This window comes from Lithobates pipiens, unplaced genomic scaffold (assembly GCF_037356315.1).
Source record: "Lithobates pipiens isolate NorthernLeopardFrog02 unplaced genomic scaffold, aLitPip1_a1.2 Scaffold_1, whole genome shotgun sequence".
Lineage (NCBI taxonomy): Eukaryota > Metazoa > Chordata > Amphibia > Anura > Ranidae > Lithobates > Lithobates pipiens.
In genome coordinates this window covers 43,491,837-43,563,925 of record NW_027507685.1, presented here as the reverse complement: position 1 = coordinate 43,563,925, position 72,089 = coordinate 43,491,837, and the positions used below count along the sequence as shown (strand labels likewise).

Below are 72,089 nucleotides of genomic sequence, written 5' to 3'. Positions count from 1 at the left end.
TGTTTTTTCACCTTAATGCATTCTATGCATTAAGGTGAAAAAACATCTGACAGTGCCGGCGCTCCCAGCCCCCCGTTTTACTTACCTCACCCCTCGAAAATCCCGCACTCATCCCCCGATGTCCTTTCCACCATTCAGCCTGGCCGCTGATTGGCTGGATGGAAAGCAGCGCAGCCATTGGCTCGTGCTGCTGTCAATCACATCCACTGACGCGGAGCGCCGGGGCCGTGTGATACAGCGAGCGGCTATAGCCGCCGGCTGTATCACGGGAGCGCACCCGCAGATGCTTCTCACCATGCGAGGGAGCTCGCATGAACGCGAGAAGCACCTGCGGGAGGAAGCAGAGACGGCCGCCGAGGGACCCCAGAAGAGCAGGTTCGGGGCCACTCTGTGCAAAACGAGCTGCACAGTGGAGGTAAGTATAACATGTTTGTTATTTAAAAAAAAATATATAATAATTCACTTTACAACCCCTTTAAGTCTCCCTCTGTCTTACCATATCTCGGACATTTAGCATCGTGTCTTCTACCAAACATAAACAATTTTTGCGGAGTGTAATATACTCTTATAATAAATTTTGGTCATTATTTATATAGGGTTGTTACTTTGTATATGAGTTTTTACAATTCACTATACTGAATGCCTAATGACTCACTTTGTTACATTTTAATTCATTTGCTTTTCACAGTGCACTAGTTTATGGGCAATGGTATTTAGAAATTTTGCACTTAAAGTGGTTGTAAACCCTTACAAACCACTTTGACCTACAGGTAAGCCTAGATTAAGGCTTACCTGTAGGTCCAAGCATTATCTCCTCAACATATATGGTTTAGGAGATATTTGCCCGAAAACGGGCATCGCTGTCTATGGCGCATGCGCCGTAGACAGCGGCGCGCAGGCGCACTGAGCGCGGCAGTTCCAAGAATGGACCTGCTGCATTTGTCGACTCCCGTGCGCATGCGCGGGAGTGACGTCATCGCGGCTTCGCCGAATGACAGCGGCGGAGCTGCGAGACGCCACCAGCAAGATGGATGCGGCGGACTACAGGGGACAGCGGCGACTTCGCTGGCTCCTGTGTCAGGTAAGTGACACATAATGGGCTACTATGCGATGCATAGTAGTCCATTATGCTTTACCTTTGCAGGGAAAAAAAGAGGAAGTAAACTCATCAGGGTTTACTTCCTCTTTAATACTGTGTGTTATTTGCAGAGTTACACATCTGAGCTTTTTCTCCCACAATTGAGAATTTTTTTTTTTTACACTATTGATATTGTTTATAATAGCTGGGTTAAGGGATTTATTTTCACAATATTTAGCGCAGTGGTGATACACGTTTGTGGGGGAAAGTGTTTGTGTATTATTGATTTAGGCTGGGTTTACACTGCTGCGATGCGGGAACGCTGCGAATCTACTGCGGGTTCCTGCATCGCATGCCTCCCGGCGGCAGTTCACACTGCCCTATGCGAACTGCTGGGAGTGTCAGTGAAAATTTAATGACACCCCCAGATCAGTTCGCATATCGCAGTGCGATCTGCAAACTCGGACATGAATCGGATCGCATGGTGTGAACACCCATGCAATCCGATTCTGCTGCGGACCAAAAAAAGGGTTCTGTGCGAGTTTGGGCCGGATGCGATGCGAATTCAGCCATACTATCTGTATGGCTGAAATCGCATCGCACAGAGATCGCATATGATTTGCACTGCAGTGCGGTGCGAATCACATCCGATCTCGTACACCGCAGCAGTGTGAACCCAGCCTTAGAGTTTTATTTTGGTGGTATTTAATGGGGGTTGTAAACCCTTGTTTTTTTTTTTTTTTTTTAAATAACAAACATATCATACTTACCTCCACTGTGCAGTTAGTTTTGCACAGAGTAGCCCCCGATCATCATCTTCTGGAGTCCCCCAATGGCGCTCGCGCTCAGTAAACCCCCTAGGAGAAGAGCTCTTCTTGTGGGTTACCATGCAGGCACGCTCCTGAGTCCAACATTTGCATCTATAGACACAGAATTCCGGACTCGGCCCCACCCCCAGCATCCACATCATTGGACTTGATTGACAGCAGTGGGAGCCAATGGCTGCGCTGCTATCAATCTATCCAATCAAGAGCCAAGAACCAAGGGCAGAGAGGTAAAGCGCGTCTCCACTGTGGGAACGAACGGGCTCAGGTGAGTAAAAAAGGGGGGCTGGGGGGCTGCTCAGTGACAGAAGTTTTTTCACTTTAATGCATAGGATGCATTAAGGTGAAAAAACACAAGGGTTTACAACCCCTTTAATCACCACTGTTTTTTCTGCTATATAAGGAAATAAAGAATAAAAAAAATGAAAAAAGAACTTTTAAAGTGGTTGTAAACTCCCATAGATTGATTGTACCTATAGGTAAGCCTGTAATAAGCCTTACCTATAGGTACTGTAAATATCTCTTAAGGCTGGGTTCACACTATCTTCGCATGCGTCTCACAGCAAGTGTCCGTTGCGTCCCCGTTCACTATTTCAGGTCTGATTTCAGGCCAAACTTTTGGCTGAATCCGGACCTGAAATGGACCAAAAGACACACAGTACCCCTGTGCAGTTCGCTCCAGAGCCACAGCGGAGATATGTGAATCAGCTCCATAGAAAGCTGGCTCCCGTGCGCATGCACAGGAGTGTTGTCACGCAGCTCCGGCCAGTCACACAGCTGGAGTCCACGGACCCCAAAGGAAGACAGGTGAAGATGGATGTGGCCTCCTGCGGTGTCAACGCATCCGTGGAGGGCTTTGTTTGCAGGTAAGTTTCACATAATGTGCTAGTATGCGACCCATATTAGCACATTATGCCTTTATGCCCACGGTTTACTTCCTCTTTAACCACTTCAGCCCCGAAAAGTTTTCCCCACTTGCTGACCAGGCCATTTTTTGCGATATAGCACTGCGTCTCTTTAACTGACAATTGTGCAGTCATGCGAAGCTGTACCCAAACAAAAAAAAAAATGTACGTCCTTTTTTCCCCACAAATAGAGCTTTCTTTTAGTGGTATTTGATCACCTCTGCGTTTTTTATTGTTTGCGCTATAAACAAACAAGTGTGACAATTTTGGAATTTTTTTTTTTTTTTTTTTTACTTCCTGCTATAATACATATGCAAAAAATATATATATAAAAAAAGTATTCATCAGTTTAGGCCGATTATATATTCTTTTACATATTTTTGGTAAATAAAATCACATTAGGCGTATATTGACTGGTTTGCGCAAAATTTATCACATGTACAAATTATGGGATAGATTTAGGGACTTTTATTTATTTTTGTTTTTACTGGTAATGGCAGCGATCTGCGATTTTTAGCGGGACTTCAAAATTGCAGCGGACAAATATGACCCCAAATTACACTTTTTGGGGACCAGTGACATTATTACGTTGATTGGTGCTATAAGAATGCACTGATCAATGTATAAATGACACTGGCAGAGAAGGGGTTAACACTAGAGGGCGATCAAGGGGTTATGTGTGTTCCCTGGGTGAGTTCTAACTGTAGAGGGGGTGGGCTGCCAGGGACATGACAGAGATCGCAGTTCCTGAACACTGGGAACAGAAGATCTATGACATGTCATCTGGCAGATTAGGGATCCGCCTTGTTTACACTGGCACCGCTCTACTTCTGTACACCGTGATCACAGGTCACCAGCAGACATCGAGCCCGCCCGACCCGCAGGCATGCTCCCACGGCATCTCCCATGCACAGGCCACCATGCAGCTACGGTGTTTCACGCAAGAGAGCCGTCCTGCCGCAGTATGTCAGCGGCTGGTCAGCAAGTGGTGAGCTCATCCTCTCAGTCCATTGCATACAGCATGTGCCAGCTTGCATTTAAACTGGCTGCGCTATATGTAGCTTCTGACAGGCTGTGCAAGGAACCTCGTATCTCGTGGGAGGCAGGAGCCCCAAATTTTGACCGGTTGTGAGGCAGCACTTCAGCTTTTTTTTTCTTTGTTCATGGCAGGCTCTGCCTCACCTGCCTCCCCAATTGCACGTCCCTGACACACAACATAGGCAAGTACACCCCAAAACACATTCTGTCTTCAAAGTATGGGGATACCACATGTGTGGGTCTTTTTCACAGCCTAGATGCATAGAGAGGTCCAAAATCCAAGCAGCACATTTAGACTTCCAAGGGCATTAATTACACATCTAATTTTCTGACTGCCTATCATATTTCTTGAGTCCCTGAAAGTGTACATTTTTTGAGAATGTGGAATGAAAATTATAATTTATTTTTTACACAAAGTTGGCAATTAATAAGATATTTCTAACACACAGCATAGGCATACTTAGGTATATACCTCAAAACACATTCTGCTACTCTTTCTGCTACTCTTTCCGTGTGTGGCAATACCACAGGTATGAGACTTTTTTTAGACTAACCACGTGGAGAGGCTCAAAATCCAAGGATTTTTTAGGCTTCAGGCTTCCTAGGGTCATAAATTAATTAAATCTAACTTCCCGACAATCTATCACATTTTTGGAGGTACTGGAGCACCAGAGCAGTAAAAACATCAACAAAATTACCATCTTTTGGGGAGTACACCCCTCAAGGTTTTTTTTAAGAGGCAATTTGAGTCTTTTGAACACTTTTTATTTATTTTTTTTGCCAGAAGCTTTTGGAAAATGTGGAAAGAAAATTTTCATTTTTTTTTTTTTACACAAATCTGTCAACAGTATACAATATTTTTCACACACAAAGTATGTGCATACCCCAAAACACATTCTTGCTCTCCTTCCGAATATAACAATACTACGTGTTAGACTTTTTCAATGTTTGACCTGATTATATACTGGACATTGTGTCTTGGGTATCGATAAATCAACCAATTATATCAAAACCATGTCTTGCAAAGGTCACCTTTATACAAGCGATCAGGGAATACAGCTTAGTGTAGCGTTACCTATAGCAGTCCCTATTCCTATAAGCCAATCAAGCCTAGCCTAGTGGTATGTGGCTGCCCCCAGAAATGCCATGTTCACTGGTCGGGAAGTACAGGAGGCTAAAGAAATTGTTGTCTGCAGGGGATGGCTGGGACTGGTATATGTCAGGAACATAGTCAGTTGGACATGTAGATGGATCAGTTCAGGTGGCAGACAGAGCAAAGCATAGCTCCAGGCAGCAGGGAGAAACATGGTCAATAAACAGGCTTAGGCCCCTTTCACACATGTGGACCGTTCAGGTACGCCTGTCAGTTTTTTCAGGCTGACCTGAATGGATGTTCCACGCATCTCTATGGAGCGATGGATGTCAGCGAGGCTGCATTTGATGGGCATTTCATTAAAAATGTGGGGTATACATGGGCAGGACAAAGAGGCTGGAATCAGGGGTGGAGTGGCAAAATTAAGTTTTTTGCCTTGGGTGTCCAAAATTCTTGCACCAGCTCTGGGTTCAACGTATTCCGATGATACGCTTTTATACCTTAACGATATGACTTCCTCTCCACTGCCCTAACCATTATTGATTTCTTTAGGACCTTTTTTTGGTATTAGGATAAAGTGGCAAAAAATCTCTTCTGTTCCTGCTCCAGCCTTCTATACCTCCCCCAATTACTCCTCTTCCCCGGAAATAGGTGTCCAAATTTAAATATCTTGGGTGGTAGTGAAGAACATTCTCTCCTCTTATGTCAAGGAAAATTTAGTACCCTTATTGACTCTTCCTTTGCATAAATGTAATGGCTGGAAGTCACTCTCCTTGCGTCCTGTGGGCAGGGTCAACCTGCTTAAAATAGTTTCCTGACGCCTTCATGGCAGCACACACTGGGTTGTGACTCCGCCCCCACAACCTGACAGGATTGGTTAACTATAAATTTGAAGGGGAGACCCCCCGCTGCATTCTCTTTTTTTATCCTCCCCTGACAGGTTGGATTAGCCAGGTTTCAAGATATCTACAGATGAATAAGCCTCTTACCGCATCACCCCAGCAGGTTCAAGCCTCTCCTGTTTGTAAGTCCCTCCTGTACAGTCTCTAAAGGAGCTTTATGGAGGGAATCCCCGTTCTGGTGGTCTCAGGGGACATCTGGCTTTGTTTTGTATAAGCTTTAAATAAGCTTTCATTTTGCAGTGGACTTCCTTGCTATACTGAATACTTTTTTTCATGGCTCTACCTTTTTTTCTTCTTCCAGGGTTGATGGGGCTTGCTGTCCTCCAGTACAGCTGTCATGGCCGCCGCTAGTGTCCCTGCCATTCTGCGCATTTCCGTTTTGCAGCTGGATAGTTTTTTCTCTGAAGAGAGGTTTTTTTCCCTCTTCCAAGATGGCGCCGGTACCCTCAAGACGCTCTGCGCATGCGCGGAGCGTCATTCGGCCGCTGCTATGGTGCCCTTTTTAAAATCCAGTTGTATGCTTCTGCATACTGCTGTTGTTTGCCTAATACTGCCCTGTATCCTCTCCTTTCTGCTGGTTAAGGTAAGAACTGCTACATTTTTATTGTCTTTCTTGTTTATGGCATCTGCAGGTCTCTGAGGGTTCTAAGTCTTAAAGGGGCAGGCAAAAAAAAAAAGTATTATTGTTTATTTTTCTGTTTATTGGTTGCGAGAAAATTCTTTTTTATTTTCCCTTCAGTCTATACGGTCTACTCTTTTCCATGGAGTCCACTGCCCACGCAGACCACCGACAGCAAGAAAGGTAAAAGGCTCTACCGCCGTAGGTGAGAATTGAAGAAGGGGAGGAAAAAAGAGTGCCGACTGCTAAAATGCTGCATTTTTTGGCAGCCCTACCAGAGCAAGAGGAGTTCCATGGAAGAGGATCAAGTCGCACTTCTAGTAGAAGATCACACAGAAGTCGCTCAAGGTCCTCATCTCGCCAGAGACATGGTCGCTCTCATCACAGCCATTCGCACCACAGTCACCCTCGGCATAGCCGGTCGGACCACAGGAGGTCTCCTTCCTCTCATCACAGCCATCACGCCAGACCCGCAGCTAACGCCTGCTGGATATGCAGTGCACCAGCCCTGCCAGGAAAACTTTCTTGCCGTTTCTGCTTCAACGAAGCAACTAAAGAGAAGGAGGCGGACGCAAGAATAGCTACTGATCTTATAAGGGAATCAGTACGGGAATCTATTTTGGAGACAACAGCACCCGCTATGGATGTGGCAGTCCCTAGTACATCCGCTGCGCACCCCTATCACTCCCAGGCTTCAGAATCATCTTCTGATAATGACGGCCAGGAGATGTCTGCAGGGTTTGATTTTTCTTTGGTGGAGCCATTTGCAAGATCGGTCAAAGAGGCTATTGGCTGGGAAGACGTTATTACTGAGCCTCAGAAAACTCGCAAGTATTTCCCCAATTTAAAGAGACGCCCAGAGTCCTTTCCGTTCATTGAAGAACTCGGAGATCTCATTAAGGACGAGTGGGAATCAGACAAACGGCCAAGCATTGCTAACAGGCTAGCGAAAATGTATCCTCTAGACGAATCAAAGGTTAAACCTTTAGTTAATGCTCCCATAGTGGATTCCTCTCTGATGCATCTGGCCCGTCATGTCACCTTACCTATCGAGGACGCAGTCTCTTTTAAAGACGTACTTGATCGTGGAATTAAAAAAGGTGTATTCCATGGCAGGGGGTTCCTGCAGGCCGGTTATTACCACAGCGGCGGTGGCAAGAGCCATTTCGGGATGGGCGGCTAAGATAGAGAAGGATCTTCTAGATGGTACAGAGATGGAGAAAATAGTTTCTTCTTTGCAAGAGATCAGGTTGGCGGTGACTTTGTAGCGGAGGCCTCAGTGGACATCATAAGGTCCTCGGCCAGAACAATGTTGGCATCGGGGACAGCAAGGAGGGCCTTATGGCTGAAACCATGGATGGCCGATACAGCATCTAAAATTAATTGGTGCAAAATTCCTTATGATGGCTCTAATCTTTTTGGTGCCAAACTAGACTCGGCCATTTCCAAGGTCACGGGAGGAAAATCTGGGCTGATTCCCTCCGATAGAAGACCCAAGGCTCAGAAAGGGCCTTCTTTTAGACGCAATCTCCCGGATAAGTATAGGGAGTCCAGATCCTACCGTCCCGGCAGAGAGTTCAGAAGAGATTGGAAAAATACTAAACCTTCCTTCCTAAGAATGCAGAAGACCAAAGCTACACCCGCAGGGGAGCACCCAAAATCATTTTGAAGGTTTGCCCGCCCACCCAGCCCAGGTGGGTGCCAGGCTAAGGGGTTTTCTTCAGATCTGGACAAGACATATACAGGACATTTGGGCACTGTCCACAATCAAGTATGGGCACAAGTGGAAGTTCGTGAACAGGTTTCCAGGGAACCACTTTCAGGCTACCAGACTACCATCCACACTATTCAGGAGAAATCTCCTTGTAGAATATGTAGCGGATTTAAAACAAAAGGGGGCTATTGTAGAGGTTCCATTGGCTCAAAGAGGGAGAGGTTTCTACCCCCCTTTATTTTTGGTGAAGAAAAGGACAGGAGATTTTTGTCCAGTATTGGATCTCAAAAGGCTGAACAGGAACATCAGAGTAGAAGCCTTCAAGATGGAGAGTCTCCAATCCATACTCCTAGCGATAAGTCTGGGCGATTGCATGCTGTCAGTAGATTTGTCAGACGCCTATCTTCACATCCCAATCCATCCGGCTTTTCAAAAATTTCTTCAATTCGCCATCAATCATTGCCATTTTCAGTTTCGGTGCCTTCCATTCGGCATCTCGTCAGCTCCCAGGACATTCACCAAAGTTCTTTTACCGTTAGTGGCATTCCTCAGAGGAAAAGGTCTTTAAATTCATCATTACTTAGACGACATCCTACTGTTGGCAAAAAGCCAAGAGATATTGCTTCAGCACCGAGAAATTCTTCTTTCAACTCTCCACAACTTTGGATGGATCGTCAATTGGAAGAAAAGCAAGTTTACAACCCACTCAGAAGATGGTGTTCCTAGGAGCACATCTGGACACCGAACTGAACAGAGTACAACTCCCACAGGCAAAGATTCAGCCTCTAATTCAAAAAATGCGGAGGCTGCTGTCAGCGAATCATCTGTCAGCCAGGGTCTGTCTGAGTATGCTGGGATCCATGTCAGCTACCATACCCATAGTGCAATGGTCCCAATGGCACATGAGGACCCTGCAAAACTCCTTTCTCAAGCAGTGGGATGGAGTGTCCATGCATAAGATCATTGTCATCTCCAGGTCGGTGAAGCGATCAGTATGGTGGTTGACACACCAAAGCAATTTAGAAAGATACAAGCCAATAGTCCCTCTGGACCCAGAGGTAGTGACTTCGGATGCTTGCCAGAGCGGCTGGGGAGCCCACTATCAGGATCTAGCAGCCCAGGGCCAATGGCAGTTCCAAGCCCTAGGAGTGGTTTCCAATATATTGGAACTCAGGGCGGCCTTTCACGCCCTGACGGCATTTACGCCTCTACTGTCGGGAAAAAGTGTGCTTATCAGGATGGACAAATAGGTGGCAGTATCCTATGTACAGGTACCAGAAGTGTTACTCTGATGAGGGAAGTTCGTCCCATTTTAGAATGGGCTCAGATTCACCTGGCGGACTTGAGAGCAGTGTATGTCCCAGCAGCGCAGAATGTATTGGCCGACTATCTGAGTCGGAAATCGTTGTCCAACAACGAGTGGTCTTTGAGTCCTCAAATTTTTTCTCTCCTGACGGAAGCCTGGGGGACGCCAGAAATAGACCTAGCAGCCACACCAATAAACACCAAATGTCGCAGGTTCCTGTCAAGGAATCCGTTTCCGTCAGCCGAGGGAATAGACTGTCTGGTCCATCCATGGAATTTCAAGTTGGGGTACATATTCCCTCCTACTCCATTGATTGCGAGGTTCCTATCCAGACTTCGGAGGTCCTCAGTAACAATAATCGCAGTGATTCCATTCTGGCCAAGGAGGCCGTGGTTTACGACCCTTCTGCAACTCAGTCTTCAACCGCCAATTCCTCTTCCACTAAAACCAGACCTTCTCTCACAGGGACAGTTCTTCCATCCAGCTCCCGAAAGGTTGCATCTGATGGCCTGGAAATTGAGAGGTCTAAACTGAGGGCGCAAGGCTGTTCTCAGGAGGTCAGCTCTACCTTAATGCAGGCTAGGAAGGTTTCTACTAATTCCATCTACGCAAGGATTTGGGAAAAGTTCTGCCTCATGGCCCAAGAAAGAGATTGGAGTCCTCTTTCTCCAGAACCGCCTCAAATTCTGGAATTCCTTCAGTCCGGAATTAACAAAGGCCTCAGTTCAAGTACCCTCAAGGTGCAAGTTTCTGCTCTTTCCACTAAAACAGGCACAAAATGGGCTTTCCATCACCTGGTCATACAATTTCTTAGAGCTAGCCTGAAGATAAAGCCTCCTAGGAAACCTATTTTCCCATCTTGGGATCTGTCAGTAGTTCTCCATGCCTTTTCCAATCCACCGTTTATTCCTTTGGGACTTGACTTTGAAACTTAAATTTCTAAATTGCTATAACATCAGCCAAGAGAGTGTCAGAAATTCAAGCTCTGGTTATTTCAGAACCTTATTTGGTTTTCTTTCCGGATAGGGTAGTTCTTAGACCCTCAGATCGTTTCATACCCAAAGTGGCTACTTCCTTTCACTATAACCAAGATATTGTCCTTCCATCCTTCACTGATGATCAGGGAGAGCCTCATCTGCTGGACATTAAAACCACCATCACCAACTACTTGTCAGCCACCGTCTCCTTTAGGAAGACGGACTCTCTCTTGATTATTCCTCACGGAACCAAACGCGGGCAAGCAGCTTCCTCACGCACTATTGCATCCTGGTTGGTGAGAGCCATTAGGCATATTCCACTCAGCATTTGGCGATTCCAGAAGACATCAGGGCTCATTCTACTAGGGCAGTGGCTACCTCCTGGGCAGCATATTGCAGGGTTTCTCCGGAGACGATTTGTAGAGCAGCAACCTGGTCTTCCGAACATACTTTCATTTCTCACTATAGAGTGAACTCTGCCCATTTGTCCTTGGCAGATTTTGGTAGATCTGTTATAAGAGCCAATTCTTCGGCATTGTAGGAATTAAATATTTTTTGCATTTACCCACCCATTATTTCCCAGTGTGTGCTGCCATGAAGGAGTCAGGAAAATGGAAAATTGTATACTCACCTTTCCGTAATTTTCCTTTCCTGACGCATCTTCATGGCACCACACAATGCCCACCCGTTTTATTTTCTCCCCTTCAAATTTATAGTTAACCAATCCTGTCAGGTTTTGGGGGCGGAGTCACAACCCAGTGTGTGGTGCCATGAAGATGCGTCAGGAAAGGAAAATTACGGAAAGGTGAGTACCAAAATTCCTCTATTTCTTTCGACAGACATTGGTACCTATGACTACATAATTTTTCCTAATTGACAAATATATCTTCTCATTTACATCGGCAGGTTGAAACTCCTAAGCTAGCCAGGTCACCCCTGCTGTTACCCCTTCCTTGGGGCTGTTTAGCTCTCCCTAATTTTTTACTGCATTATAAAGTGGCAGTTCTAGTGACAGTGTGATGGTGAACCAGCAACCTGGTCTTTAGGGGTCCTCATTCTAATCATTCTAATCTGTGCTTTGCTCTTGCGGTCTGGAGACAGGCTTCAGCACAATTTGCTCAGCGTAACTCCTTCTCACTACGGGCAATCCCACTCTCCCTTATGTACAGGGTATACCCGAACCCCAATTATGGGCCAGATAAAATACTACTACATATTATATCCAGGAGCACGTTGGTGACTTTTGACACTCTTAAACTTTTGTTTAATTCACCCAATCAGATGGTTTATGCGGTTTTTACAGCTTCGGTATGTAGTGAGGGCCCAGTTTCCTACGCCGATTGCAATAATTTCAGACCCTTCAGAACAGTTAATGGCATCGGAAACCCTGATCAAACCACTGCCTGCTTTATATGGAGCTCTGGTCCCGCTACATACACCTCATATGACTTCTCTGTTCACTAAGCCCCCGTTCACACTGAAACCAGCTTTGAAATCATGGGACTTCACTTGAAATTGCACGATTTCAAAGCCATAGGTCAGTGCAACTTCATGCACAGATGTACAGTATCTCACAAAAGTGAGTACACCCTTCACATTTTTGTAAACACTGAAGAATTTACATTTTGCTACAATGTAAAGTAGTGAGTATACAGCTTGAATAACAGTGTAAATGTGCTGTCCCCTCAAACTAACTCAACACACAGCCGCTGTCTAAACCGCTGGCAACAAAAGTGAGTATGCCATGTTTGAGGATACCCCACAGATGCTCAATAGGGTTTAGGTCTGGAGACATGCTTGGCCAGTGCATCACCTTTACCCTCAGCTTCTTTAGCAACGCAGTGGTCGTCTTAGCCCTTGTACACACGGTCGGACATTCCGACAACAAAATCCAACGGTGTTGCATACACACGGTCGGACAAAGTTGTCGGAAAATCCAATTGTTCGTAACATGATTACATTATTTCGCTACGACGGGACTACGTTCAGGCTAGTAGCCAATAGCTTTGGTCTAGGAATTTGATCTGAGCATGCGTGGCACTTTGTCCGATCGGAATTCTCTACACAGGATCGGACAAAGTCCACTGAGCACGTGCACTCGACTTCTTTGATCGACCATGGCGAGGCCTGTTCTGAGTGGAACACGTCTTGTTAAACCGCTATATGGTCTTGCCCACCGTGCTGCAGTTTCAGGGTCTTGGCAATCTTCTTATAGCCTAGGCCATCTTTATGTAGAGCAAAATTCATTTTTTCAGATCCTCAGAGAGCTCTTTGCCATGAGGTGGCATGCTGAATTTCCAGTGACCAGTGTGAGAGAGTGAGAGCGATAATAATTTAACACACCTGCTCCCCATTCACACCTGAGACCTTGTAACACTAACGAGACACATGATAGGGAGGGAAAATGGCTAATTGGGCCCAATTTAGTGTATATGCAAGTTGCACCTCAAATTGCAAAAAATAGTGCAGGAACTTTTTTTCAAATCAGTACGGAATCGCAAAGTCGGCGATGCATCAATTTGAACAGTTCCATTGCTAACAATAGGGTGTAATTTGTCAAATCGCATCGGTGTGAATGGGGTGCTAAATGGCAGGAGGACATCCCAACATTCTCTTTGGAGGAAGTGTGCTAACTACAGTGCCTGATGGTCCCTGTTGCAGCTAGGGATAGGTTTGTCTAACTATAATTCTTGCATTTGTGTATATTATACCCCACAGAGGCTATCTACTATCCATCCATGGTTACAACCTACACGTTCTAAATGCAATACAGAAATGTCTATCTTTCGGCGTGTTTAGTCCGGTACCTTGGCATAGAGAGCTCTGGTGCTACGCAATATTACCGGAATCTCTTTAAAGGCATCCCTTTTTAGGCCCAACATTGCAAATAGGCTTCAAGATCTGTCAAAACCCTGAATATTCGTCAATAAAATCACCATTGTTCCCTATTTTGGGAAACCCTAGCTTTAGGCCAGGTGTGTTTCAGGGGTTTATAGAGAGGGGCTGCACTCAAGCATCACATTTTTTGTATTCCGAGACTTGGCCCACAGTCGCCTCAATGACGCAACTGGGGGTCGATTTGAAATAAACTTCTGGCAGGCACTACAGCTGTGTCCCTTCTTTAAATCGTTAGGCGCAGCGATAAACTACCGACGACAACTGACTATGTTTGAACTATACTGCGAGGAGAAAGAACCCCTCCCCAGGCAATCTATAAGATATATGCAAGGCTAATTACCCCTTCAGATAACTTTAACATGCCTGGAATTGGAAAGTGGGAGAGAGATCTTGATAAGACCTTTACGCAAGTTAAACTTGAGAAAATAATATATCTTGCATTGAATTCATCGATTTGTACACAAACTCAGGAGTCTAATTACAAAATATTGATACGGTGGTACTACACCCCGTCAAGACTTTGGAAGTTCTTCCCAGAGGCTTCAGACTGTTGTTGGCGATGTAATAAGGAACGGAGGAACTAAGATCAGACAATACTGACTAGAAGTACAAAGGATCTTCCAAAAATTTACAGCCTTTCCAATACCAGACAACCCTGCTTTTTTTTGCTCCATTGTTCACAAATTCCTTTACAGACATATAAGAACTTTGTTTTATGTAGTTTAGTTATTGCTGTTAAGGCTGGTGTTGCTCTTTGTTGGAAAGACCCTTAGCCACCATCGATTGCATTGTGGCTTAATAGGGTCAGAAACGGTGCTATAGAGGACTTAGTTCTCTCGGCTCAAGATAGAAAAGAGCAGTATACCAAAACCTGGACAGCTTGGAACTTATTTGCATATTCAGAAGAAGGGAAGAGACTGTTGGAGAGCATAACCTGGGAATGAGTCCGCCCATCTTTGAATCCTATAATAATATGGAAGTCCCCTACCCTCCACAGGAAGGGGGGGTCAAGAGGAGGAGGGAGGGTGAGAGGGGGGGCTGGGGGGGGCTTTTTCCCCTTTTTTTGATTATGATTTTGGGTATTTTCTATAAAAGATGAAATAGAAGGAAGGATTAGGAAGTATTTGGTCGCTTAGTATAGGAAGATGAGAATTGAATTAGTCAGGGATGAACGGAGGTGAATACGTGGGTTTATAAGAAGAAAATGTATATTTATTGAAGGTTATAAATGGAGGAATATTAACCCTGCCTAATCTGCAAGACTATAAGAAAATAGTTTTGTATGTTCCCATGGGCATGTGATGTAATATTTCTTTCATTGTCCTCTTTTTGCATAAATAAAGAATAAAAAAAAAAAAAAAACACAGCATTGGTTCTAGTACTATAAACCCATTGCAACATTGGTGTTCAGTGGCAATGCTGTTACACCTTCCAATTGGTGGTAAGTGGTAGTGTTATGTTACATCCTTCTTCCCCCACATTTGTGGCAGTGTTATTTACACCCCCAGCATGTGTATTTTACAAATTACTTTCAGCAGATGAGTATCTTCTGGGTTAGTGTTGTCTCTAGAACTCGCAAAAGCCGGGGAATCACCACATAATAAATTAGTTTCCTGATACAGGACCAAACATTTAATAACAGCAATATAAAACATTCAAAAATAAAAAAGCAACAGGTAAATAGCTTTTTATTTCATGGATCTGTAATTTGCCCTTGCCCTGGATTTTTTCAACCTATCTGAACGTCTGTTAGATTTTGTTGTAGCTGCATTCCAAATACAGTGTTTGGACTCAGTATCTTATGACAAAAAACAGACCTGTCATGGCATCAACAGAAAATATGTCAGCAATGCACTTGTAGCTTGTATCATGCCTTACAATATGAACATCTGTAGGCAATGCACTTTTAATTATTTTAGAAAAGGAAGGTTTTGACCTTCATCAATGCTTAACCAGTCCTGGTTAGTAAAAAAATGCAAAGTTGTTGGAAAACACTTATCTCCTGTTACGTGTTGTTCCATATATATTTAAACTGTCCCCCTTCGTCAACAACTATATTGCTTTTTATTTCATTCATTTTACTCATAAACCTGTTGATTAAAAAAGGTACTCTTTATTGGGAAACTAACCATAGATTCTATGGGTTCCCTGCACAGTCAAGGAATTGAAGAACCCACCCCAGCCTGTCAGAGTTTCATCCCTTGTTACATACTTAATGTGATAGTAGCCGTATTAGTGCAATTGTGACAGAGAAAATTGAGTACTGTCAGTGATACTTTTTTTATTTGCACTAACATACAATTTTTCAGGACAAGCTTTCGGGTATGTCCCCTTCTTCAAGGTCCAAGCAGTACTGATTTACAAATTTTTAAGCAGAATGTAAAACCAAAACAAAAAAAAAAAAAAAAAAAAAAAAACACCTCTGAGGGAAAGAAGAGAGAAAAAAAAAAAAAAAAAAAACACATACAAATCAATGGGGCAATAAAGATAAGAGAAGAGTTAGTGAGATAAGACAGAGGGAGAGCTATGGAATGGAGGGGGGGTTGCTAGTCACAGAGGGGGTTGTAAAACTTTAGTATAATGAGTAAGGAAACCTATGTCTAAATTCAGGCCATTATTTTTTGTGTCAAAAAGAATTATCATTCTTAGTTCAAAGGTTTTCCTTTCCTGGATAGTTCTGAAATTCCCTTTAAGAACTAAAACATTGAGGTCTTCTATAGTGTGGTCCGGTTGTGTTTTTTTTTTTTTTGTTTTCTCTCTTCTTTCCCTCAGAGGTGTTTTTTTTTTTTTTTTTTTTTTTGTTTTGGTTTTACATTCTGCTTAAAAATTTGTAAATCAGTACTGCTTGGACCTTGAAGAAGGGGACATACCCGAAAGCTTGTCCTGAAAAATTGTATGTTAGTGCAAATAAAAAAAGTATCACGGACAGTACTCAATTTTCTCTATCCCTTGTTACCAAATTCCTGGGAGATGGAAAGAACAATTTCCTGGATTCTAGTTTCTAGTTGGAAATTCACCATCCCAGGGAGATTTTTGCCTGGCTGAACAGCTTTCAGAACAGGATCTTCTTGTCCCACATTGTAAGGAATGCTAAGCTGCAAAGGTCTTTATTGTATTTGAGGGAACTGTCTCAAAGAAGGGATGAATGTTTGACCTGCATGTCTAAATGCTGGGCCTCAAAGAAGCAAGCATTTCCTGGGGAAAGGTGTTTTGGGCCTGGGCCATATCTAAGATTGAACCTAAATACTCCTGGTGATAGGAAGGCAGGAGGGCAGAGGTTGATCAGCCATTTGAAAGAAGAATCCAGCAGAATGTCACCCACTCTTTTTAAACCATAATGACAACAGAAACTACCCAAATGACCCTGATCAAAAGTTTATATAATCCAGTACTTAATACCATGCATTGCCCCCTTTACCATCAATGACAGCTTGAAGTCTTTTGTGGTATTTGTGGATGAGGCTCTTTATCTTCTCAGATGGTAAAGCTGCCCATTCCTCTTGGCAAAAAGCCTTGGGTTGTCTTGTATGAACTGCACGTTTGAGATCTCCCCCGAGTGGCTCAATGACATTGAGGTCAGGAGACTGAGATGTCCACTCCAAAACCTTCACTTTATTCTGCTATAGCCAATGACAGGTCAACTTGGCCTTGTGATTTGGATCATTGACATGTTGGAATGTCCAAGTACGTCCCATGCGCAGCTTCCTGGCTGATGAATGCAAATGTTCCTCCAGTATTTTTTGATAACATACTGCATTCACCTTGCCAACAATTTTGACCAAATTTCCTGTGCCTTTGTAGCTCACATCCCCAAAACATCAGCGATCCATCTCTGTACCTTTCATCATAGGCCTTGTTGACTCCTCTCCAAATGTAGCATTTATGGGTTGTGGCCAAAAACCTCAATTTTGGTTTCAACAGAACCCCTCATTTTTCACTCCTTGATTAGAGTTTGAACACGGCTGATTGGCATTCTCAATTACTTGGATATCTTTTTATATCCCTTTACTGTTTATAGAGTTCAACTACCTTTTCCCACAGATCCTTTGACAATTCTTTTGCTTTCCCCATGACTTAGAATCGAGAAATGTCAGTGTAGCACTGGATGAATGATGCAAGGGTCTATCAGGAGTCCAAAAACTCATTGACCTTTTTATACGCACACACTAATTACAAGCAAACAGATCACAGGTGAGGATGCTTACCTTTAATAGCCATTCAAACCCCTTTGTGTCAACTTGTGTGCATGTTATCAGGGTCATTTGGGTAGTTTCTGTTGCCATTATGATTTAAAAAGAGTAAACACATTTTATTGATTATAAATGGCTTCAGCCAAACACTAACCATGAGTGAAAGAAAAGCGGTGCTTCAGTGGCGCTGCCCATTGATTGCAATGGGCAGGGGCGCTGTAGGAGTGGTGTATAAGATGCTAAGATTCCTCAAAGATGCTGCTTGCAGAACTTTTTTTGAGCATCTTGCCAGTGCACTGCTCCAGTTTGAAAGCCCTCGGCTTTCACACTGGAATGAGAGGAGAGGCGCTTTGCAAGTTCTATTTTTAGCACTATAGCGCCTGTAAAGTGCATCAGTGTGAAAGTAGCCTTACAGAAGAGGTCTAGCATTAGAATTATTGCTCTCACTCTAACATTGGCAGCGATACCTCACATGAGTGGTACGAACACCATTTACATATACGTGCGTGAGTTACGTATGCGTTCACTTCTGCGCGCGAGCATGGGCTTCAGCCATAAGCACAGTAAACAACATGCAAACCATAACGTATAAATATGGTCAGTAAGTTAATAATTTAAATATTCTATTTTATTTCTCACCCACTGAAGGACAAAATAACAGATATTATCAGATACTGTCAAGACAGCCAAAAACAGTCCAACTGCAGGATGGACAACCTGTAACAGCTAACAGGCCCAAAAAAACAGAACTTTCAGCCCAAAACCTGTCTAGATCAATGTTTCTCAACCGTCTGTTGCGTCTGAGCATGCGCATGCTTTTTTACGCAGTCCTGTGTTTTTCAACGGGCTCCCTATGCGCATTAAACAAGCAAAAAGGTTCCCGTGTGTTGCATTTTTAAAATCACACTGCCCCAAAAAGTATGGTAACATGAATTTCAGCAGGCGCAAACACATGATAAGAATAAATGGCACCCCTGCATGTCTGCAAAAGGCACCTGGTGTGAACAAACCCTAAATGTAATTTGTGAGGCATAGTTCAATGGTCAATATGCTGTGATGCAGTTGCCTTGTACCTGTAGAAATCAGTGAGCAGTATGGACTGGCAGGACAGGGCAGTATGTAGTGGTTGGGCAGTCAGTGAGCAGTATTGTAGTGCGCAGTGAGCGCTAGGGCTAGTGAGCGATAGTAATAAGCGGTATGATAGCATCAGTGAATGAGAGATATGGTAGTGGTAGGCTGTATGGTAGCATCAGTCAATGAGCGGTATGGTTGTGGTGAGCAGTATGGTAGCGATAGTTAGGGAGTGGTATGGTAGCGCTGAGCAGTATGGTAGTGTCAGTCAGATAGCATTATGGTATCGGCAGTCAGTGTGCAGTATGGTACCGGCAGTCAGTGAGCGGTATGGTAGCGGCAGTCAGTGGTCAGCTGTATAGTAGTGTCAGTCAGTGAGCTGTATGGTAGTGTCAGTCAGTGAGCTGTATGGTAGTGTCAGTCAGTGAGCAGTATGGTAGCTGCAGTCAGTGGTGAGTGGTTTGGTAGTGTCAGTCAGTGAGCGTTTGGTAGCAGCAGTCTGTAGTGTCAGTCAGTGAGCAGAATGGTTGCGGCAGTCAGTGGTGAGCGGTATGTGAGTGGTATGCTAGTGGCAGAGTCCCACAGGAGGCTACATTCCAGTTTAGAAGGTACAAGAGCAGACTGCAGATAAAAAAATCTTTAGTGGCAGTGTTTGCCTGCATAAGTTGGGGCAGTTTTTTCTGCTTTTGCCATGGCACCCCTGAGGACTCTTTGTGGCACCCCAGTTGAGAAACCTGGTCTAGAGGACCTGCGCATGAAACTGACACCAGATGAGACCCTGCCTGTATGGGAAACCAATCAACAGAGAAAGAACACAGAGAATAAAAATGATACCCAAGACCAAAGAAGACATGGTCAGTGAACAGAAAGGAATGATTGGGCAAGAAGGGAACCACAGACCAAGCAAGAAGCTGAACAATCTAAGCACATCAACGGGGAAACAATAAAATTCCCAATAGGGAGTGAAAAACCCAAAAGGCAACATCATAACAAGGAAAGAAAAGTCCCAGGTAAAACCTGGTAAATGTCTTTGTAAAACAGACCAGCCCATCTAAAAAAAAAGAGGCCCAAAGCTTCTAACCGCTGTACCTCAAACGTTTTGAGGACAAAATCACCTTGCCAAAGCGAGACTCGTCAGGGAATATTGCTGCATGGACTAAAATTACAAACAGAGAAGACTGTGAAGATGACTCCCACGTCCAGCAGAGGACCCAGGACCAAATCCCATAAAGTGAGTGTGGGTGAATGGGTAATTGCATGGAAGCACCAAGGGCAGGAAGGCTAGACCCAAACTATAACTAATGATATGGGTTGCAATCATATGAAATTGAGGATGAGCTAGACGCACTCACACATTACACAAAAGGAACCTCTGGGATGAGCCCTCAAAATTTAACCTGCTTAACCTTAAGTTTACAGGTGTCACATGGCTAAGAATGCTCCAGACTGCTGAGATCCAGCAAAGCAACTGTAGCTGTGGAACCAAGGACGGGAGACTCATCAGGACAGTGAAGGATGCGTACATTAATGAATACAGAGCAGGGAAAGGGACCAGAAGGACACATGACTCTCTCCAGGGGACCAGAATGGGTGGGACTGAGATCCAAGGTACTGACCACAACTTGAACCAGGCTATCTTTCCTGATGTAGGAAGGACTCCCATTCCTGTGCTGCTAAAGGGGTGGGGCCAGAGGTCAAACATGTTGTGGAACTCCCCTGCGAGGAAATGGGCTAATATATGCCACCTACAGGTGACAGCTAAGTTCCAGCACTGAACCCTGAGGAAACCAGGGCATACAGGTGCTAGACCCTGCACGGAATTGTTGCTTGCTCACGCCCCCAGAAACATCGCTCTTAGGAAGCTTTCTAGGTGTCCCAAAAAAGGAAAAAAAAATACTAGTTTTGGCACAGCCATCAACAAATTTTGGCCCAAACTTGTCTTGCATACACACGGTCGCACAAAGTTGTGTTCTGAACGCAGTGACGTAGAACACATACAACGGGACTATAAACGGGCCAGTAGCCAATAGCTTTCATCTCGTAATATATTCTGAGCTTGTGTGGCATTTTGTCCGTCGGAATTGTCTACACACGTGTTGGAAATTCCGATGGAAAAAGTCAGATGGAACCCACACACGATCGGATTTTCTGACAACACGATCCGATAGCACATTTTCCGTCGGAAAGTCTGACCGTGTCTACAGGGCATAAGAATAATCTGGTATGAAGGTGTAACACTGACAATTCATATGTCTTTAGGGGTGAAGGACAGCCATAGCTACACCCAGATGTCAGAGAGCCCTTCTGGAAAAAGACAGCGATAGCACTGAGGTGTACTAGAGCTCTTCTGGAAATAGAAAGCGATAGCACTGAGGCGTGTTAGCTACCCCCAATGACCTTATAAAGTACCAAAAAAAGATGAATTACTGACATGTGTGGTACCCAGGGTGGGACATACAGTAGAGGGCAAGATGGCACAGGAACTAGAGCAAGGGATGGAGGGTAAGCAGCTAAAGAGAGTGCCAGAGGCAAGGGCTCAGCTTGAGAACTTAAAGGGGTGTACTCTGCACTTGAATGCCTGAAGAGCAAACTTTTCAAGAACAACTTAGGAATTAGTAACCATACACCGACTTAGTATGGGCCACCTTCATGCTAAAAGCTTCTCTTGGGGCTTGGCATGTTTCTTGCTCCTCACCTTGCCGAATCACTATCACTATTGCGTGTGGAATTTGTGAGCAAATGTGGAGAGTTACCCAGGAGTTGAAAACAGGAGTTGAGACAGGAGACTTCTAACCTGTAAGCAACATCTTAAACTTCATATAAGTAATTATATTGTAACTGGGAAACTAGTGCTAGCAGAATTGAAGGTTTTTCTCAGTGCACAGTGTGCCACATGTATGCAAAAATGGTGCAACAGCTCCAGGATAGATACCGCTGTGACAGATGTGAGCGGGTTGCCCTTCTGGAAGCTCGCATTAGAGATCTGGAGGAGCAAGTTGCAACACTGAGCAGAAAGGACAACCTTGAAAGGGGTCCTCTGCTCACTGTGGAGGTGGTCATTGGGGTTGATAAGGAGGGGCAAGTCAGAATTATCAGGTAGGAAGATGGGTTAATGTAGTTAGAGGGAGTGGTAGGGGCTCACAGAAAAGGAGTGCCAGTTCTGTGTTTGTGCACCAAAACAAACTTGCCAAGTTGAGTGAAGATATGGGGGTGGCAAACGCAGAGATGGCGGCCCTGGATGTCACTGCTACCTCTAACAGCCGGGAGAGCAGCCCATCTAGTAGGGGTGGTGAGGGTAGTGCAGGTAGGTCTTGACAGTGGGTGGTAATAAAGGATTTTATAATTATCGTTTAAAGGATACAGAGAATATAACAGAATATGTAAAAAGGAAATTAATGGCACAAAAATTCAAAACAAACAACAGATTGCAAAATATAGAAGGACAAACCCCCAAAAAGTCTTCAAGTATATTAAAAGTAAAAAGGTCAGGTATAAGCATGTAGGCCCTTTACAAAATAATCTACAGTGGTTGACTGGGGGACAAAGAGAAGACAGATTTATTAAATACTTTCTTCAGCTCTGTATATACAGAGGAGCATGGGGGAGCTAAAGTCAATAAATGATCCACAATGGCTCAAAAGTGATATGGCCAGAAATATTTAGACAGAATAAAGGTGGATAAAGCACCTGAACCAGATGGCATCCACCCACAGATCCTAAAAGAATTGATCTCTGTCATTTCAAAGCATTGTATTTCATTTTTAGGGACTTGTTAATCATTGGAATAGTACCACTGGATTAGCGTAGGGCCAATGTGGTGCCTATATTTAAAAAGGGATCAAAGTGTTTACCAAGTAACTATAGACCTGTTAATTTAACTTCTATAGTTGGTAAGATACCAGAGAGTTTAATAAAAGGGCACATAGATGAGTTCCTGCTGAAAAAAATATTTTAACCACTTCCATACCGGGCCTATTCTGGTACTCTTCCCCTACATGTAAAAATCATAATTTTTTTTCTAGAAAATTACTCAGAACCCCCAAACATTATATTTTTTTTTAGCAGACACCCTAGGGAATAAAATGGCGGTCGTTGCAACTTTTTATCTCACACTGTATTTGCACAACAATTTTTGAACTTTTTTTTTTTTTAAAACAGTTTCACGATTTAAAAAATAACAAAACAGTAAAGTTAGCCCAATTTTTTTCTATAATGTGAAAGTTGATGTTACACTGAGCACATAGATACCCAACATGTCACGCTTTGATATTGCGCACACTGATGGAATGACGCCAAACTTCGGTACTTAAAAATCTCCCGGAGGAGCACTCGCGATGGCAGGGCGGCATTAAAGATTGGACGTACCTGTACGCCAATATGCCTGCCCATGCCATTCTGCCGACATACATCGACGTGCACTGGTTGGGAAATGGTTAAACCGCAAGCAGTTTTAAATGACTTTTTTCTGTTAAATGTCATTTTGTGCAGGGACTGTTCTAAACATGGGAAACACATGCCACTTCACAGGCATACTATAGACACCCCCCAGGCACGATATTTAAAGGAATATTTCACTTATTTTTTTTGATCGTCATTAAAATCAGTGCTCCCAAAAAAACGCCAGTTTGGCATTGATCCATGTCCCCTGGGGCAAGAGCCGGGTCCCCAAACTCTTTTTAGGACAATATCTTGCACATTAGCCTTTAAAATTGGCACTTTTGATTTTGAACGTTCGAGTCCCCTAGACTTTAATGGGGTTCTAAAGTTCATACTAATTTTCGGTCTGTTCGAAGGTTCTGGTGCGAACCAAACCGGGGGGGGTGTTCGGCTTATCCCTACTGGAGTATCTGTACATAGGACGACAGTAAGCCGTACACTCCATAGAGCTGGGCTTTATGGCAAAGTAACCAGAAGAAAGCCATTACTTTCAGCAAAAAACAAAATGGCACGTTTTTAGGGAGACTCCTAAAATTTATGGAGGAAGGTGCTCTGGTCTGATGAGACTAAAATTTACCTTCTTGTCCATCAAAGAAAACGCTATGCCTGGCGCAAACTCAACACATCACCCAAAGAACACCATTCCCACAGTGAAACATGATGGTGACAGTATCATGCTGTGGGGATGTTTTTCAGTAGTCAGGACTGGGGAAACTGGTCAGAGTTGAGGGAAAGATGGATGGTGCTAAATAAAGAGATATTATTGAGCAAAATCTGTACCACTCTGTGTGTGATTTGAGGCTAGGACGGAGGTTCACCTTCCAGCAGGACAATGACCCCATACACACTGTTAAAGCAACACCTGAGTGCTTTAAGGGGAAACATGTAAATGTGTTGGAATGGCCTAGTCTAGGGATGGTCCCAATGTTTGAGTCGAACGTAAGTTTGACTCAAACATCTAGTGTTCTCCTGTTCGCCGAATAGCGAACTATTTGGGGTGTTCACGGCAGGCGGCACAGTGGTGTAGTGGTTAGCACTCTCACCTAGTAGTAAAAAGGGTCGCTGGTTCAAATCCCAACCACGACACTACCTGCCTGGAGTTTGCATGTTCTCCCTGTGCCTGCGTGGGTTTCCTCCAGGTACTCCGGTTTCCTCCCACACTCCAAAGACATGCAGGTAGGTTAATTGGCTTCTGTCCAAAATTGGCCCTAGTATATGAATGGGGACTTTAGATTGTGGGCTCTTTGAGGGTAGAGATCAATGTGAGTGTGCAAGGGATAGGGGTAGACACTCACTCAGGTTGAACTGGATGGACTGGTGTCTTTATTCTAACCTTACTAACTATGAAGAAATCAAAAGTGCCAATTTTAAAGGTTTATATGCATGGTATTGGGGACATGTATCAATGCAAAACAAAAGTTTTAAAAATGTCAGTTTTTTCGGGAGCAGTGATTTTAATAATGCTTAACCACTTGGGATCCGCGCTATTGCCGAATGACGGCATTAGCGCGGACCTAGATTGCCGGGACTACGTCTATTGACGTCGTCCCGGTTACGAGCGGCCTGCGCGCCCCCTGAGGGGCGCGCGCGGCGCGCTCTGTGATCGGCGAGTCCGTGAGACTCGCCTGATCACCGATCCGTGTAAGGGGTCGATCCCGACCCCTTATCACGTGATCAGCTGTCAGCCAATGACAGCTGATCATGTGATAAAACGGAGCCGGTAATCGGCTAGTATTCCTCCTCGCGCTGACAGCGCGAGGAGAAAAAAAAAAGCCAATCGCCGGCGGCCGTGTTCGGGACATCAGTCCCGATCACGGCCAGCAATTCAAGCGGACACCTGCCCCCTGCCAGTGCCCACCTGCCACCCGCAGTGCCATCCTGAAATAAAGTAAGTGCCCCCCTGTCAGTGCCACCCAGCAGTGCCCATAGTGCCCACAGTGCCACCCAGCAGTGCCCACAGTGCCACCCAGCAGTGCCACCCACAGTGCCACCCAAAATCTGCCTCAAAGGTGCTGCACCCCAGTGCCGCCCATCAGTGCCCAGCAGTGCCGCCCATCAGTGCCCAGCAGTGCCGCCCACCAGTGCCCAGCAGTGCCACCTATCAGAGCCACCTATCAGTGCCACCTATCAGTGCCCATCAGTCCCATCTATCTGTGGTACCTATCAGTGCCCATCCGTGCCACCCATCCGTGCCACTTATCCGTGCCACCCATCCGTGCCATCTTAGCCCATCAGTGCCGCCTAATCTGTGCCCATCGGTGCCGCCTTATCTGTGCCTATTAGTGCCGCCTTAACTATGCCTATCAGTGCCCACCAGTGCAGCCTATCAGTGCCCACCAATGCAGCCCATCAGTGCCCACCAATGCAGCCCATCAGTGCCCACCAATGCAGGCCATCAGTGCCCACCAATGCAGCCCATCAGTGCCGCCTAATCAGCGCACTTCAATGAAGGAGAAAAATGACCCGTTTGCAAAATTTTATAACAAACTATTAAAACATGATTTTTTTTTTTTTTTTTTTTTGCATCTTTTTTTGTTTGTTTAGCAAAAAATAAAACTCCGAGCTGTAACTAAATACCACCAAAAGAAAGCTCTATTTGTGGGAAAAAAATGATAAAAATTTCATTTGGGTACAGTGTTGTATGACCGCGTAATTGTCACTCAAAGTGCATCAGCGCTGAAAGCTGAAAATTGGTCTGGGACTGAGGGGGGTTTAAGTGCCCAGTAAGCAAGTGGTTAAAGTGAAACAATAAAAGTGTGATTATTGATTTAAATTTTGCACCTGGGGGGTGTCTATAGTATGCCTGTAAATTGGCGCATTTCCTGTGTTTACAACAGTCTGAGAGCAAAATTACATTTCTAAAGGAAAAAAAGTCATTTAAAAGTACTCGCGGCTATACACATAAAAGTTAATTGATAAAAACGGCATGGGATTCCCCCACAGGGATCCAAAATTAAACAAAAAAATACATGGGGATGCCCCCAAATTCCATACCAGGCCCTTCAGGTCTGGTATGGATATTAAGGGGAACCCCGCACCAAAATCTAAAAAAATTGCATGGGGTCCACTCAAAAATCCATACCAGACCCTTATCCGAGCACACAACCTGGCAGGCCGCAGGAAAATAGGGGGGACGAGAGAGCACCCCCCCTCCTGATCCGTACCAGGCCACATGCCCTCAACATTGGAAGGGTGCTTTGGGGTAGCGGCCCCGCCAAAGCACCTTCTCCCCATGTTGATGGGGAGAAGGTGCTTTGGGGTTAGCGGCCCCCAAAAGCACCTTGTCCCCATGTTGATGGGGACAAGGGCCTCATCCCCAGAACCCTTGCCCAGTGGTTGTGGGGGTCTGTGGGCGGGGGCTTATCGGAATCTGGAAGCCCCCTTTAACAAGGGGACCCCCAGATCCCACCCCTGTGTGAAATGGTAACAGGGTACAAATGTAACCCTACCATTTCACAAAAAATATGTAAAAAAAAAGACAATACACACCCCGGGACAAGTCCTTTATTAAAAAAATAAAACGGTCCCATGGAGTCTTCTTCTCGCGCTCCGATGGACCGAAAAAGAAGAAAAAAAACCCTGTATGCCGCCAATGATCGGCCTCCATGGGAGGCACCTGCCGTAATGACTGGGCCTCTCAAGTGACAGTTATTTTATAACTGAGGGTGGGGCCACACGACCCAGCCCCCTGTGAAGCACGGGGACATCCCTATGGCTTTCACGTAGAGTCAGAGGGGGCAGGGTTACTGTTACATAAACGGGTGGCCCCGCCCCTCTGATGCTACAGGGAAGCCATAGGGATGTCCCCGTGCATCAGAGGGGGGTGGACCGGGTGGCCCCACCCTCTCTGACACTACGGGAAAGCCATAGGGATGTCTGGGGGTCCCCTTGTTAAAGGGGCTTCCAGATTCCAATAAGCCCCCCGCCCGCAGACCCCCACAACCACCGGGCAAGGGTTGTGCTAATGAGGCCCTTCTTCCCATCAACAGGACAAGGTGCTTTGGGGGGGTCGCTAACCAGGGTCTGGTTTGAATTTTTGGGGGACCCCCACGCCATTTTATTTTTAATTTTGGTTCGGGGGTTCTCCTATGGGAGACTCCCATGCCGTTTTTATCAATGAACTTTTATGTGTATTGCCAGACCGACAATTCATTATAGCCGCGAGTAGTTTTAAATTACTTTTTTCCTTTACAAATGTAATTTCTCTGTCAGACTGTTCTAAACACGGAAAACATGAACCACTTTACAGGCATACTATAGACACCCCCAGGTACGAAATTTAAAGCAATATTACACTTTTACTGTTTCACTTTAAGCATTATTAAAATCACTGTTCCTGAAAAAACAGCCATTTTTAAAACTTTTTTTTTGCATTGATACATGTCCCCTGGGGCAGGACCCAGGTCCCCAAACACTTTTTAAGACAATACCATGCATATAAGCCTTTAAAATTAACACTTTTGATTTTTCATGTTCGTGTCCTATAGACTTTAACCGTGTTCATGGGTTTGAACACATTTTTTTCCTGTTTGCATGTTCTGGTGTCAACCGAATGGGGGTGTTCAGCCCATCCCTAGCCTAGTCAAAGCCCAGACCTCAATCCAATAGAGAATCTAATTATACAAGGAAAGCCGCGCTTATGGAATGGGTCTTGATCAGCAGGGATATGTACAGGTGTTATTTTATACCTATAACCTTATATTTTATATGATTTTTCCGGTTGCAATTCTTTTATCTATTTTTAACCCTATTGGTTTAAAAGGTTTGATGGGAGTTCTCTTTGTTTTATGAGGTTGCTGCCTCCTTAATATATGCAGGCTGCATTAAACAACCTGCATTAATGGAATTGATTCTTAATTATAGGTTATTGGCGCTACCTCCACCCAATTGGTTTCAATAAAACTATTACTTTCCTCCAACCCTTTATGTCTATCTGCTTAATCTGTCCCCAAGGGCTCCGTGAGTAAAACCCGTGTTCCGTATTTGGTCTCAGCTGCACCCTATTTTTTACCACTTAGTACTCAAACCAAAAGTGATTACACACCACTCAGTATCGCCTCTACTAAGTGGACCAATACCACTTATTTTTTTGTATTATTTTACGTACAAGTTCATTAATACCCAAGTGATTCAAATCAAAAAAATATATAAATATAAATAAGAAAAAAAGAAAAAAACTTTCTACCATAAAGGCCAGAGGCCAAGGCCAGCTAGACAAAAAACAAAAAACGAAAAGGAAAACAGAAAAGACCCCAAAGGTCAAAAGAAAAACTTAAAATACTTCACAGTGCAACGACCCCTCCCTAGAGTTGGGAAGAGAACCTACCTCCAATTTTTATACAAATACTTGTGCTAGTTATTGAATGTGCTAACTATTAAATACATCAGATCCCCTTACGTTGATAAATGTGAAAAGAGGAAAAAAGAAAAAGAAAGAAATGTCCTCATATAATAATATCCAATATGAAAAATAAAACCAATAAACAAATTTCAAAACAAAAAACAAAAAAAACACAAAAATGTGAAAAATCCAATCACATCCGGTAGTGTATACACCAATCCAGAACCAAAAAAAATGTGAAAAAAATCAATGAATCCAATATATATAAAGAGTAAACAATATATATATCATGTAAATATTTCAGTCCACAGTGAGTCTTCTGTAAACATATCAATGTGCAATTGCGCCTCTTCAAAATATAGGAAAGGTGACTTTCGTGAGAATGCCTTTATTAGTGACTTTCGTGCTTGTTCCCCCTCAAGGGTCCCCACTCACCAGATCCATTCACCCCCTAAGGCGCTAAACGCCTATAATCTGTATCCCGTCTATCCGGAACTTCCACCATGCAGTTGTATCTTCAACGAGTCCTCCTCAGGGTTTTATTAGAGAGATGCAGGTAAGTCCTTATATATAGTGGTTCCTCAAATATAAGAAAATTCCCTCATGGTGTAGTATTTTTGATTATAATTGGGGAAGAGGGGAGAACGTTCTAATATTCTTCTTTAAAGCAGGTATTTTCAGTTATGTAGAAATAGTAGGAGGCTATCCACTTAAAAATACTTTATTACAAAAAAAACTTTATACAATATTCCATGTAAGAAAAGGGTTTTCTTTATGCAGGATGCAGTCTAAAAAACCGTACATCAGCATACACCACCATATATGAATTGTGCTATATGGCTTGCAAGAAGGTGTAACCACCCTTTTCAACAAGAAAAGAAAACAGTATATCTTTAAAATATGAAAAATAAAAAACAAAAAACAAGCCAGAAAAGTATATAAATAGAGCACTAATTCCGGAATAAAAAATATATATGTGCCAGAAGTTCACCAGTTATAAAAATGAAAAATAAAAATAAAAATAAGCATAAAAATAAGCATAAAAATAGAAGTCAAAATCAGAGTCTCCTACAGCCCTTTCCATACATCCGCAGATTGACTGCACTTGGTCCTAAAAAAGCCCTATTTTTATGCTTATTTTTATTTTTCATTTTTATAACTGGTGAACTTCTGGCACATATATATTTTTTATTCCGGAATTAGTGCTCTATTTATATACTTTTCTGGCTTGTTTTTTGTTTTTTATTTTTCATATTTTAAAGATATACTGTTTTCTTTTCTTGTTGAAAAGGGTGGTTACACCTTCTTGCAAGCCATATAGCACAATTCATATATGGTGGTGTATGCTGATGTACGGTTTTTTAGACTGCATCCTGCATAAAGAAAACCCTTTTCTTACATGGAATATTGTATAAAGTTTTTTTTGTAATAAAGTATTTTTAAGTGGATAGCCTCCTACTATTTCTACATAACTGAAAATACCTGCTTTAAAGAAGAATATTAGAACGTTCTCCCCTCTTCCCCAATTATAATCAAAAATACTACACCATGAGGGAATTTTCTTTTATTTGAGGAACCACTATATATAAGGACTTACCTGCATCTCTCTAATAAAACCCTGAGGAGGACTCGTTGAAGATACAACTGCATGGTGGAAGTTCCGGATAGACGGGATACAGATTATAGGCGTTTAGCCCCTTAGGGGGTGAATGGATCTGGTGAGTGGGGACCCTTGAGGGGGAACAAGCACGAAAGTCACTAATAAAGGCATTCTCACGAAAGTCACCTTTCCTATATTTTGAAGAGGCGCAATTGCACATTGATATGTTTACAGAAGACTCACTGTGGACTGAAATATTTACATGATATATATATTGTTTACTCTTTATATATATTGGATTCATTGATTTTTTTTCAAATTTTTTTTGGTTCTGGATTGGTGTATACACTACCGGATGTGATTGGATTTTTCACATTTTTGTGTTTTTTTGTTTTGAAATTTGTTTATTGGTTTTATTTTTCATATTGGATATTATTATATGAGGACATTTCTTTCTTTTTCTTTTTTCCTCTTTTCACATTTATCAACGTAAGGGGATCTGATGTATTTAATAGTTAGCACATTCAATAACTAGCACAAGTATTTGTATAAAAATTGGAGGTAGGTTCTCTTCCCAACTCTAGGGAGGGGTCGTTGCACTGTGAAGTATTTTAAGTTTTTCTTTTGACCTTTGGGGTCTTTTCTGTTTTCCTTTTCGTTTTTTGTTTTTTGTCTAGCTGGCCTTGGCCTCTGGCCTTTATGGTAGAAAGTTTTTTTCTTTTTTTCTTATTTATATTTATATATTTTTTTGATTTGAATCACTTGGGTATTAATGAACTTGTACGTAAAATAATACAAAAAAATAAGTGGTATTGGTCCACTTAGTAGAGGCGATACTGAGTGGTGTGTAATCACTTTTGGTTTGAGTACTAAGTGGTAAAAAATAGGGTGCAGCTGAGACCAAATACGGAACACGGGTTTTACTCACGGAGCCCTTGGGGACAGATTAAGCAGATAGACATAAAGGGTTGGAGGAAAGTAATAGTTTTATTGAAACCAATTGGGTGGAGGTAGCGCCAATAACCTATAATTAAGAATCAATAGAGAATCTGTTATCGGACAAAGATTGCTGTTCACAAGTGCAAACAGGGGCAGCTTGTGCATTGTGGGCGCACGGGTGCTGCCCCAATCCCTGCCGCCACTTCCCTATCCATGCGCCCGGCCCCTTTCAGGGCGCCAGACTCCTATGGCAGCGTGGGAGGGGTTGTTTTTTTAAGCACCTGATTAGAGCCTAATAGGCTTCAAAAAAGGGTGGGCGCAGGGCGCACCCACTCTGTTGTATGACCATAGAAAATTCATTTTCACTATTTTTAAAGCGCAGTGCCCCCCTGCCAATCAGGAGGCAGGTCAGGGAGACCTGTTTCCCAATTGGCCAAAGCGTGGGGCATCCTATTGGATGCATATGATGGACACAGAGACTGAATATGATGGGCACAGAAGCTACATAAGGTAGGGACAGAAGCTGCATATGATGGGCACAGAAGCTGCATATGGTGGGCACAGAAGCTGCATACGATGGGCACAGAGGTTGCATATGATGGGCACAGTGGCTACAATTGATGGCACAGTGAGGCTGCAATTGATGTTTTTTTCAGCGTTTTTCCGTTTTTTTTGCGCCCCCCCCCCCCAAAACCATCCAACTTGAAAGAGCTGGAGCAGGAGGAGGTGAAAGGAGGAATGGGCAAAAAGCCCAGTGGTAAGATGTGGTAAGCTCATAGAGACTTATCCAAAGCGACTTGGAGCTATGATAGCCGCAAAAGGTGGCTCTACAAAGCATTGACTTTTTCTGTTATTTTATCCTATTTGTTGTTTGCTTCACAATAAAAAAAAAAACATCTTCAAAGTTGTGGGCATGTTCTGTAAATTAAATGATGCAAAACCTTAAACAATCCATGTTAATTCCAGGATGTGAGGCAACAAAACACGAAAAATTCCAAGGGGGTGTGAATACTTTTGCAAGGCACTGTATGTATACAGACAGATATGAAGAAGACCTGCATGGCACCAGCAATCTTCTGATCACTGGTGCAATGCTTTACCTGCAATAAAATGTGCATTTATTATTCTTTTCTAAAAGTTGAACTTATCCTTTAGAGCAAAAGATAAAAAAAAATTATATATATATATATATGTAGCACGGACCCCGAAGGAGCTGCTAAAATTTGATTTGGACTTGCACTCTGCTAATAACCCCCCCCCCCCTGAATTGGCTCAGTCCCCTTGACACAGCTGTGGTGTAATACAATATACCTGTATTGCACAGTAATTGTGCTGTCATCCCAAAATATGACGACAGTACAATGGATTTCAACATAAACAATTGCAAACAATATATATATATATAGATATATAAATATATCTATATATATATCTATACCCGGGAGCTCCCCCTACTTTTGAAGGTATGCGTGAGATCTCACTTAAAGTACTTATTCTTTGATCTTCTTGTCTTCGCTAAAGTAACTCCTTGTGATTTTAAATCCACAGGCTAGAGTAAGTTAAGTTGAGGTAAAGGTGCTCCTGGTGTAAATTTATATATTACTATATTACAAAGCTTAGGATGTCAGAGTAGATAGGCCTCAAACCTGCTCAGTGTCAGTTGCTCTGCTCCTCCTCCGTGGGACTATAAATCCCAGTGAGGCCTGTGTATGAGTCTAACTGCGTGTGAAAGTTAAACTGTGGGCGGTGACCCGCTCCCCAACTGGATCGGGGCTCCATGTAGTAGCTTTGGTCCGGTGACTGCAGCTTGCTTCTCCGTCAGCTGAGCCCGTCATTCCGTTCCGCTCCACTGGGTGAGTCCGGTCCTCCGATGCCCAAACGAGTGTCTCTGGATCTCTCCAATCTGGTCACTGTCTCTGGCACCATCAAGTCACTCACATAAACTGCTGGATTCGCGCTCTGAAATAGCTGTAGGCTGCTTTCTCCGGGAGGACCTCCTCACATGCAGGCCATGCGATCCCAAGAGACCTACAATGGCCACCCGGGGTCCTTTTATGTTCTACCCAGCATGCAGTGCAAGAGAGGGTGACCATGGGTAGGTCACCAAGCATCCTGGGTAAAAAGGTTAACCTTCCAATGTAAATAATCAGTCACTTCCTGTATTGTATTCAATGCTTGAAAAAAAAAAACAGCTATCCCAGTCCACTTCCTGTATTTGACCGCTAGATGGCGCCAAATACTAAGCTATAGAATTGTCCATAGGCTTACATTGTAAAACATTAACATCACATTAATAGGCAAAAATATGTCAGCACCACACACACACACACACATATATATATATATATATATATATATATATATATATATATATATATATATATATTAGGGCTGCGGAAATTAACGATTAATTGTTCGATTAATCGTTAATTTCTTTGATCGATCAAAATAATTTTGATCGAGGACGATCTGCGGAGTGAGCTCCGCGGTCTCGCCCATAGGAAAGGCCGCGGCTTCGGCCTTGCTCCGGAGCCACGGCCATCTTAGTCCACCCGACGGCGTCCTAGACACGCGCGATGATGTCATCATCGCCCGCCTGCTTGTGTCTACTCTGAGGACGGATGGGTCTGCCTGCTGTCTATTCCAGACAGAGCAGACAATCATGAATATTAAAGGGGTTGTAAAGGTAAATTTTTTATTTTCTACATAGGTTCCTTTAAGCTAGGGCATTGTTGGTTCACTTACCTTTTCCTTTGATTTCCCTTCTAAATGTTTTTTTGCTTTGTCTGAATATCTCACTTCCTGTTTCTCCTCAGTAAACTTCTCACCATCATCCGAGCTGGTGGTTAGTCAGCCAGAACAGCTTACTGAACAGCTTACTGGGGTGAAACAGGAAGTGAGAAATTTAGACAAAGAAAACAAAGAAAAAAAACATTTAGAAGGGAAATCGAAGGAAAAGATAAGTGAACCAACAATGCACTAGCTTAAAGGAACCTATGTAGAAAATAAAAAAATTACCTTTACAACCCCTTTAAGGTATGGGGGAGATGTGGGCAGTACTTTATGGGGGGAGATGTGGGCAGTACTTTATGGGGGGAGATGTGGGCAGTACTTTATGGGGGGGAGATGTGGACAGTACAGCATGGGGGGGAGATGTGGGGAAATGTGGACCGTACAGTATGGGGGAGATGTGGACATTACAGTTAAAGTTAAACTAACTTTCTCCGTTTTACGTAAAGTTTAATAAAAAATATTGTAAAAACTGTATGTGCGTTATAATTAATCGAAATTAGTTGATTAATCGATTAAAAATAAAATCGATTAATCGGACAGGAAAATTTTAATCCGTAACAGCCCTAATATATATATATATATATATATATATATATATATATATATATATATATATATATACCTTTTTTTTTTGATCTTTTGCTTTTAAAGGTAGAGATTTGAGGTCTTATTGACTTCAGATCTCTCCATAAAGAGAATCTGTCCAGCTGTATAGCTATCACAAGGGATGTTAACATTTCTTTGATAAATAAAACAGGTGATCAGAGCAAACTATATACCATATATTACTGCAAAGATGGAATATCCTTGCTTGATATGTATTCTCAAATGCGAATTGCTGCTGTGCATGCAATTATTTAGCTGCTGTGCAAAACTTCTACTGTGCAAACTACATAAATAAATGATTTGCTGTGCATGCGATTTTTTAGCTGCTGTGCAAACTGCTACTGTGCAAACTACGCAAATAAATTATTTTCAAAAAATGCGCAACACATTACCATAAATTCATAAAGTGAACAAAATAGCTGCTGCTGTGCAGATAATTAAAACAAACAATTAATATAGTGCAAAATTGTGAAAATCATCATCAGGTGCTAAATATTAAATAATAATTGAACGAACACTAAACAGTGCAAAATGGTGCAAGATTATCATAAAGTGCTGAGTATCAAATGATCCTTTGTGTACACCTTTAAGTGTGTAGGTGTACCAATACGGTCCTATTTATATTGAGTAGTGATACCCATAAAAGTCCATCCATAAACAGTAAACATGCAAATTAGTGCAAAAAGTGCTGGTGTGCAACAATGTGCCAGGCAAACTCTTCAGGTGACATCCACTGTGTACTCTTCGTGTGCTCCGCTCAGTGCTCTCTATACGCTTACCTCTAAATGGGTAAGAAATGCCACTCAGATATTTCTAATGATGAGTCCTCCTGAGTGTGGTAACCAGGGATGATGTCCTTAAGAGTGCTGTATTGCAATAATGGCTCCCAGTTGGTTAGTTCGCCCATTCATCCACGGCAAATGAAAGCGGGGAATAAGCAGGAAGATCCCATAGCGTAATATGTCTCAAATAGGACAGCAGGCAGATCAAACAATGTGCGGTGTTACAAACGTCTCTATGCGTCACTTCCGGTTGTTCACAAAAAAAAACACTATTCCCTTTTTTTTTTTTTTAAAAGCACCCCCATCCCCATGTGCTTGCAAGCAGTAGTGGTAACCTGAAGAAACTTTTAAAGCGTTGCCTATGGAAATTTTGAACCACTTCAAAACCATAATATATATATATACAGTATCTCACGAAAATGAGTACACACCTCACATTTTTGTAAATATTTTATTATATCTTTTCATGTGACAGCACTGAAGAAATTACACTTTGCTACAATGTAAAGTAGTGACTGTACAGCTTGTATAACAGTGTAAATTTGCTGTCCCCTCAAAATAACTCAACACACAGCCATTAATGTCTAAACCAGTGATTCTCAACCAGGGTTCCTCCAGGGGTTGCTAGGGGTTCCTTTAGCATTGGGCAATTTCTGCCTCTCAGATAAGTTCCCACTCACACCATTCATCTTTTTAGCTATCTGTAAGGAGGTAATTCTTCCCAATGACCACAAGTGTAAGGGCCATTTCTTCCCACTGAACATCACACTAATGTACTAAAGGTTGAGAAGGCTGGTCTAAACAATGACAACAAAAGTGAGTACACCCCTAAGTGAAAATGTCCAAATTGGGCCCAGTTAGCCATTTTCCCTCCCTGGTGCCATGTGACTCGATAGTGTTACAAAGTCTCAGATGTGAAAGGGGAGCAAGTGTGTTAAATTTGGTGTTATCGCTCTCACTCTCTCATACTGGTCACAGGAGGTTCAACATAACAAAAGATTACAGCGCACACATTCAAAAATGACATTTAAATCCTGCAAGGCTATTTAACCACTTGCCGACCACTGTCGGCATATACACGTTGTTAGAATGGCACGGCTGGGCAAAGTAACGTACCTGTGCGTTACTTTGAAATTCCCACCGTGCGTGCGTGCCTTGCTAGCTCCGTGCTTGTGCCCGCGGGACCCGGTGTGGTGATCAAATACCACCAAAAGCAGGCGTGATCAAATGGTGAGTAAAGCCTTCGCGCTACTAATTCAAGGTAAAAAAAAGTATATGAAAAAAAGGGGGGTAATATTCCTCTTATAAACCAGTGCATAAATACCTATATATAAAAAAGAAAAGGATAATAATCCTCTTATAACATGGTGCACAAATATGTGAATAAGAAAAAATTGCACTTGACCAATAATTCCAAACGTTTTATTATTGGATGGTGTCTGCGATGGCGATCTCTGCTGATATGTGCAGCTCAAAAAGGAAACATAGGGAGAGAAGAGGGGCTCTAATAGTGTAGTAGTTTATTAAAAATAGGGTACAATCAATTAAAAATAAGATCAGACTCTCACATTTAAAAATATAAGACAGCGCATAAAGAAAGATGGTGTACTGGCGTCTTCCGCCAGTCTTACTTCACTTCCGGTATCGCGTCACGGCCACTCCCTACGCGTTGCGTCAATCACGTGACTTGTTCCCCTGAACGCGTAGGGAGTGGCCGTGACGCGATACCAGAAGTGAAGCAAGACTGGCGGAAGACGCCAGTACACCATCTTTCTTTATGCGCTGTCTTATATTTTTAAATGTGAGAGTCTGATCTTATTTTTAATTGATTGTACCCTATTTTTAAAAAACTACTACACTATTAGAGCCCCTCTTCTCTCCCTATGTTTCCTCTTTGAGCTGCACATATCAGCAGAGATCGCCATCGCAGACACCATCCAATAATACAGTGATGTTTGGCCCTCTGGTGGCTTAGCATGGATATACATGGCATTTCAATCATTCATTATTGAAGATCCTCTGGTGGCTAAGAACGGAACTGAAGCTGTCTGATATATTTGATGTGCCTATTTTTAAAGGTTCTGAGGTGAGAGTTCTGGGAGCATAGAGTTTCCCGTGTTTATATGAACATCTTCTTTGCACCATTCCTTGAACATATTTGATGCTATTGAACCAAGATTTTGGGACGGTTTTTTGGGACTGTTCTTTGTGCCTTTTTATGTATTTACATTTTTTATGCACTTATATTTTTTTTGATTTGAAGCACGTAGCACTTTTTGGGTTGCGCAGGACCATTCTATATTTGTAATTACTATAGGGGGTGATCAAATACCACCAAAAGAACGCTCTATTTGTGGGAAAAAAAGGACGCCAATTTTGTCTGGGAGCCACATAGCACGACCGCACAATTGTCAGTTAAAGCGACATTGAAGTGGTTAAAACACCTGAATATATTCAAAAATATTGGGATTTAGTCACACCACACGGCCATATAGTGCCCACTACTGCGTCAAAGTACCCCATTATCAGTGAGTCCTACACTATTTCATCGAATGAAAGATCCTGCTTCTCCACCATGGGAGAAATACACTCCTCTTTATGGTAGAACTAAAGGACTCTTCCTATAAGGCCCGGACTGGCCATAGGGTTAAGCCGAGGCCAGGGCCACTGATCCATGGCCTTTTAATGTTCAGGCCGCACAGCGGGAGGTAAGCAGCGACCGCGGCCTGGACAGGGTTAACACAGGCCATGGCCGCCGCTCACCTACCGATATGCGGCCGTGCCTTCTCTGGCGGAACTAGCGGCTGCATGGGCTGAGCTGCGTGTCTCTCACACACAGCTCAGCCTCAGAGCTGCGGTGACAGTTCTGCTCTCGGGCCCCTACGGACTGCTTCTCCTTCTCTGAGCTGCTGTCAGGATGTCCCCCCCCTTTCTCGTGTTAGGCTTGTCAGCAGCATGGGATGGGAGAAGAAAGCTTCCTGCTTGTTCTTCTTCCCTCCCAATTGGCCACAGCGGAGGGCCAATCAGAAAAAGCTAGTGGGGCATCATAGGAAATGTTGCCCCAGAGATAGGAGGCCCAATTGATCTCTGCAGGGAGATGGCTACAATCCCCAGTCTGCTGGGGGCAATTGAGAAAACCTGAAAACAAGCAGGTACTACAGGAGACATGGAAAAAGAAAGAGGAATGTGCTGGGGGAACTAATAGCCCCAGCTTCACCAGATAGAGCCATGCTGTACCCACACCACCAGAGAGAGAGTGCCACTGTACCTGCACCACCAGAGAGCCATGAGCGCCATGCTATACCCGCACCACCAGGGACAACCATGAGCACCACGCTGTACCCACACCAACAGTCATGAGCGCCACGCTGTACCCCCACCACCAGAGAGAACAAGCCACGCTGTACTGCACCACCAGAAAGAGAGAGCCCCACTGCACCGCACCATCAGAGAGAGACACACTTTTTGATCCCATATCTCTCGATAAAGAGGACCTGCCATCCTTATTTCCATACAAGGGATGTTTATGTTTATATTTCTTGTAATATGAATAAAAGTGATAATTAACCACCTTCAGACCGGACCATTTTGCTGGTAAATGACCAGAGGTCTTTTTACAATTTGGCACTGCGCTGCTTTAACTGGTAAATGCGCGATCATGCAATGTTGTACCCAAACAAAATTTGCGTCCTTTTCTTCCCACAAATAGAGCTTTCTTTTGATGGTATTTGATTGCCTCTGCGATTTTTATTTTTTGCGATATAAACGTAAAAAGACCGCAAATTTTGAAAAAAAATGATATTTTCTACTTTTTGTTATTAGAAAAATCCAATAAACTCAATTTTAGTCATACATTTAGGCCAAAATGTATTCAGCCACATGTCTTTGGTAAAAAAAAAGTCAATAATTGTATATTTATTGGTTTGCGCAAAAGTTGTCACATCTACAAACTAAGGTACGTTTTCTGGAATTTACGCAGCTTTTAGTTTACGACTGCCTATCTCATTTCTTGAGGTGCTAAAATGGCAGGGCAGTACAAAACCCCCCAAATGACCCCATTTTGGAAAGTAGACACCCTAAGGAAATTGATAAGTGGCATGTTGAGCCCATTGAATATTTAATTTTTTTGCCTGAAGCGATTGAATAATGACAAAAAATAATTTTTTTTTTTTTTTTACACAAAGTTGTCACTAAATGATATATTGCTCACACATGCTATGGGCATATGTGAAATGACACCCCAAAATAAATTCTGCTGCTTCTCCTGAGTACGGGGATACCACATATGTGGGACTTTTTGGGAGCCTAGCCGCGTACGGGGCCCCGAAAACCAAGCACCGCCTTCAGGCTTTCTAAGGGCGTAAATTTTTGATTTCACTTCTCACTACCTATTACAGTTTTGAAGGCCATAAAATGCCAAGATGGCACAAAACCCCCACAAATGACCCCATTTTAGAAAGTAGACACCCCAAGCTATTTGCTGAGAGGCATGTTGAGTCCATGGAATATTTTATATTTTGCCACAAGTTGCGGGAAAATTACAAACTTTTTTTTTTTTTCACAAAGTTGTCACTAAATGATATATTGCTCACGCATGCCATGGGCATATGTGAAATGACACCCCAAAATAAATTCTGCTGCTTCTCCTGAGTACGGGGATACCACATATGTGGGACTTTTTGGGAGCCTAGCCGCGTACGGGGCCCCGAAAACCAAGCACCGCCTTCAGGCTTTCTAAGGGCGTTACAGTTTTGAAGGCCATAAAATTCCAAGATGGCACAAACCCCCCCCCCCCAAATGACCCCATTTTGGAAAGTAGACACCCCTAAATTTAGGGGTACACTAGTGAGACTAGGTAATAAATGGCGGGTGCCCTGAAACTATAAAAAAAATAACTAACCAACCAGCGTCACCTGTAACAGTTATATGGTGATCACTAGTGAAAGGGTTAACTAGGGGGCAATCAGGGGGCTTTATGCGGTAGTATATGGGGGTCCCTGGCGCTATAAAAAGCTGCGGCGAACCTAAATACCTACCTGCCTAACTAGCGTCACCTGTGACACTAATACAGTGATCAGAAAAACGATCGCTTATTAGGCTGGGTTCACACTGGAGCGATGTGGGAACGCCACGAATGCGCGGCGGGTTCCCGCATTACATGCCTCCCGGCGGCAGTTCACACTGCCCTATGCGAACTGCTGGGAGTGTCAGTGAAATGTTAATGACACCCCCAGATCAGTTCGCATATTGCAGTGCGATCTGCAAACTCGGATCGCATGGTGTGAACACCCATGCGATCCGATTCTGCTGCGGACCAAAAAAAGGGTCCCGTGCGAGTTTGCGGCGGGTGCGACACGAATTCAGCCATACTATCTGTATGGCTGAACTCGAATCGTACAGAGATCGGATGTGATTTGCACTGCAGTGCGAATCACATCCGTTCTCATAAACCGCTGCAATGTGAACCCAGCCTTAGTGACACTGGCGACGGGGGGTGATCACGGGGTTAAACCTTTATTGGGGGGGTACCTTAGAACTAAAGGGGGCTAACCCTAACTGCCCTAACATTTATTACAGTCACAAATGACACCCGCCGGGTGATCAGGGGGTTAAACCTTTATTAGGTAATAAATGGCGGGTGCCCTGAAACTATAAAAAAATAACTAACCAACCAGCGTCACCTGTAACAGTTATATGGTGATCACTGGTGAAAGGGTTAACTAGGGGGAAATCAGGGGGCTTTATGCGGTAGTATATGGGGGTCCCTGGCGCTATAAAAAGCTGCGGCGAACCTAAATACCTACCTGCCTAACTAGCGTCACCTGTGACACTAATACAGCGATCAGAAAAATGATCGCTTATTAGGCTGGGTTCACACTGGAGCGATGCGGGAACGCCATGAATCCGCGGCGGGTTCCCGCATCGCATGCCTCCCGGCGGCAGTTCACACTGCCCTATGCGAACTGCTGGGAGTGTCAGTGAAATGTTAATGACACCCCCAGATCAGTTCGCATATCGCAGTGCGATCTGCAAACTCGGATCGCATGGTGTGAACACCCATGCGATCCGATTCTGCTGCGGGCCAAAAAAAGGGTCCCGTGCGAATTTGCGGCGGGTGCGACACGAATTCAGCCATACTATCTGTATGGCTGAACTCGAATCGCACAGAGATCGGATGTGATTTGCACTGCAGTGCGGTGCGAATCACATTCGTTCTCATAAACCGCTGCAATGTGAACCCAGCCTTAGTGACACTGGCGAGGGGGGGTGATCACGGGGTTAAACCTTTATTGGGGGGGTTAGGGGGGCACATTAGAACTAAAGGGGGCTAACCCTAACTGCCCTAACAGTTATTAGTCACAAATGACACCAATGCAAAAAAAAAAATAAAAATAGCAATTGGTGTCACTGTGACTGGGGGGGCAGGGGTAATTGGGGGGTGATCAGGGGGTAAAGGGGGGGTGTGAGTGTGCCTGGCATGTTCTACTGTGTAGTGTAGTGCTTGTGCAACTCACCGATGCTCTCTCCTCGGTGCCGGAACGAAAAATACCGACACGGAGGAGAGAATACATCACTTCCTCTCCTGTGTTTACATTACAGGAGAGGAAGTGATGTCACGGGACATTTTCATTCGTCGGGAGCGATCGCGAGGGGGTGGCCATGAATGAATGGCCGTCCCCTCTTCCGGGATCGCTCCCGAACGAATACCGACCGCCGCAGGCACCGGGCGGGGGCCCGATCGGGCCCCCGACCGGCGGGCAGGCAAGGACGTACATGTAAGCCCTTATGCCTGCCCGTGCCATTCTGTCGACGTACATCGTCGTGCGGCGGTCGGCAAGTGGTTAAAGAAAAAAAAAAGCAAAGCACCCCATCCCTCCGCACTAGCCTGCAGAAGCAAACCACACATGTGAGGTATCACCACAAATGTTAGAGCGAGAGCAATAATTCTAAACCTGCGATTCTAAACAAATAACCTGTAACCTGTCGCCTATAGAGATGTTTATGTACTGTAGTTTCCACACGTGTGTGCAATTTTAAAGGGTGAAATGTTAGGTATCTATTTACTCCGCGTAACATCATCTTTTACAAAATTATATATTTTTTTAATTAAATTAAACTGCATTTTCTTCCAAAAATATTGCTATTGAAAAACCGCCACGCAAATACCGAGTGACATAAAAAAATTGCAACGAATCACTATTTTATTCCCTAGGGTCTCTGCTAAAAAAAAATCTAAAAGTAAAAATCATATATTATATAGATTCATTTAACACAGTGATACATTTCAAGCATTTCTTTCTTTTAAGTTTGATTATGGATTACAGCTAGTGAAAACCCAACATTCAGTATCTCCGAAAATTTGAATATTGTGAAAAAGTTCAATATTGTAGATTAATGGTGTCACACTCTAATTCCCTAATTAACTCAAAACACCTGTAGAGGTTTCCTGAGCCTTTAAATCATCTCTGTCTGGTTCAGTAGGTTACACAATCAGACCCTTCACATAGAGGGTAAGTCACAAAAGATCATTGCTAAAGAAGCTGGCTGTTCAGAGTGCTGTATCCAAGCATGTTAATGGAGAGTTGGGTGGAAGGAAAAAGTGTGGTAGAAATAGATGCACAACCAACAGGGTTAACCACAGCCTTGAGAGGATTGTGAAGCAAAGGGCATTCAAGAATTTGGGGAGATTCGCAAGGAGTGGACTATGGCAGTTGTCAGTGCTTCAAGAGACAGCACAGATGTATCCAGGACATGGGCCACTGTCACATTCCTTGTGTCAAGACACTCCTGAACCAGAGACAATGGCAGAAGCATCTTAGCTGGGCTAAGGAGAAAAAAAGGACTGGACTGCTACTCAGTGGTCCAAAGTCCTCATTTGGGATAAATGTAAATGCATTCTATTTGGGAATCAAGGTCCCAGAGTCTGGAGGAACAGTGGAGATGCACAGAATCCAAGTTGCATGTCATCTCTGCTGGTGTTGGTCCACTGTGTTTTATCAAGTCAGCACAGTCCTCTACCAGGAAATTCTAGAGCACTTCATGCTTATGGAGATGCTGATTTCATTTTCCAGCAGAACTTAGCACCTGCCAACACTGCCAAAAGTACCAATACCTAATGATCATGGTATCACTGTGCTTGATTGGCCAGCAAACTCGCCTAACCTAAACCCTATAGAGAATCTGTGGGGTATCGTCAAGAGGAAGATGAGTGACACCAGACCCAACAATGCTGACATGCTGAAGGCCGCTATCAAAGCAACCAGGGCTTTCATAACACCTCAGCAGTACCACAGGCTGATCGTCTCCATGCCACGCCACATCGATGCAGTAATTAATGCAAAAGGAGCACTGTGTGTGTATTATACTGTGCATGAACATACTTTTCAGTATGCCAACATTTCTGTATTAAAAATCCTTTTATTTTTTTTACTTAGAACTTTTTTTATTGAAAAAAGTATAAATACAGTATATTTGTAACGCTGTATCATTGTGCTACCCAACAAAGTGAACAATGGCTAGACTGTAGTCCAATATATTGGGTAAGAGTTCCATAGATCTGTGTAGCCACTTGTAAGTCCGTTCCAGATGGGGAAGAGGTAATGGTACTAAGAAATGAAAGTGGGTCCTGTTGGTACAGGTGAGGATATTTAAAATGAGCGTAGGAATGCGCAGTGGGAAGAGCAATCTGTGTTAATAAGATGGTGTGAATTTAAAAGAATAAGGAAGTAATATCCAGCTGATTATACGATTATACTTAAGCCAGGGAGCCTAGAAATTTAGGTAGTTAGGTTTGCCTTGGCAAACATAAGCTCCAATTGTAGGTGTTGATGGAGGGTTTGATAAATAAGTTGAGGAGAGGGTAAAGAGTTCCAGTTTCTTGATATAGAGTCTACCTGCAGTTAGGATGTGGGCGAGAGTGACATTGTATTGAATGTCCCGAACTTCCAATCCTAGGCCTAGGAGAACCAGTCGGGGTGTGATATTTGTGTAGTTGCCAGTAAGCTTGGTGAAGAGGGTTTGAACATATTGCCATAAGGGGAAGAGTTTGGGGCATGACCACCAAACATGAATATTTGATCCAATGGTGCTGCATTTCCTCCAGCAAGCAGATGATTGGGAGGGTGAAAAATTGGCTAGTTTAGCAGATTTTTGGTACCATTTGTGGAGCAGTTGTTGTGCCATCTTCCAGTGCAATATGCACTTAGAAACTTTCAGGGTGAGACTTGATACTTAATGCCACGTTGTTAAGTTTGCAGAGGTTAGGGCCTGTTCCCACTTTTCCATAATTGGCAATTTCTTGTGGCTGTGTGTTGCTAATCACTTTGTAGAAGAATGAGGATCCCTTAAAAGGCGTTTCACCCCTCCTCCAGGGCGCCATCAAGGACCTGTCCTTGATGACATCTTGGAGGGGCCAAATGCATTGACGCACTTCCTAATGTGTAACTATTGACTTTAATTCCGCCCACTGTGGAACGCATACTGATCAGCTGCATATCCGCGCTGATGCCTGTTATACCTGCTATTTTGTAAGTTGGAAAATTTTCATTACCAAAATTGTATTTCACTATTATTTCTTTCTCTGTCTCCCGTTTTCCAAGCATGGTCGTTTTTACTTGGAATGTCCCTAAAGAGCAACTTTTAAAAGAAAATTCTGAGAATCCATTCGTCTCATAACAGATCACATATATCTCAGTAATTGTCCCAGACTGCAAAGCTGAGGGTCCATGATTTTTGATGAGTGGGGTCACAGAGGGGAGTGTGGCACACAACACCAACTATACTTTGGAGCACATATGCACTTTTGTTTTGGAGCCCCCGGCACTTTATTAAGACTGTCTTTTTAATTTTTGTTCTATATTGACATCAGACATATTTTGAAGCACATATGCACTTTTTGGAGCCCTTAAAGAGGAAGTAAACCCTGATGAGTTTACTTCCTCTTTTTTTCCCCTGCAAAGGCAAAGCATAATGGACTACTATGCATCGCTTAGTAGCCCATTATGTGTCACTTACCTGACACAGGAGCCAGCGAAGTCGCGCTGTCCCCTGTAGTCCGCCGCATCCATCTTGCTGGTGGCGGCTCGCAGCTCCGCCACTGTCATTCGGCGAAGCCGTCACTCCCGCGCATGTGCACGGGAGTCGACAAATGTGGCAGCTCCATTCTTGGAACTGCCGCGTTCAGTGCGCCGCTGTCTACGGCGCATGCGCCATAGACAGCGGTGCCCGTTTTCGGGCAAATATCTCCTAAACCATATAGGTTTAGGAGATATTGCTTGGACCTACAGGTAAGCCTTAATCTAGGCTTACCTGTAAGTCAAAGTGGTTTGTAAGGGTTTACAACCACTTTAATACCTTGTAAATAGATTATGTATAGTTATTTGTTTTTGATTGTGTATCGCTGTCAGTGTGTAGTGTTTTGGGCACTCAATTTATTTGCATTTCAGCAAGGTGTGGTATAATCACATCTAGCAAGCGCTGTTTATAGCTACACGGTTTAGGAGATACTTGCCAAAATACAGGCGCCGCTGTCTACGGCGCATGCGCAGCACCATCAACGGCAAATATGCCGTGCGTGGCGGCCCCTGTGCGCATGCACGGGAGTGACGTCATCGCGGCTTCGCCAAATGACATCGGCGGAGCAGCGAGACCCACGAGAAGATGGATGCGCCGGACTACAGGGCACAGCGATGTCATCGCTGGCTCCTGTGTCAGGTAAGTGACACATAATGGACTACTATGCGATGCATAGTAGTCCATTATGCTTTACCTTTGCAGGGAATGAAAGAGGAAGTAAAAACTCATCAGGGTTTACTTCCTCTTTAAGCTGTATGCCTGTAAGGAATTTTGGATGTAGCGAGTTTGCGTTTCACCTGCTTGCCTAAAAAGGGCACCTAGCCTATTCCCATGAGCGTACCAATTTACACTCAGGCGTTTGATGTAAAAGTCGAAGAAAGCATATAAGAAAGTGCGGAGTTCCTCTCTAACTTTGTGTAAGCAGGAAGCGTCTGAGATTTTGTTTGATTTTTGGATCTGCTTGAGAAAACTGTTATATTTCTCAGTTCATATACGTTTCTCATGGGCCCCATGCCATACGAAGACTCCTTTCATGAAAGCTTTATGCGCATTTCAAAGCAGTACAACATTTGATACAGAATGTGCTTTAAAAGTAAAGTAGGTCTCTAACTCCTTGATCTTTTCCGGACACATAGAGATGTGTTCATGCGCCAGGTGGAGAATTGCTTACTACCGTACCGTATCTTGGTTACCTGTTACGCATAACTGGTGCATGATCTGACCATGTTATTAACCACTTAAGGACCGCCTCATGTAAATATACATTGTTTTTTGAAGCGGGATGTCCCATTAACGGCAGCAGCTGCTGCCACAACTGAGATATCCCTCTTTACAGCAGGCGGTCCTGTGTGCAATAACGGGGGTCTCCGCGGCAGGTTTGCCGCAAGATCACCGCTATCGGCGGCAGGAGAGGTGCAACCCCCCCCCCTCCCGCCACTTACCGGAGCCGTCGCTAGCAGCGGAGGCGTTTGGGTCCTTTCTTCTGCTGGCTATAGATTTGAGTGAGGCTAAGATGCCCCCCACCTCATCTCTATACCATAGGAGGGCGGAAGCGACTTCAAAATGTCACTTCTGCCCATACCTCTTAAAAGGTAAATTTTTTAGTTTTTTTGCATTTAAAGGGATTGTAAAGTTAAATTTTTTTTTTTTTTAAATAACAAACATGTTATACTTACCTCCACTGTGCAGCTTGTTTTGCACAGAGTGGCCCTGAACCTGCTCTTCTGGGGTCCCTCGGCAGCTGTCTCTGCTTCCTCCCGCAGGTGCTTCTCACGTTCATGCGAGCTCCCTCGCATGGTGAGAAGCAACTGCGGACGCACTCCCGTGATACAGCCGGCGGCTATAGCCGCTTGCTGCATCACACAGCCCCGCCCCCTGGCGCTCCGCGTCAGTGGATGTGATTGACAGCAGCGCAAGCCAATGGCTGCGCTGCTTTCCATCCATCCACTCCAGCCAATCAGCGGCCAGGCTGAGTGGTAAAGTGGAAGTCGGGGACGAGTGCGGGACTTTCAAGGGGTGAGGTAAGGGGGGGACGCAGGGACTGTCAAATATTTTTTCACCTTAATGCATAGAATACATTAAGGTGAAAAAACATTTACCTTTACAACCCCTTTAAGTCCAAATATGAGATCTGAGGACTTTTTGACCCCAGATCTCATATTTAAGAGGACCGGTCATGCTTTTTTTTCTATTACAAGGGATGTTTACATTCCTTGTAATAGGAATAAAAGTGATCCATTTATTTATTTTTTTTAACCCCCCCCCCCCCCCCTGACGAGCTCACGCACAGAAGCGAACCCGCATATGAAAATGGTGGCCAAACCACACGTGAGCTATCACCGTGATCAGTAGAGCGAGAGCAATAATTCTAGCCATAGACCTCCTCTGTAATGCAAAACATGCAACCTGTAAAATTTTCTAAAACTCGCTTATGGAGATTTTTGAGGGTAAAAGTTTGACGCCATTCCACGAGCGGGCGCAATTTTGAAGCGTGAAATGTTGGGTATCAATTTACTCAGCGTAACATTATCTTTCACAATTTAAAAAAATTGGGCTAATTTTACTTTTTTTTTTTTGCAAATATAACTTTATTCAACTCCAAACGGGGGAATGCAGGTCCCACGGTGCATAGTAAACAAAGTAAATCAGAGCGGAAGGCAGCAGGAAAAACTTAACATGAGTATACAAAGCACCAGATTCAGTCTTGCAACACCACAAAAATTCTGCGGCACATAAAACAATAAGACCAAAATCCGTGGTCATCTCCACACTCTGCCCTGCCGGCATCCGCCTGCAGCCCAAAGGGGGCCATCATTCCCAATTTTCACTCTTTTCTAAGGGTAAGGAGGGAGGTGGGGGGGAAAGAAAAGAGGGGGGGGCAGAAGGGGGGGAGAGAGAAAGAACAGAGAAAGGAAGAAGAGACATGGCAGGACGCCATGGCGAACCACGTCACTATAGCGCCAACAGTCGACGGCCCTCCAACGAGAATCGAAAAACACACCAAGCGTCCCACGTCTGCTTGAAGGTTTCTTGTTTGTTCTGAGATGTTAGAATCAGGTCCTCCATCTTCCTGATATCCTCAATTCTCCTAACCCAGAGTGTAACCGTAGGAGGAGTGCGCTGTTTCCAGTAGAGAGGAATGCATGACTTCGCCGCATTTACCAAATGCCGCAGAAGTGACTTTTTATACCGTTTTATTGGGATCCGTGAGTGGTGTAGAAGGAAAAAGGCGGGCCCCTCCGGTATGGGATAGTCCGTGAATGTGTGTGTTATACGGCAGACCTCTGTCCAGAAGTCCGTCAGACCGGGGCAAGACCAGAAAACATGAAGCAACGTGCCCGCCTCCTCTCCACACCGCCAGCATCTATCAGAAACGGATGGAAAGCACTTATGCAGTTTCGTCGGAGTCATATACCACCTAGTTAGGAGCTTAAAATTCTACTCCTGTATCTTAGTACACAACGAAGTTGTAAGAGCTAGGGTGATAATGCGCTGACTCTGTGTCGGGGAAAACGAACAGCCAAGATCCCTTTCCCACTTGGACACACAGGTCAAATGAGGGTGCCCATTCAGGAGAGCCTAAGTCCGAGAGAGGATGTGGGCCAAAGGGCCCTCACCCCTACACAGAGTCTAATTTTACTGTTGTCTTATTTTTTTTTATTCAAAAAAGTGAATTTTTTCCAAAAGAAAGTGTGCTTGCAAGACCGCTGCAAATACGGTGCGAAAAAAAAAGCATTGTAATGACAGCCATTTTATTCTCTAGGGTGTTAGAAAAAAAAAAATATGTTTGGGGGGTTCTATTCAAAAAAATAAAATGTTTTAAAACATCTAAAACGCCAAGAGGACTGGTCCTTAAGTGGTTAAGCCTATTTCAGCCTGAGAGATGAATTGCAAAGTGTGTTTGTGTAACAGGAAAAGATCGATCCTGAAGTAGGATTTTTGTGCAGCTGAATAGGTGTAGTCCTTCTCTGACCCATGTAAGCACTGCCGTGCATCATACAAATCCTTCAGTTGCAAGAGTGGAAAGGGCAGTGGGGTTTTGTTGGTTTTGGCTGGAGGAGTCGAGTGCCTTATCAATTATGTCATTGATGTCACAACACATAATTATTCGGTCCTTGGGATAGTGAGAAATGTTGTTGATAATAGTTTTAAAAACATTTGTCGAGAATTAGGGACGTAGACATTAGCAACAAGTGGCATATCATCAGAGTGTCTAGTCTAGTATCAGATATCTGCCGCAGGGGTTTACTTCAATATGGTTGAGGTAGAAGGCTAAGGACTTGCATACAGCAATCATGACTCTTACTTTTTGTGGGGCATTAGTAAAGAAGGTGAATAGGTATAGTGTTGACAAGAGGGAAGCTTGTCTTGCTTAAAGTACATTTTCCTGAACGCACAATATGCCTGTTTTTAGACTGATGGCTTCCTGCCAGTCAGGCTCTTTTGAAAGGGCTGTTGAGGCCTTTTATGTTGATAATGGGGATAGGTATTGTAAGGAAAGTAGGTGTTAGATGAGTACAGAGATAGAAGACTCAGGGACTGTAAGTGTATTACAACCCAGTGGATAAGCAATGGTTTTCAGATTCAGTTTAGTACCAATAAGAATAGAATATGGCTAAACAAATTAGATATAGCAATTACAAGGATTAACAAAAACAAATGAATTGTGTGTAGTCTGCTTAGTACACGAGGGGTGCCAGGGGTATGCAGTAACAAAGAAGGGTTTAAAAGAGTAATCCGAACAAGTCATAGAGCCTGCTTTTAAGGTCTCAGAACATGTATATGTAAAAGAACCAGACATCCTTGCAAAGGAAGGAAAGATAATAGAACAGAGATATGCAATTAGCAGACCTCCAGCTGCTGCTGAACTACAAGTCCCAATGAGGCCTAGCAAGACTAACAGCCACAAGCATGATACCCAGAGGCATGATGGGGCTAGCAGGCCCCAGCTATGAAGCTTTTTGTAGCCATCTTTTGGGGAGATGGTAACGTGTTGGTTTTGGTATGTTACCAACAACATGATGGGGAAGCCCCAGCGCTAAACAACATTGCAGTCCCACAGAATCAGCGATCGGAATTATTTCCTCAGCTTAGATGTTGCGGCAGAGAGGACACAGCATTACGCCAGCATATGGCGGAAGCTAGCAAGAGGTTCTGGCCACTCTTAGTAGGCGCTTCCTTAAGGTTGTAGAAGCGGACCCGAGTTAGGACAGCCCAACGGACAGCAGTGTCGCTATGGGCGGCTAAACCATGCAGCATCATCGCTTCCTAGGTACTACATCGGAGATCCAAACAAAAAAGGTTCCAGTTTTGTTCAAGACCCGTGCCAGCTGAACACTGGTCTCTCAGTGGGTGATAAGCTGTTGCTTGCAATAACAGCCGAGCGGCTGCTTAGCCACATCAGTCATTTGAAAGCTGGTACTGGGGTGATGCCTCCAGCTGCAGCAATCACCCCCTCAACAAAATGAGGCACAGGTATGAGATTTTGTGTTAAGTGGTTAATTTGTACGTCTTGAGAAGTTAAGCAAGCAGTATAACCATAGCTTAACCACCCGGTTTACAAGCTGTAAACAAGCACAAGTTAATCAAATCCAAAAGAGCAAAATCTCTCAGGAGTCTGTTCTTGTGCACAAAATTGTAAACCTGTCATTCATTATACTACTTAGGTTTTGGTGGAATATGTTGTAAAGCCACTCTGCACAAAACTTTTTAAACATGGCAGAATTTGAGCCATTTGCTTTTATTGTTGTGAACGGGTATGTATTGCTTTGCACTTCCTGTCCTAATAGTAAAGGGATCAGTCACTAACAAGGAAAACAAAAAAGTTAACTTCTTGAATTCGCAAGCACTTAAACAGATTCCCACTTGTCCAACATCATGACATTGCAGACTTTCAGCAATGATAGCTGAAAGATGCCTGCAGTTAGACTTTTTTTATTTGTTTTTTACAGGCGACTATTTCCTTCACAATCATAGCACCTGTTCAACCGCTTGATCATTCTTACAGGTGGCAGGCCAGATGTTATGACATCACGCCTGGCCTCTCCATTTTGGCAGGGGGGAACCCAGGATTATTTATTTCAAGCTTTCCAGCCTAGAGGCAAGATCTGGGGACTTATTGACCCCAGATCTCACTGTAAAGAGGACCTGTCATGAACTATCCCTATTACAAGGGATGTTTACAATGCTATAAACCCAGCCAAAACATGTTAACACTTTAGCTATCACACTGCTGTTAGTATTCAATAAAGATTTAAGAAGCAATTGAGTTGCCAGTGTTTGCCATTTTTGATGTTTATGGGACACAAGCCTGAGCACTGTTATTCAGCTCATCCTACAATCATGCGATAGAGCTTGGGTGAGTTGTCCATTACCATGTTCATATTTCTTCTATTAGGAATAAAAGCAATAACCAAAAAAAGTAAAGAAAGCAAATTAGAATAAACGTAAAAAAAAAAGTTTAAAGTGCCCTGACCGTGTGTTTGCTTGCAGAAGCAACCACATATGTAAACAGCGTTAAACCACACATGATGTATCGCCACGAGCATTGGCGCAACAATTCTAGCCCAAGACCAAACTCAAACTATGTAGCAAAAAAAAGGGGAAGTGTTATGGGGATTTTCGAGTACCGAAGATTAGCACCATTCCACAAGCATGTGCAATTTTGAAGTGTGACAGGTTAGGCTTTTACTCAGTGCAAGTCTGACATTAAGCGAAAAAAATTTTTTTACTACATGAATTTTCCAAAAACGCATTTTAAAAATTGCTACACATACCGTGCGAAATAAAAGTTGCAGCCATCATTCGCTAGGATATTTGCAAAAAGCAAAACCCATGTTTTGGGATTCTATGTAATTCTCTAGCAAAAAGTTTTTTTACATGCAGGAGAGGTCAGAATTTGTCTGGTAGGCAAGTGGTTAAACTGCATGCTTAGGAGTAGATTCTGACTTTTTGGAAAAGCCAATACACTTAAAGCGTACCTTCACCCAAAAGTGGAACTTGCATTTTAAGCATTCACATCGACATGCCACATTCAGCATGTAATTTTTTTTGGGGGGGGGGGGGGGGGGGGGGGAGTGTGTACGTAGTTTAGAGTTAGACTTGCTGTCCCAATTCCTCTCCTTCCGCAAGAGGCTCCAGGTGGCCGCATTGCTGGACTGGCGAGTGAAGTCAGCAGCTACACCTTGTAGCTGCTGACCAAGCGTGGAACTCCACTTTAAGCTCTAGGTCAGCATTTTTCAACCTCTCCCGTCAAGGCTCTTTAGGAACTATACATCCAAGTACTTTTTGCACACATTGCTTTTTTTGATGAGCTGCTCTATGCATGTAAAACATGCAAAAAGGTGCCAGAGTACTATGGTACAATGTTTCAGACGGGGCAAACATTTGCTAGATACGCAAGTAGGTCATTAATTAATGACACCCATGTGCAGATGAACACAGCAGCACATTTGTAGCGGTATGGGAAAACATGATTACACACATTTACATACTGCACTTTGGGTGAACAAGCCCAAAAAAAAAAAAAAAAAAAAATTCTGAAGTGGAGTTCAGTGGTCTATAGGTTGTAAACACCCCTAGCACAACCCCCATACCCGCTCCAAAGTCCCCAACCTAACACAACCAACCTCTCCAAAGAAACAAATTCTGTCTACAATAATGACCGCAGCGGTTGGGTGGGGCATTGTGCTCTCTATCTCTCACACTTTTGTCTGTACATTTGGCTCTGAGCAGAAAGCAACACCTGTGTACAGCAGAGGCAGAACGCAGGCCACAGCTCCGACAAGTTTACAGAAAGAAGCAGAGCGCAACTCCTGCCTCCTCTACACAGGAGTTAACAGTGTTCTCTCCCTCCTGTAGCACAGGAGCCAACAGGATAGGATGGCTCAGATCAAGCTAGTGCCACAGCACCCAAGAGTGCCAAAGTACCCTGGCTTAGAAACACTGCTCTAAGTTACGTGATTATCACATACAATACTAAAATGTTAAATTTAGTTAGCAGACAAAGAAGAAAGCCATAGTAAATTTTTAAGTGTTTTATTAAAAGTTTTAAAAAAAATAAAATTTTATGTTTATGTTCCACTGACAAGTCCCAGTTTTTTGCTGAATCTTCTACTCATTGCAGGCAGCTTGTAAGCAATCCTATATGGGCCATTTTAACATTACCACTTACCAACATAACCTCTCCAGGCTTGCAAGATGAACATGGTCAAGGAGAGTGAGCAAATCCTTGGATACCAAGATACTGGGGCCCAGTCTATTGTGAGCTTTTACCAACAACCTCCTTCCCTGACAAATGCAATAGGGTGTAAAGACTCATACAAATATGGGCATTTGCCTACTTTAAAGTTACCCACTAGCTGTGAATGATTGTGCAGTTCAAAAAGTTAAGAATCCTTGCCAGAAACATTTTCAACCCACGTAAAAAAAAATGCTCCATTTAAAAACTATATAGCAGATGGACATGTGACTACTTATAGTTTGACAGCCATCCCTGCCAGCTGTCAAAGTACACAAATAGTGCCTGCATCTGATTGGATTCAGGCATATTCAGCCAACAGTTTTTTGTCCAGCACCTTAAAAAAAAAAAAAAAAAAAAAAAAAAAAAAAAAAGGGGGGGGGGGGTTTAAATTGAGAGAAGTTGGACAGGAGGTGGCCTACTACTGAGCAAATGTCTAAGTGCATGCACAGACAGCTTGCTTGAATGTGTATAGGTCTTTGAGACAGTGGTCTACAGTTTAAGCACACCAAGTGTAAAACCTCTTAATGTGTTAATTAAAAGTTACTGCTAACCAAATTCTAACAGGAAATATGCATTTTGGAGGTACCCAGGGACCCTAAACTTGACGTCTCCCCTGGAGAAAAAGCACTGCTCACACATCCAGGCTCATACAGAATTTCTGGATGCAGACACTACTACCTGGATGTTCTGGTTTACAATGCCACTTGAATGTGGACATGTAAATACAATTACATCTGACAGTAAAGTAAATAGTAGAACTAGGGCAGCATATTGCCTTAACATTACTACATACTATGGGCCTCAGGTCTACCAAGCTAGATTTTTAATAAACCTGACAGCAGCAAAGGATGGTGTCAAAACACAAAACCATGTCAGTAATAAATGAAATGCCCCTGCTTGGCCCAAATAAAAAAAAAATGGGCAGCTTTTAATCAGGCAGCACAAGCTGTGTGGCAAATGTATCAAAGTATTGTGACTACCAAACTAGAAGAGGAATGAAAAGTAAATATGCCTGACTAAGTTTGTCTAATATCAAGACATTAGCAAATATATTTGGTTATGTATAAATCATTGCCCAATGTGCTACACTGTAAAGTCATGCAGTTGCTGTTTGCACCCTGCATAGGTTTGACCCAAAAGACTGAGATCACATGGTTAAATAATCTCAGGAATCAGTATTCAAAAGTCTCACCCTAAGCCTTGACTACATAACCGTTCAAGCATCTCATCCACATCAAAACTTTTAATAGGCCCTCACTTGCCATGGCCATAAGGCTCTATCCCAGTTTAGATAATGCAGGCCACCGAAGCACACACTGGCAGGAACATAGACCAGGGTCATGGGAAGATCTTGCCAGTGTAGGTTTAAGAGATGCAACTAAACCTGCAGGTGATGGCACCAAGACTAATCTGATTAAAATGTGCCTTTGGGGTGTGGCAGTAATTGCTGCATTATGGGCTTTGAATGCTGCAATTTACCAACTACTGGTAGGGAAACTCTTACCAAGAATCCCTACTCCGGGGGGGGGGGGGGGTTGGAGATCTAGCTCAAGTAAACCTAGATCAATATCTGCTCAAGGCAATCTTCATAAAAAGGTAATTGATTCACAGATGCACGGCAACCACCTGAAAGACAAAAATAAAATTACAAGTTGCTGGCATGTTCTACATACAATCCAGAAAATAAAGACTTAATGTACATGGGACATTTTAAAACCTCCTGAACAATTCAACTTGCAAGATAGTAACCAATGTTTAAAAACCATCTGCTGCGCTGTTTTTTTTTACATTGGAAAAAAAATATAAAAAAATTTCCTCCATTAAAAAACACCTGTAAACAAAACCTGGCTAAACACAAGTTACCAAGTTAATGAGCTGTTACAGGCATATGGTGTTTCAAATGCCTCTGAACATGCGTTCTGAATGCATTTTTTGCTTTTCAAAAATGCTTCTAAACTTAACTGCCTAGAAATCACCCTGTGTACACATATTTATAATACTGAGGAGAGTTCAGGGGCAGCTGAAAAGGACACCCAACTGCTCCTAAACATCCGTTTACCAGCAGAAGTCTTACGAGAAATTTTTCAAGAAAAAGGCAGCTGCTAATTGTTTACTACCTTTTCTTTGGGGAAGATGTACACTTGGAATGTCTGCTATACAGACCTGCCTGTGTTTTATGTCTGACTTAGCTTTTTGGAAACTTTAGGAACAGATTATAGAAATACAGATAAAACAAACTATGCCCTGCTGAACCAGTATTAAAGCCTGTGGGGTCAAGTTAACAGATGGGCAAATAACCTTCATCAAAGATCAGCAGTGGGCAGCCCCCTCATCTTTATTTAGGCAAAGTTTACTTTACAAAAAGCACCTTTTTATGGGAAATATTCCAAAATACCTTATTACAGTGGAACCTTACACCTACCCATAGCTCCAAAATCACTACCCATATATTATGAGCCTGTAAAGAAATTAAAGGCTTCTGGTCCCAGATCCTTTGCGTTAAAACAGAAATCTCAACCTTGCACATTCCACCTTTATTTGGATTAGCCTCCTTAAACCTGGTTATAGGAGCCGTTCCCCTTCATGTATGCATGACAGTAACATATTGGTGGCTACATTAATGATGGCTAGGAACTGGAAATCTATTCAGGCCCTGAGCTTTTTGCCAACCCTAGCCACAGTTCATAGGCATTGTCAGTAAGAGCCGATGTGGGCATCTAGCAGATAAATCTGGACTGGTAAGCAAAGAATGGTCACCTTGGCTAATCTGGTACGCTTAAGGCCCCATTCACACGTGTGATGTCAAGCTGCACCAACTGAGACATGACTGACCAGCGATAATAGACAACTGTTGCATTGTATAACATTCAGGTACGACTTATGCAACTTTGAGCGTTTGCATTAATGTCTATGGCCCTCAAGATGCATGAAAGTCAAACCACAGTAGTGCATGAACTACTTGGAAGCCATTAACTTTAAAGGGGTTGTAAAGCTTTATTTTCTAAATAGGTTTCCTTATTTTTTTCCCTTAAATTCCCCTTCTAAAATGTTTCTTTTGTCTGAATTTCTCACTTCCTGCTTCTCCTCAGTAAACTTCACACCATTATCTGAGCGGCCTTTAGTCAGCCAGAACAGTTTACTAAGGAACAGGAAGTGAGACAACTAAAAACAAAGAAAAAAACATTTAGAAGGGAAATTGAAGGAAAAAAGGCAAGTGAACCAACAATGCACTAGCTTAAAAAAAAAAACCCAAACAAACCTTTACAAACCCTTTAAGTCACATATGAATGGTTATCACGGGAAAACATGGGTAATTACTCATGTAATTTGGACCTCAGTTTCATGAGAAGTCACACAAGTGTAAGTGGAGGCTTAAATATTGGAACCTAGACATTGATTCACACCTGAAAGCAAGGGGCATAATTGTGTCTGGAGATAAAGACCCCAAGTGTGGTTTATACATGTGCCATCTCAGTCCGTTTTTAAAGGCTCTTGATTTGATTCCTGTAAATTGCAAGATTTACCAATTTTCTGACCCCAACTATGGACTATTTAACTAGGGACAACTTTCTTATCTTTTGTACATAAAGTAAAAAGCTCCACTCAAGTTATAATGGTGCAGCCTTGCCTCTCAGGAATAGGTGCCTCATTTATGGGAGAAATGTTTTGTTTTTTACAGCGTTCGTTTTAGGCTTCAATGGAGGCTGACATTTCCAGCTTCAGCTTAGCACTTCTGACTTTTCCACCAGCAGATCACCATGTGCGATAAGTAAACCTGTCAAACGGATTAGGGATGCACTGATATCACTTTTTTGGAGGTGGTGGGGGGTTGTTCGGTCGTCGGGTGATGGCAAGGTGGGGTAAGTGTGGGTTGGGTGAAATGGGGATTGTGGGATGGGAGAGTTGTGATGGAAAAGGCTGTGATCGCTGGGGGAGAAAGGATGGGAATAGGAGGGTTATTGGGATACATGAGGGCAGAGATGAAAGCTGGTAAAGGGGTGGAGGCAACATGCAGAAGTGACTGCAAGCATGGTACACAAGTCTCTTGCGGGAGGAGCTGGCTGGACAGCACATTTGAGGTGGGAAAGAGCCTCGTTGCTCAGTACAACAGGATACCACCCATAGTGTCTTTATACAGACCCCCCCCCTCCCCCGCATCCAGCCAGGATCCAGTGCTCTGTGGCTTGGGGGAGTTTGCAGCAAGCGAGGAGACAATGCTTGTGGGCTGTTAGGATGTGCAGGCCAGCGCCTAGTGATGCCACTGGCAGGAGGCGGCAGGGATAGCAGTGTCCGGAGGGGAGGATGCGGCCCGCTCCCAAACGTCATCACTTCCAGCTTTTTTGCAAGTACCGATTCTCATAAAAATGGCCAATATCAGCATCAGTGCATCCCTACTGTCAAAGTCAGTATACCATTTAAGTTTGTTTAAACCCCAACCAGTATCTGCCTAAACAGGGAGTTAAAGAGGGAACATGGCCTTACCACCCGACATGTATTCTGTCTGTGCATACAAGTAAATAAGGATCCAAGAATCACCTGAAAGCAAAGGCTGCACTAGTGTAAACACAAGGCTGGAGATTCAGAATATGCTGTCCATCAGTAAATCAAGTGTCTGGTGCCACTCTAATGGGCCCTAGACATACAGCCATTACTAGCAATATAGGCAACTGTCAGTGCAAAATTAATCATATCACACAAGTACAGCTGGAAGCCACAGAAGATGTTTTTACTGGTCATACAAACCAAACAAAGGTGTCTAAAAATGATAGAATCTCTCCACACACACTTGAGAGATTACAAACCCACTAAAAGTTGCTTTTAAAATGCTAAAGGACCAGCACAAAGTTTGATGGAATGCCCAAGCTTACCTGATCTTTTGAGCAAAAATCTTTCAGAGTTCACTCAGAGAACATAACCCTGCAGCTCAAAGCTTAAACAAGCAGGAAAACTTCAACCTGTAATAAAACAATTTACATGAGGAAATGTTCAAATAGAAAACCCCACCACCCATTCTCCCCACCCTGTGAATTTTTATAGCATCCGGAGGCATTTGTTTGGAAAGGAACATTGGGATGACTTTTGGCATGTTTCCACTGTGCACTGTCTGCCATGGTTAGTTTAGTTACTTTTGTAGGTCTCCAGTTTTTAACCTTTTTATTTTGGAGTTGGTATGTGTCATTGCAAGTGTGCATGTGGCAATAGGCTGCTTCTGTTCAACGTTTACCATCTATAAAGTGTGCTTTGGTTTGTTTGAACTTCCGAAGGCTAGAGAAGACATTGTCAGCCAGAGAGAATTTCACTCAATTAAAAGTGAATCTGTCACGTGTGACATTCTTAGTATTGTACATCAGACTGAACTGCATTTCCTCTGTAAATTTGTGTTGCCATTCCTGCATATGCAGCAATTTTGGCACCTTCTATAAGTCTCTGACTCTATAGCAGAAAGCTGCAGAGCTTTGAGCTCAACAGTGCTTTGTTCCTGCGTGTTACAGATTCAAAGTGGACACACCAAGACTGAATTTGGTATTATACTGCAACATTCCAGACACATTGAAAAGACTTGACTGAAACCTGTTATTTTATATAGGGAACTCCTGCGTGTCCAAAGGCTTGTCTTGGGGACAGATTGCCTTTAAATGTGAAACATCTCTACTGCCAAGTGCAAGGTATCCATCGTTTCCATACAACTGGTTAAGTGTTTGTTTTATATCCAAGTATAATATTTTGAACTAGTTATCCAGCAGTGCCTTTCCAGGTTTCATTACGTTCCAAAACTTATAGCATTGTGCACTGAGAAATATGCAGTGCAATTTTGACTTAGACTGAAAATTAAAACAATACTAGTTGACTTTGCTTACCCTTAATGCAGTTTCACTTGATTTTGGTGGTTTACAGTAGATTGATTCACTTGTTTTAGGCTGTCATGGTCTTTGGGCAGAGACATCATTTGGTTCTTCGTTAGCCTTTTGACTCTTTCCTTTAAAAGTGACACTACAGATTTGCAAATACATTGAAACAGTAACAGCACATATGGTTTGCTAGTTCTTTGAAAGATGGACTACTTTGGTCAACAGCAGTTATCAGGTTTTTAATTCATAACTTGGGTGAGGATCCTTGTTTGCCAACAACTGCAGGCTAGTCGAGTAAACATCCAGGATTAGCGTATTTTAAACCATATGATTTGTTACATAAACATTTGATATATTGGTTTTGGAGACTCAGGATTGTTGCGTCTCATGGGCACACTCACACGTTAAATAGAAGTCGAGCTACTCCTTTTTTGTAGCATCCATTTAATATTGGCGTTTGGGAGAATTATAAAATAAGATGAAATTTGTTTTTAGTGAGACTTTACTTTAGAAAAAAGTTACAACACTAATACACAACTTATACTACACATTGTACATTTCAGAAAAGCTAACAAAATCTGAAGATTAAGCATTTTAACTTCCTCAAAATGATCATACTTGATGGAGGAGAAAAACTTACAGGTAAAAAAGTAAAAGATAAATAAAAACAAAAACAAACTCCTCTTAGTAGTCCGCTGATGGTAAATGCAGAGCAAACGCCACTCTCTCGTTACAGAATGTCTTTGGTCCATGTTTAATGATTTTTTGCTTTTAGTATCTGCTTCTGCCACCTCCTCTATCAGATCTGCTTCCACCTCTGCCGCCACCACGGGGAGCACCCCGACTCGAGCTGCTGTATGAATCACGTGGAGGTGGATAGCCTCTATCCATTGGAGGGGGCAGGCCACGATCTTGACGGCCACCAACTCTGTCACGTCCACTTGAGTACATATCATTTCTGCTGCTTGAGTAACTGTCTCTGCCTCCGTAGCCATCTCGAGAGCTGCCATAGTCATCATAGCGACTGCTTCCACCATATGATGGAGGGGGCCCTCTTGCAGGTGGGGCACTACGTGAGTTACCTGCAGGGTCAATGGTCAGGCAATAGGGCAATACTATGAGTTACATATTACATTTCAATTTGATATTTGCAGCTGTATGTTAGGGTATCTAGTGGAAAGGTTTGCATGTAAAACAATCTAGTTGGTTGAAAAATAAAAAATTTATGAATGAGGCACTTAAAAAAAAATTCGTTTGAATTAGAACTCCAGAATAGTAGCTTAGATTGTAGTGGAGATTATGCCACATGATATCCAGGGAGTTTCATTTGCTTCACTGGCATAGGGTTATTTTTGGGGGGGGCTCTTGAACAGAGGATACTAAAGTTGCTGTTGATTTGTTATGAATCTTGCTGTAGTGCAACTTATTACTCCATGTATGGGCGAACAAAACTGGACTTTGCCACATATAGTATACTATTAGGATTTTCTGTGTAATGGATATTTTTTTTAATCTTCAGGAGGGGCAAACATGTATCCTGTAAAACAAAACCCTAAATAAAAAAAAAGGTAACAGCTTACCATAGGGCTCATAAGAGTCTCTGTAAGAACCGCCGCTTGGATGATCGGAGTAATCTCTATCACGTCCCCCATAGCCATCACGATCACTGAACACAAAACAGCAAGATTAGTCTTACATTAAACAAAACAAATCTAAACTAGTTTACTGAACCACAACATGGATAACAATACAGTAAAAAGAAAAACCCATACCTATAACCTCTTGATCCATAATCATCACGAGAGCTTGAATGACCATAATCCCGATAAGCATAATCTCGTGGAGGTGGTGCATAATCTCTTGAATCTCTGGAGCTGCCATAATCTCTAGAATAACTGGAGATAATGAAAGTTGCTTAGATACTGCTGTTTGTAGTGTTTTACTGTTATTTCTTAAATATATTTCTGCAAGTATCAGGAGTTCACCACTGAGCATCCACCATGCTGTGGTGCGGGTGTGAATCACATGCGATGTCTGAGATATTGCATATGTAAGCCTAGGCTTAAAGTTATTGTACCACTACAAACTGGTACAGCAATGGATCAAGTGAGGACTCAAGTATAAGATGGTGATACGGCTACCCAAACATATTGTACCTTAATGTAAGAATGAGTTTAAGTCTAAAAAAAAAAAAAAAAAAAAAAAAAAAAAAAATTGGGCTTTAGAACCACTGAGAAGAGAATAAATCTCTCCAGTCAGCACTTACAACCAGGGCACTGGTCTCTGCTCAAAGGACACAGGCAGTGGCCGGAAACATTGGCACCTGCCAGATAATGAGCAGGAGCGTCTATGGATGCAAACAGCCCAGCTAGTGCTTCTGGATATTATATTAGCGGTCACCGCTACATGCTTTTACTTGACCAACAGTCACTGCCTCCAATATAGCTTTCAACAAAGAAAAAAACCTAGTCTAAAGACTTGTGTGAAAGGCTACTAAATATGTCTTGCCTATCATAGCGATCCTTTGCACTGTAACCATCATCTCTTGGTGACATGTAGTCATCTCTGCGTGATGGCAGTGAATCTCTGCGGGGTGGTCCACCATAGCTGTCCCTTTCACGTGACAGTGGAGCTGCAGAAAAAAAAAAATTGCGAGGCAAATTAAAAAAAAAAAAAAAAAAGGCTTCAAAATACTGACAAGTTTTATTTTTTTTTTGCAAACCATTTACCTCGTCCACTCATGCCACTGCTGCGGATAGGGCCAGAAGGGGCAGATCTTTTAGGTGGAGGGCCCCCGCTGCGAGGTGGGGGCCCTCTTTTCAGTGACATTCCACCTCTCGAAGAACCTAAAGTTTTTGTGAAGATACAAAGTGAAAAAAAATTACTACATTGGTGCCAAGTGTCACCTGTTCCTAGTAATAGTTTTAAGTGAATGATGGCAAAAGCTCTATGAATTAGCATCAAAGACTGGGAGACAGAAGCCATTTCATATACTTCAATGTGGCACTTAACATGAACTTGAAATTATAGGTCAGGTATGACCAAGAAATACATGGTCTCACATCCTGGAGTGCCTCCAACAGACTAGGTCTAAGAAAGCATGCATATAAATATATGTTTAAATAGAAATATAGAAAAAAAAATGTAACCCAAAGTTACAAGCAATACCATAATCACCTCCTCCTCCTCTTGACCCTCTAAGACCTCTTGGAGGACCACGACTTCTTGGCGGCGGTGGTGGACCACGCCTACTGCCTGCTCCAAAGGACGGCTTTGTAGCTTGCTCCACCTTGATTGGCTTGCCATCTAGTGCCTGTAGAGATAGAACATAGTCCGCTAAATGCGAGCCCCCAATATTGTATATGCCTTACAGCAATCTCAAGTAGAGCCAAGTTAAAATATTCTAGTTTTCCTGGTTGTCCAGTGTAGGTTGGCAGATTTTACATGAGAAGTCAGCTTAAAAAAGCTATATAGAAGTTTAGTTAGTCCATGGAGCTGTGGTAAAGCCTTAAGGCAGCCCACAGCTCGCATTACCTGATTTTTCAGAATTAAGGTTGCACCAATACCACTTTAAGACAGAGTACAAATATAGACAATGATTTTTTTGTCATGTGACAGTGGCATCAATATAAAGATTTCTACAATGCCTTTTCTTGTGAGTGCAAGGAGTCTTTTACAATTTAACATTTTAATTACTACAATTCATTTTTTTAGAAATATATGTTAGAATCTGAGGAAGTTGGTATAGAGATGTCTCCAAGGCCCCTTAAAGTACTATGCATAGGCAGCAAAGTGCATACACAGCCAAGGATCATACTGTATGCAGCCATTGCACACCAGCTTCTGATTACAGCAAAAGTCGGTCGGCTTAATTAGCTGCAAGATTACAATTCTTTATTTTTTTTTATCAGCCCTGTACAGAGCAGGGGGTGACATTAGGGGGTCTAAAAAGCCTGACAGATTCCCCAGTTCCCTTCTCTGCAGCCTCATGTGCACTGAAGATGAATGGATGAGAGAGGCTCATGTTCATTCATAGACTGAAGCATTGTAAACAGTTCATGATGCTCAGTTATGAATCAGTGATCGCCGACTCTGCATTCAGAAGAGGAGTCGGTAAATTAAACATACTGGCTCCTTCCTTCACTCTGACAGATCTGGGACCAAAGGACATGGGGACAGTCAGGAGAGTGGTGTGGTGGTGGGGGCAGTTACAAGCAACGACCTCACTGTATAGCTTTCAATAAAGCAGCTGACAGCCACAGGAGGGAGAGAAGCCGCTATTGGCTGCTTTATTTAAAGCTATACAGCGAGATAAGTGCTTGTAACTGCACCCACTGAACATCTGTGAGGCTGCCCAGCCCCACCTGCTAGGTCGACACTGGAACCAGTACAACAGGTAACAAATTAAGCATTTGCACCGATACAAGTATTGGTGCAACACTACACAGGATAAAATACCAAGTTGCATCTGGCCAGCACACATTATCTTACAAGACCATTTTATGACCATCCTTTTTGACAATGGACACAAAGGTCTATCATATCTAATGAAGCAAAGATGGGAAAGATTGCGCTACGGAACCAATTGATATGTCTATGGTATGAGCAGCCTCTACTTAATTTGCCACCCTGTATGGGTGGAAATAATTGTATGAAAGGGGAAATAGATTTGGCGCTATACCCTTGATTTAAATATGAAACAAACAAAAATTATATAAAAAATTATCAGCACGCTGGTAAATAATGAACTAATCTTATGAACTATAAAACTTAACACACTGAAATCCGACAATATATGGAAAGCCCAAAAGGGCCGTGCTTGTTTTGAGTGCTTAGATCACTCTAGGTGCCCTATATCAAGTGCTTAATGTACTAGTGTCACTAGAAAAAAAATTCCATAAAAAAATGTATGTGAATGCAATAATAAAAAGTGCAAAACTAACCACGTAATAAATTTATAAAGATAAATAAACTTGCAATTGCAAAGAAATAAAGACAAAATAGAAATACAAGTAAAAAAACAAGTAAAAAAATACAAGTAAATTTTTTTAAATGTGAATATAAATAAAAATAAAAATTTCAGTCAGTGAAAGTCCCATGCTTATAAAAAAGCCAATGTGAATGTGCCAAAAAAAATAAAAAATAACAGGTGAACCACAATGAATAATTGTGAAAATCTTCTGTGATTATCTTCAAAAAATATACAACTGCTACTCCCAGTGCACAGTGAATAATGTGATTGCTCTCACCAGAGCTCTTACCCCAACAGGGGTGGATCAGCCTCCACAGTATAAGCCAGCCACTGTGCTGCTCTCTGGCAAGTTTGATGTTGTCCTGGGAGATGCCTGCTCTTCCACTTGTATTGCGTGCCACGTTATGTCTGTTCATTTGAGGCCACCTCAAGCGTGTGAGGTGGCCTCAAATGAACAGACATAACGTGGCACGCAATACAAGTGGAAGAGCAGGCATCTCCCAGGACAACATCAAACTTGCCAGAGAGCAGCACAGTGGCTTATACTGTGGAGGCTGATCCACCCCTGTTGGGGTAAGAGCTCTGGTGAGAGCAATCACATTATTATTCACTGTGCACTGGGAGTAGCAGTTGTATATTTTTTTAAGATAATCACAGAAGATTTTCACCATTATTCATTGTGGTTCACCTGTTACTTATTTTTTTGGCACATATCACATTGGCTTTTTTATAAGTGTGGGACTTTCACTGACTGAAATTTTTATTTTTATTTATATTCACATTTAAAAAAAATTTACTTGGATTTTTTTAACTTGTATTTCTATTTTGTCTTTATTTCTTTGCAATTGCAAGTTTATTTATCTTTATATTACGTGGTTAGGTTTGCACTTTATTATTGCATTCACATACATTTTTATGGAATTTTTTCTAGTGACACTAGTACATTAAGCACTTGATATAGGGCACCTAGAGTGATCTAAGCACTCAGAACAAGCACGGCCCTTTTGGGCTTCCCATATGATATTGTCGGATTTCAGTGTTATAAGTTTTATAGTTCATAAGATTAGTTCATTATTTACCAGCGTGCTGATAATTTTTTATATAATTTTTTTTCACAATTTGTTTCATTTTATTAATATTTAAATCAAGGGTATAGCGCCAAATCCATTTCCCCTTCTTTCATACTATCATATCTAATGTTCTAAACATGCAACCCACCTTTCCATTCAATTCTCTTGCAGCATCCTTGGCATCTGCAGGACTCTCAAATGTGACAAAGGCAAACCCTCTGGATTTGTTTGTCTCACGATCTTTCATTAAAAGTACTGCAAAGAGAAAAAAACAAAAATGTAAATAGTGCCACTTCAGTAACCCGCATTACTAGCAAAGTAAACCACACACGCAGTGTTAAAAAAGCTCAGAACTTCTTAGAGGACAAATAGGCGCTATCAGCTCAAACCTGATCAATGCCATATGTTCATCATAGCTTGTATTCAACACGGCAACACGAATTTCTCACCTTCTACTATACGTCCATATTTGCCAAATACTGCTTCCAAAGCCTTCTCTGTAGTCTCTGTGTTCAAGCCCCCAATGAACAGTTTTCCAGGGCGGTCTGCTTCCAACATTGTCATTTGATCTGAAATTGGAGTAACAACATTATACAACCCAATTCAGCAATTTCACGACAAGTGAACTCTGCCCCACCCACCAGTCATGTTCCACATACACGACCTTCGCCTTCCATTGATCACTACACATTGCTAGAGGCTGCATCACAGCATATCATGCAAGCACTTGCTGGTCAGCGCTGACAAAGCAATTCCCATGGGTCAGCATGGTCATATAGCCACCTCTGACCAATATGCATTTGTGAACCTTTAAACATCCAGCACAATTCATGTTTGCCAACTACATTTAAAACGCCAAACCTAAATGTGCCAGTACTTTTCTGGATGTGCTGCATTGTCATTCATTATGAATAGCACTAACGCACAGAACACAACTACACTACAGTACACAATGTACATCCTAGTGCAAACCAATAAGAGTTCTCGTTTTGGGGTGCATCCCAAGTTAGTGCATGGATCTGTGTTGTAACATGTTACAGCAGACCTATGTGCCCTATAACCGGATAAAATTAAAGCCGACACCTTAGGTCAGGGGAAAAAAGGGCTCAGACATGGCACTGGCTAAACTTTAGGGCTCATTCACACCAAATGCACCATCAATCACACACGGGAAACAATTGTTATATGCATCATTTAAAAATGCAGCAAGACTGCTTTATTATACAGTGCAACGTGTGTCATTGCAGGTCAAAACACCACAGCGATTCCCAACGTGCTGCATTGAGTAGGAGTGATTGTAAACCCAATTCATAAAATTTGAGCTGGGCGCATATATCTGCAGTGTTTTATTTCTCGTCAAAGCCCTATGTACTGTTGCTTTCTTCTGCTCCGTTCTGTTATCAGCCTAACATGACAAGTTCTGTCACTTACACTAAAAGCAGCCTGAGTTGTGTTGGGGAGGACGCTGTAAGGAGATACAGAGCCCTGAACTATTCAGCAATCAGCTCTGAAAGTCTCTGCCTACTAGGAGAGGGGGTGTGTGCCTATTCTCCAATCAGCTGTCTCGGCTGTATGCCCAGGCTCCACTGCAGTGCTAAACAAAAAGAAAATCTAACAAACTGAACTTTCTAAACCATATATAAAGCTCAAGACAGCAGATATACACGTAAAACATATGCAGGGAGGTTTGTTTCATCCCTGTGCATCTGAGGCTGTTCACGTCACTGGGTATATATGCAAGGGTTTACCTGAATGCTTTTTCTATATTAAAAGGAAAAGAACAGGCTTGTCTTGATCCAGAGCTGTGCTGTACTCTGCCCCCTCACTGAATATGGAGGCATCAGCAGGAGCCAATTGACTACAAACTCTAGAAACACCACTCACAGCCTCCCATGACTTCCTCCTCTCCCCCACTCACTGTCAAAGGAGAACTGGAGCTGCCGATCAAGTGACAAGACTAAAAATAAGTACTCTGGTCTTTTTATACAGAGTAGGAAGGATAAGGTAGAGGAACTAGGGGGAGGGAACATTAAGAAACATGTGAACCTTTACCATCAACGGAGACCTCAGCTACGCAACACCATAGAGCCATTCACTTGAATGAGCTGCCCTAGGCCTTCCAAAGTAGAACATGGAGCATTCTGCTGAGTTTTGGTATGCAATTTAATGGCATAAGAAAATACGTTTCGTACACAAGCGAGCTGTACATTTTTTCATGCGTTTTCAGAACACACATGTGAATGGGGCCTTAGGCTTTGTAATAGCAGGCAAAATGGCTGAAATCCTGCCTACGATTCCAGATTGCATGGCAATTGCTTTCCTAACGCATTTGGGTATCTATTCCTTGATGGCAATCCAAATGCCATGCAATTCTGCCATGGTTGCTGCACAACAATCAAGCGGCAAATTACATCTTTTTACCCACTTTCCATTGGGAGGGCATACAGCAGTATTAGCAAAGTACACTGCATGCAGTGTTAATAAAGCTCAGAACTTCTTAGAGGACAAATAGGCTCTATCAGCTCAAACCTGATCAATGCCATATGTTCATCATAGCTTGTATTCAACACTGCAGCACCAGATTCTCTCCCTCCACCCAGTGCTTCTACTGGCTCACCCGTGCGATCCGCGAGCCGGGGAAGCAATCCACCGGCGCCGCAAGTTGACTATAGAGATTTCCAAGGAACAGATGGTCCCTGCAGTCATATCTATGACTCGGAGGCCTGGGTGTGACGCTATGACATCACATCTGGCAGTTGTAAATACTGCCATATACTCAGCTGGGAAGCAGAGATAGGCCTGGGTTTTGTTTTTAATCAAAGGCACGTATGAGAGATGTGGGGTCTTATAGACCCCAGATCTCCAAAGAGGACCTATCACGCACTATTCCTTTTGTAATAGGAATAAAAAAAAAAAAAAAAGAAATTTAAGGGAAAATGTAAAACAAAAATTAAAGTGGCGCGGTCACCCAACGCAGATGTGAACGCATACATACGTCACGCCTGCATATGTAAAACTGCATTCAAACCACATAGGTGAGAGAAATAATTCTATATCAGGGCCTTAACTCTAAACATGCAAAAAAAAAAAACCCACACACTGTTAAAGCATCTCCTATGGAGATTTGAGTACTGAAGCTTGGCACCAATCCATGAGTACACAATTTCCACACGTGACACCTTCGATATTTACTCGGAATATCTTCCACATTATACAAAAGAATTGAGATAACTTTCGTTCTTTGTTTAATTCATGAAACTTTCCCAAAAAATAAAAAATATATTGAAAAAAATTGCTGCAGAAAAAACATGCAACAAAAAGTTGCAACCACCATTTTATTCCCTAGGGTCTCCAAAAAACAAAAATTTATAATGCTTGGGAATTCTGAGTAATTTTCTAACAAAATCATAACTTTTAGTAGTAGAGACGTGTCTGAACTGGACCGGATGGAAAGTGGTTCTCACATTAAAGCGGGAGTCCGCCGGGAGTTCCGCCGTTTTTTTTTTTTTTTTAAAAAAGCCAGCAGCTACAAATACTGCAGCTGCTGACTTTTACAATAAGGACACTTACCCGCCCAGCGCGCCCGCGATGTCGGCACCCGAAGCTGATCTCTCGATCGTCTCTCGGGTGCTGCCGCCGCCATCTTGGGTATAGGAATCAGGAAGTGGAGCCTTTCGGCTTCATTTCCCGGTTCCCTACTGCACGAGTCGCGCAATAAGGATGGTCCCGCTGCCTCTGGGATCCGCGTGTTTCCCAGCAGGCAGGGGGGGGGGACCTTCGGAAAAGGGCAGCCCCTTTCTGCAGATAGCTATGCCGGAAGGTCCACTTTAGGGTGGATCTCCGCTTTAAGGAGCTTCTTTTCAGGCCATAGACCAGAGGCAAATATAAGGACTGGGCATGTGACCATCACGTGCAAATTGTTCCACAAAATGATAAAATCACGATGTGAACCGGGCCTCATCCAAATAACTTCCAAGATTAAAAAGTACCCCCCTCCCCCCCATTACACAGAACAGGTGAATGGGAGAGGAGGACTTTCCCAGCGAGCACGGTCCCCAAATCAGGTCAGATCGGGGCCTGTGGGACCCTCCGACTACCGGAGCTCTGTACATTCCCACCGACCTCCGTGCACATCACCCCGTGGACAGAACAACGGGGACTAATATCAGGAACACGAATGATCCCCCAGAACACAAAGTAATGCCAGTCCGCCCGATAACTATGTCCGCTTCCTGGGTGTAGCATGGCCCTCACAGGCAGCGGCCATTGTGTCCGCACAGGGAGCCTCCCAGCCCACACACAAAATGGCGGCGGAGGAAGAAGCGCGGAGCACGCGGCCTGCCATCCTCTCCTCACAGACTATAGCCTCATAATACATACCGCACCAGGAGCGGCCTACACACAACCCACCGCTACGTGCCACCCGCCCCCGCACGCTTCACTCCCCGCGGCCCGGCCTCACCGACTTCCGCCATATCTAAAGGAAACACCACTACGTGCTCCTGAAATGGCCGCTGCCTTTCCCCGTACAACACTCGTTGTAGCTACCGCCTAACTACGCCCGAGGCCTAACATTCCGCCAACTTACCTTCTTCGCTCACCCCTCACGAGCCGCTGCGCAACAAAATGACCGCGGACAAAGAACGCGTCTGGTTTAAATAGGTCTGACGTCACGCCTCCACAACGAGGCTGAGGGCCCGGATTTCAGCCGTCGGTGACTGCGGGTCAGATATGTGTGACGCCTGTAGGGGCGCTGTGCTCCATGGAAGGCTCTGCTGCGACTGAGCTATGCTGGCCTCACATTTCATCATAAACGTTCAATGTGCAAGTTCCGCTCAACATTTGGAAACAATCGTCCAGTACTCATATAGATTCATGTGTGTTATTGTGCATGTCCAGCCAAACATTTTATCCTTATTGTCAGTTGGGGAGATTTCTCCTTACGTCCCTTCTTGCAGAGACACTGGAGGATAGGAAGCAAGAAGAATTTTCATCAAAGTGAGAGGAATTCACCTCTAGACAGTTGGAATTAGAATGCTGGAAGACTACAGGCAAAGGGCCCCATACTCACTATTATGCCTTGTACATACGGTCGGACATTCCGACAACAAAATCCAACGGATTTTGTGCCAAACTTGTCTTGCATACACACAGTCGGGCAAAGATGTCGGAAAATCCAAGCTTTCTTAACGAGGTGACGTACAACGCATACGTCAGGACTATAAACGGGCCAATAGCTGTGGTCTCTTAATTTATTCTGAGCATGCGTGCCACTTTGTCCATCGGAATTGTCTACACACAATCGGAATTTAAACAATTGGATTTTGTTGTCGGAAAATTTTAGATCCTGCTCTCAAACTTTGTGTTTCGGAAAGTCGGATGGAGCCCACATACGATCGGATTTTCCGACAACACGATCCGATCGCACATTTTCCATTGGACAGTCCGACTGTGTGTACAGGGCATTCGATTTTCTGCAGATTTTTGTCTTCAGATTTACCAAAACCATATAATATGAGGTCAAACCTCTAGAGTTTCAATTTGTATGCAATCAGGCAGGCCCTTTCAAATCTAATAGTGTGCATGGGGTCTAAAACACAACTAAATCCAACCATTTGGCGGTTTACAAAAGCAGTTAATTCGGAACTAAACTTATCCATCTAACAGTTTAAAAAAACTGTCATATTCCAGGCATGCCAGGAATGCTAACTGTCACATCTGCTTGTGTCCTCAACCTAACTATCAAACCATCCAATGTCTGGTGTCATAACTGATCACATGTGCAACATCATGGCAGTTGCAGATCAAACAGAGGCCAAGATGGCTGTAAAGGATAGGAGGGTTTAGTTCCACTTTAACCACTTCGGGACCGCCGTATTGCCAATGTACGTCAACACAATGGCACAGGCAGGCACAATCACGTAAATGTACGTGAATGCCTTCTAGCGGGTGGGGGGTCCGATCGGACCCCCTCCCGCTAGATACGGCGGTCCCTTTCGGTGCCGGAGCGATCGGCGATGAGGGGATGGCCGCTGGTTTCCGCCCATCGCCTCTCGATCGCTCCTGGCCAGTGACGAACTTCCTCCCCTGTGAAAATGTAAACACAGGAGGAGGAAGTGATGTCACACTCCTCGTGGCGGTCTTTTTGAACCGGACAGCAAGGAGTGAAGACCTTCAAGTAAGTGCACCAACAGTCCACTGACACATAGGTACACACAGGCACACATTTCACCCCAGTCACCCCCCGATCACCCCCCCGCCCCCCCCCAGTCACAGTGTCACTAATGCAGTGTTCATTTATTTATTGATCACTACATTTAGTGTCAGTTGTGACTGTAAAAAGTGTCAGGGCAGCTAGTGTTAGGCCCCTTTAGGTCCAGGGTAGCCCCCTACCCCCCCCTAATAAAGGTTTAACCCCTTGATTGCCCTCCCAGTTAACCCTTTCACCCTCTTTTACCAGTGTCACTAAGCGATCGTTTTTCTGATCGCTGCAATAGTGTCACTGGTCCCGCTAGGAAGCTAGTTTTTTTCTAGGTTCAACGCCAGGTTTTTATACCGTTAGGTACCCCGATATATAACCTAATAAAGGTTTTAACCCTTTGATTGCCCCTAGAGTTAACCCTTTCACCAGCGATCGCTGCATAAGTGTCACTGGTGACGCTGGTTAGCCAGTTAGTTATTTAGTTATTTAGGTACCCCCATATAAATACCCAATAAAGGTTTTAACCCCTGATTGCCCTTAGTTAACCCCCTGATCACCCGGCGGGTG

At 43.2% G+C, this 72,089-nt stretch overlaps 1 protein-coding gene and 3 non-coding genes across 6 annotated transcripts; all 4 read right to left on the bottom strand.

The window, feature by feature from the left end:
- Positions 1 to 53,208: 53,208 nt before the first annotated feature.
- On the bottom strand, positions 53,209 to 70,067 carry RBMX (RNA binding motif protein X-linked). Of its 3 annotated transcripts, XM_077490416.1 has the most exons (10): positions 69,909 to 70,066; positions 65,770 to 65,889; positions 65,469 to 65,575; positions 62,447 to 62,591; positions 62,008 to 62,124; positions 61,787 to 61,910; positions 61,051 to 61,173; positions 60,859 to 60,944; positions 58,298 to 58,384; positions 53,209 to 55,055 (listed from the first exon to the last, which is right to left on the bottom strand). In XM_077490416.1, the coding sequence occupies exons 2-9, from the start codon at positions 65,882 to 65,884 to the stop codon at positions 58,380 to 58,382; spliced, it is 822 nt and encodes a 273-aa protein (XP_077346542.1). In that variant the 5' UTR covers positions 65,885 to 65,889; positions 69,909 to 70,066; the 3' UTR covers positions 53,209 to 55,055; positions 58,298 to 58,379. The 3 variants fall into 3 exon arrangements, with proteins under 3 accessions (XP_077346542.1, XP_077346541.1, XP_077346540.1); XM_077490415.1 differs by lacking the exons at positions 53,209 to 55,055; positions 58,298 to 58,384 and adding an exon at positions 59,858 to 60,360 and having other exon boundaries at positions 62,456 to 62,591; positions 69,909 to 70,067; XM_077490414.1 differs by lacking the exons at positions 53,209 to 55,055; positions 58,298 to 58,384 and adding an exon at positions 59,858 to 60,360.
- On the bottom strand, positions 63,027 to 63,160 carry LOC143989731 (small nucleolar RNA SNORA70). The gene has a single exon (XR_013277068.1). It is a non-coding gene; the product is annotated as a small nucleolar RNA SNORA70 (small nucleolar RNA).
- LOC143989760 (small nucleolar RNA SNORD61) lies at positions 65,664 to 65,737 on the bottom strand. Its single transcript, XR_013277072.1, has one exon. It is a non-coding gene; the product is annotated as a small nucleolar RNA SNORD61 (small nucleolar RNA).
- LOC143989753 (small nucleolar RNA SNORD61) lies at positions 67,804 to 67,877 on the bottom strand. The gene has a single exon (XR_013277071.1). It is a non-coding gene; the product is annotated as a small nucleolar RNA SNORD61 (small nucleolar RNA).
- Positions 70,068 to 72,089: the final 2,022 nt, after the last annotated feature.

Excerpts from the sequence above, each read along its gene's own strand:
- RBMX (XM_077490414.1), bottom strand. The coding sequence starts at position 65,884 with ATGACAATGTTGGAAGCAGACCGCCCTGGAAAACTGTTCATTGGGGGC. Across the intron at positions 62,125-62,446 it reads AGGAGGAGGAGGTGATTATG|GTTCTTCGAGAGGTGGAATG; the intron begins GTATTGCTTGTA and ends CAAAAACTTTAG. Across the intron at positions 60,945-61,050 it reads TATGGATCAAGAGGTTATAG|TGATCGTGATGGCTATGGGG; the intron begins GTATGGGTTTTT and ends TTTTGTGTTCAG.